A 72,089-nucleotide genomic window follows, 5' to 3' on the forward strand; every position below is an offset into this window, starting at 1 on the left:
GGGCAGCGCAGCGGAGATGGGAGGGAGGGGTAGATGGGTGAGAGGGAGGGGCACCAGGCAGGCGTTGTGGAGGAAGTGGTCAGGGGTGTAATGCAGGGTACGGGGTGAGAAGGAGGGCAGGCAGGGTAGGGGTAGAGGAATGGGCAGACAGGAGATGGGAGGAGGGAGGGGAGATGGTTTGAGATGGAGGCGCAGGCGGAGGTGTGGGGAGGACAGGCAAGGAGAAGGGAGGAGGCGGGGGTAGATGGTGAGAGGGAGGCCAGTGCGGAGGAGGAAGGTCAGGGTAGGGGTTGAGAGGGAGGTGCAGCAGGTGGGGGTATGAGGAGGGGCAGGCAGGGAGATGGGAGGTGAGGGGTGATGGGTGGAGGGAGGGGGACAGGGGGGTGGGGAGGGCAAGCAGAGATGGAAGGAGGAGGGGTAATGGGTGAGAGGAGGGCCAGGCAGGTGGGGGTGTAGAATGGCAGCAGGGAGATGGGAGCAGGAGAGGGTAGATGTTTGAGAGGGAGGCAGCAGGTGGGGGTGTGAGGAGAGGCAGGAGGAGAGGGAGGAGGAAGGGTAGATGTTGGGAGGGAGGCCAGGCAGGGTGGGGCGTGAGGATTGGGCAGCAGGGAGATGGAGGTAGGAGGGGGTAGATGGTGGGAGGGAGGGGCAGGCGAGAATGGGAAGGAGGAGGTAGATGTTGAGAGGGAGGGGCAGGCAGGAGATGGGAGAGAGGGTAGAATGGTGAGAGGAGGGCCAGGCAGGGTGGGGTGAGAATGGGCAGGCAGGGAAGATGGGAGGAGGGGTAGATGGGTAGAAGGGAGGCCAGGCAGGGTTCGGGCTGTGAAGGAATGGCAGGCGGGAGCGGAGGAGGAGAGGTAGATGGCGTGATGAGGGGGGCCAGGCAGGGTGGGGGGTGAGGATGGCAGGCAGGGAGATGGTGGGAAAATGAGGGGGGAGATGGGTTGAAGGGAGGGCAAGGCAGGGTGCGGTATGGAGGGAGGGGCAGCCATTGGAAGATGGGAGGAGAGGGTATGATGGGTGGATAGGATGCGGGAAAGGCAGGGTGTGGGGTGTGAGGATGGCAGTCTGCAAGGCGAGAATAGGGTAGCAGGAGAAGGTAGATGGTTTGGGAGGTGATGGGGCAGACAGGGTGGAGGCTTGGAGGAGGGCAGCGCGAGCGGAGTGCGAGTATGGCGTAGAGAGGGGGTAGATTGGTTGAAGGGGGCACAGGGTCCCCAGCTACCCCCTCCTCCTCCCATCTCCCTGCCTGCCCCTGCCACTCAACCCCCTACCCCTGTTCATCCCTCACACACCCTGCCTGGCCCCTTCTCCTCCCAACCCATCTACCCCCTCCTCCTCCCATCTTCCAGCCTGCCCTCCATCTCAACCCCCTACCCCTGCCCATCCTCACACTCCCACCCTGCCTGGTCCCTTCTCCTTCCAACCCATCTGCCCCCTGCTTCTCCCATCCCCCTCCCACCACTCTGCCTGGCCCCTTCTTTTCCCAACCCCACTGATGCTGCCTATCCCCTCCCTCTCTCCCATATATCTGTCTATCGCTTCCAATGCCGTCCCCCCCAAGCCACTTCTCCTCCCAACCCTCATACCCCCACCTACTCCTTCCCTCTCCCATATACCTGCCTTTCCCACCCAATGCCCATCCCTCTCCCTTACCTCTGCCTTACCTCTCCCATGCTGCTTCCCACACCTTGATTGATTCCTCCTTCCCTATTCCCCCTCCCACTGCCCTGCTGGCCCTTCCTCACCGCCATTCCCTTGCCGCCTCCATCTCCTTTCCCCCTGTAACCTCCCTTCCCTTGCTTCTTTCCTTTGATTATCTCCTAATTCCTCCCTAATATACCCCTCTCCCCCATCCCTACTGCTGTGCATCCCATCCCTCCATGTCTCTTCCTAGCTCTTTATCCCTTCCCCTTCTCCATACATTCCCTCCCATCCCCATCTCATTCTCTACTACCTCCCTATATATCCGCTGCCAGCTCTCTCCTTCCCCCTAAATCTATTTAATGGAGCTATCTATCTACTCCTCCCTGTGTTTCCACACACACCCCAGTTCCATAGACCCTCCCACCATTCCCTTTGTGTCCCATCCCCCATCTCAGGGGCCAGGGAGGAAGTGTCCACTATGTCTCAACTCATTCACTCCCTCCTCACCTTTCTCCCCTCCCAGTCTCAGAGCCTGGTTGCATCCACACCCTACCTCACCCCTCTCCCACCCCTTCAGTAATGAGGGCAGCCAGCATGGAACTACATCTCCCATGATCTCTAGGGTGCCTGGGAAGGAAGTGCCCTGGAAGGCAGTGGGAGGTGGGGAACCTGTTAGGGAGGAAGGGAGCTGGTGAGCTGAATGTGGCACAACACCCCCACCCCCCAGAAGTGTTACTGCGGAGGCTGCGTGCTAGGCCACCCTATCCCCCTTCACGGGCACCTCAAGGGCAAGGGGGCTACCTGGGCCTGCCCCTCCATCACGAGCTCCCTTCTCCATGGGAAGGGGCATGGGGGGGTGACGCAGGGAGCAGCCACACCCCCTGGTCTCCTGCCACTGGTTGCCAGAGATGTCAGTCACCAAGGGCTGGGCCCAGCCCCACCCACTGGTATCACCCCCTCCTCCCAGTGTGAGGCTGTACTGCCACTTGAGTCACCTTGGGAGGGGGGCAGGGAGAGAAGAAAAGGGAGGGTGAGGAAAGCACAAAGGAGGAAGGTTTCAGAGTGGGAGCCGTGTTAGTCTGTGTCAGCAAAAACAAGGAATTCTTGCCGCGTTTCAGAGACTAAGAGAGTCAGAGGGGAGGGAGAGGAGGAGGAGTTGGGGCAGGCAAAGAGGGAGGAAAGACGGCTAGAGAAGGTGGGAAGGGCCATCCTTGAAAAGCCATTGGGTGAGGAAAACTGTCGCTCAGAGAGAGGAGGCTGGGAGAGAGGCGAGCGGGCAGATATCCTGTTGCTATTGGAGTGACGATGAGCCACACTAGGCCAGGCTCACTGAAGCTGGCACCACCCTGCTGAAAGGGGGAAGAGAGAGAGTTACAGCCCCAGAAGTGTAGGGAAAGTGGGAGGGGCAGAGTTCAAAACCAGTTTTTTGGGGTGGAAGGCAGGGCAGCCACAACCAGCACCCAGGAACACACCAGGTGATTGGAATGTAATTGTCTTGTGCATTTATTTGTCTCCTCTTTTTTTTTTTTCGCTGCTAAAAGTATTACCCGCAGGTAGCAACGATGGCCGATTGGCTAGATTCGCTCCTTAGTAACTATCTGATTGGTCATTCGGTATCTAGGAGGAATACGTCAAACTCCAGTTTGGAGGGGAAATAATTAAAGGGATGGGGGAGAAAGAAAGAAAGAAGCAGTGAATGGAGTAGCTATCTCCTCACTTCCCATATTCAGTGGCATTAAAGGGGGCACACCATGGAAAAACACCAGCCGCTGGGCTGACTTACCCAGGAGCAAGGAAAGCAGCACACAACTGGTTAAGAAAGTTAAGCAGCAGTTAATCTAAAATGAGCTGTGTGCCCTAGTGAAAACAGAGGCAGATGCCAAAATGTTTGTACAGAGCTTAGTACAATGGGGCCCAGATCCTGATTTGGGCCTTTGGGCACTACCCACAAAAGCAATAGTAAAACAGAGCACTTGTTTACCTCTTAACTGGATGAAGACTAATGGTAGAAGCACATGATTTTAGATGGGGCCTTGCCACAACTAAAAAAGAAAGAAAAATTGCATGTAACAGAGAATGCAGCACTGGTTCTGGGCTTCAGGAATGTCAAGAGTCAGAAGTGGTTTTCCTCACACACCAATGGAAATCAGGAGTAGTACCATTTAATTCAGTGAAATCATGTCAGATTAAAAACATTCTACATCAGTGGAGAATCAGGCCCTTAGTATGCAGGCTCCTTAAAAGTCAGTTCGCTGTTTTGTTTTTTTAACATAACTTGTGTATATTATTAGGCCCCAATTGTGGTTTTAAACCTGAGTTTTTATGGATACCTTCAAATCTGACAATAAGCCAAATGAGCAGGAACAGACTTTAGAAAACAGACTATAATCTGCCCCCTCCCCCTCCTTTTGTGTGTTTGTGTAATAATACAGAATTTTGGCATGAAGGCTGCATGAGTCCCAGGAGAGATTTGAAAGTACCAGTCAGAAGAAACACCAGGACTCTTAACCCTTTGGAATCTAGAAGTTGGGATTCTCATGTTATCACAAGACTCCAGGAGCTGGGGTTTTAAAAAATCAAATATCACAAGACTCATGATAAAATTGCAAACTTTTGCAATATTGGTACCATGAGTAATCATTGCAGGATCTAGTCCCCAGATGCGACTTAAGGACAGTGTGGTTTTGTTTTGTTTTGGGCTTTGGGGGGATGGGGGAGGTATTCTTATTTTTACAATTTGATTTAAAAATAATGTGAAATAATTGCAAAAAGCAATTTCAAGTGCAAAGACAAAGCTGTATTTTTAAATTAAAATATCATTGGGCTACTTGAGGCAAAAAACATGGAATTGATTGTTGTTGCAACAGATTAGAAGGTGTCAATTGTTTCAATAAACATTCCATCATGTTATTTTGCTTAAGATTCTGGTCTCAATGGAGATGGAAGTAGGAGTTTTCTCCATCTAAGCAGCTTGTTGGGGAGTAGTAAAAAGCTGCACACAACTTCATGGATCAGGTAAAGGAAATGGCTTCTTTTCAGGTCCAATGGTGAAGACAGGATTTTGGAGGCTGGAATCAGAATTAACCCTATTAATGCAGCCCCTCACTCCATCTCTAAATGTCAGTACTTTCACTGCATTTATAAGTCACCAACTGGAAATCTGCTTAGCAAGTGGTCTTAAAAAACAGAAGAATTCTGCTGCTGGGCTGCTAAACAAAATCTTGATGATCAAGCCTTAAAAGGTTATAAAAATGAAAGATTTTTCTTTTAAATGCTTCTAATGTTAAATACATGAAACTGTTGTGATCTGAATTAAATACACAAAGCAAACAGATACAGAATTAAGGCGGCTGTGGGATCCTTAACTCTTTTATAGCTCTAAAGATAGAGATGGACATTTTTATAGCTAAAGAAAATGTTTAATATAGTAATGTAAATATCATACACTATAGAAAAAATCATTACTCTTTGGGACACATGGTTCTCATTGCAAGAAAAGACGCTAACCATAACCATAACCTCTTCAGAGGATGCATTAGCAGCAGCAAGAATGAAATCCACTTCCAAAGGAAGTCTTGACATTGTCCTTCATCTGTCTAGGAAGAGAACACTGACTCCAACACTGTAGTGACTATTGTATGCCTTCCACATATAGTACATCATAAGTAGGGTTCCATAATGCTTTAATATTGAATTACCAGAATTTTAAAAGATACAGGGTCTAATCCAGCATTCCTTGCACACCAAAACTCCTCAATTGATTTTAAACAAGAATTTTGGGTTCATGAGAAACATGGAATTGCACCTGCAGTGTCTTTTATTTATTTTTATTAATATACAACAAAAAAAGCACCTATCCCTATGCTCTAGGGAAATCTTTAAATAAAACCAATAAAAAATAAGTCTCGTAGCGAAACTTCATCCACATTACTAAGATTATCCAACCAGATGATTAATTTTAAGAGAAAACATGTGTAGTGCCTTTTCCTTCCTGAAAAACCTAGCCCACTTTCTTCCCTAACATACCAGCACAATATGAGCTATTTCAGACCAATGTGGGGAGGGAGGAGGGAGAGTCAAAGGCCACAGGGAAGGCCCTATCAGCAGTTCCCTCTCTTAAACCAAAGGGGGGAGCTCCATCTTGAGCCCAGCCACCAATCATAGCAGTAGCAGTATCATGTGGTGGCTGCCATCTTGGCCAACACCAGGGACTGAATCAGGAACCTCTAGAGCTAAAATAAATGAATCACTACAATCTGAACTAAAGAGCTAAGCTCTACAGTGGAGAGTTGTAACAGACTCACATCTTCAGAGGGGGATATGTAATGTACAGTTACTAATGGGTTACAGTAGCATAGGGAGAGAGGTGGTCTCTGAAAAGGAAGGACCCAAGCTATATGATAGAGGAACTTGAGACTTCATTTACTTATAGCAAATGGCAGTAAAGGAAACCAAAAAGAACTCCAATGAAATAATACAGAATCTCAGCAGAGCCAGATTAATACACTAGGCTTGATTCTCCACTGCCTTGCCTTGTGTAGTCATTTCCATCTGTGAAAAGTAGGGGCAAAGAGCTACAACATCAGAATGGTTTTACACCCAGTTTGCACAAGATGTAAATAATTCTGTGACGTACAAGGAAGGGGAGAATCAAGCTCACAGTGTGTATCCGCCTTTATTCTGATATTGATTTACAAACATGGCTGCAGCAAACATACTTTTCTGGAACACAAGCTTGCTGGATAAAGCCTTATCTTCAGGGAGACTTCTGTTTGTTTTTTGTTAAATAAAGGACATTGTCAATGAGAAATACTAGCACCACCATTAATTATTAAGGCCCCAATTCAGGAAAACATCTCGATTCAGAACTGTATTTAAGCACTTGCTTAACTTGAAGCCTGTGGGATTTAAGCACATGCAGAAGTGCTGTCTTGAATAGGCTTTTATTTTTCATCTTTCCAATGTCTGTATTTTTTACATTTCACTCAAACTGGATAAACTATAAGTAAATAGATTGATTAGGTTTAGGATCAGGTCTTACCCTCACATAGAGCCCCAGAAATTCAGCAAGGGCACAGCGCTCTACCCGACATACATTCAGTTGAAGGATCTGCACCTTTGCTTGTTTCTAATCCTAGTCACTTTCCAGTGCAGGCACTGGCCTAGTGCTGTTTGGCTTCATGTAACACAGCAAAGGAATGTGTACATTTAGAACAAAAATACCTGCCTCTTTCCCCCCAAAAAACAATCTAAATTTGGTATCTAAAATAACTGATAGTGCATCTTTTACATAAAATATTAATTAATATGAAAGGTACTTGTGGATTATAGAGTTCTGGGTCCTCACTTACTAGTAAACCCACAAGTACCAAATTACAAGTTAAAAGATTTACACTATCTTGGGAAAATGTATTACTAGTGCTGTATAAATACTGATAGCTTAAGTGAAGCAACATCTTGAGAATTGTCAGTATATTGATATACACACAGAATTTATTCTCACTATCCACATCTTCAGTGACTATATTTCTTTTGATCTTCTCCTGTGAGTGAATGCTGATTTTTGCAGAGTATATACATTTATGCTGACAATGAAACAAAGCTTTATAGGGTACAGGACTGAAGCAGACAGAGTCTCTTTTTAAATGCTTTTCTTTGTGGAAGCAAATCTCTTCTTTCAGCCAGGACTGGAGCTTGGATTTGGAAAATATTGAATGTATTTCCCCTGTATGCCCCCCCAACACACACATTTCTACCCTTGCAGCAGCTTTTAACACACTTATCTCTATTATCTAAAACGTGACCACCGTCAGGCATCCTGATTGCTCTCCCACACATTTCTCCTGTTACTGTGATCCTGAAATGTAGAGTAGATTCTCTTACATTTAACTTTATCAACGCAGGCAATAACTTCACCATAAACATGACTGCATGAGATGCTGCTTAACTTCAAGAGATTTTTGATCACCACTTCCGAAGGACTTATATCAGGCTCAGTCAGTGGAAGAACCTTGCTGTAAAACTGCTTTAACAAAGTGAAAAATCAGGCCCACAAAATGTGGAATAGCTAACAACATAGGAGTTCAGACAAAGTGGTGATGTTCTAGGGATTTGAGGTGGACTGCATGAGACAAGTCCTGATTTTATTGTGAGATCCAGTCTTAGGTCTTTGCTGGTGTTAGCAGCCATGGTGATAATGAAGTAGGAACTGAGATAAATAAAGACAGTCTCTGGAATGTGGAAAAAGTGATTTTTCTGTAACTGTCACTAAAGATTTCACCAGCAGGACTGATGGATAATGAAGACATTATTTTCTATTGTCACTCAAGTAATTCAGAGTGATTGGATTCTGTTGCAGAGATCATTATTTTGGGTCTAGAAACAATTCATTTCAGGGCCTTCTTCAGTCAAGATTCATATTTGGGTTTTATATTGGGTTACTGTATCCAAAAGAGAAAAAATTACCTTCGTCCAGTGTCTAGAAGCTCTATGGTCCTGTTCCAAAATCCAGTGAAGTTAATGAGAGTCTTTCATTGGTTTACGTTCTAGATGCATTGTTACCAAGAGCTAGATAGAGCTTGACTATCAAGGGTCAGGCATCAACACCCCAGTATGGTTACATCCAGCCCCTTCCAATCAGTCCACTATGGAAAAACTTCTCCAAGCCTGTGTTGTCTTTGCAGGATAGGCACAACTGATTTTTGTAAAATGCCATTAAACACCTCTAAGGAATATGCTGTGTTGTACAAAGCACCACTGTGCCTATAAGAAAAAGGTGATCTGTCACTCATCAGCAGTGTGCTGGTGGGGATGGTGTTCTCTGTTAATCTAAAGTGAAATGTATCAAAGTTTGCCTCTTCCTTGGGAAAAATCACTATAGTCTTGGGCAAGACACAGAATTCAGTTGCTGGCTAAGAGAGAGGAATAAAAATAGGACAAACTTGACATCCTTTTGTGAAGATCTGGGGCTCAAAGCCCCACTCCCTAGTTAGCTTCAGCTCCCATATTTTCTATACCCTGGGAAGGATCTGTTCTAGAGGAACAGGCCAACAGGAAAGCCAGTTGGTAATCTGAGCGTTGGAGGAGGTCCTAGGATCGCCAGCCAAAAAGAGAAGTGAGAGAATGTAGGGAATAAGGAGGAATATAAATAAAAATATCGAGAAAAATAACAAAGAGAAGTATATATACCTCTACCCTGATATAATGCTGTCCTTGGGAGCCAACAAAACCTTACCGCATTATAGGTGAAACTGCATTATATTGAACTTGCTTTGATCTGCTGGAGTGCGCAGCCCCACCCCCCCAGAGCACTGCTTTACCACGTTATAGCCAAATTTGTGTTATATCGGGTTGCATTATATCGGGGTAGAGGTGTATATAAATTTACAGGATTAATGATATAGAAAAAGAAATGGAGAATTTTTAATGAGTAGCAAAAAAAAAAAAATCTGTAGAAAATGAGGAAAACAAGCCAAGAAAGAAAGAAAAAGGTTTTTTTTGAAAAAAAAAAACAAAACAAAAACCACCTCTAGAAAGCTTGCTATTTAAATGTTTTATCCACTAGATTGACCAGCATCTAAGGAAAATTTTATTAAAACTCAGGATGTTTTTTCTTCTACAATGTACCTTTTAAATAGAAGAATGACAATTTATGGTCAGTTAGTTTTATGGTACCTGATTATAGGCCAAATTATGGAGTTGTGATTGTCTGACTGTTATTCAGTGAGCAAAAAAGGGCACAACTCCTATTTCTTGTCTCTTCTTCCTTTCAGATCACCTTTAAAGGGAACCAGGGGTTGTTAGTCAGTTTTTCAACATTATGAATTCAGATCTTATCTACCCTGTATTTTGATGAGAGACTCTCTTTTCCTGGAAAACTAGTAAGTTTATCAAAGATATTAAGGTTATGAAACTTGAATAACTGAAAGAGAAAGTGATTTTCATTCAGACATTTTAAACTCTTCATTTTTTGTTTGTTTTTAAACATCTATTTAGCACAAAGTCCTGAAAAACAGAAAAGAAAGAAGCAAAATAAAAAAAAAATTGTAATGTTCATGGGAGATCTCATCACATTCCTGATCAATATCTTAGAACAACTATTGATGGCACAACCCTTAAAGAGGAGTCCTTGTGGCACCTTATGCCCAAATAAATTTGTTAGTCTCTAAGGTGCCACAGGGACTCCATGTTTTTGCTGATACAGACTAACACGGCTACCACTTTGAAACAGCCCCTAAAGAATTAATCCTGTATTTTACGTGGATTGTAAGATCTCAGGGGCAAATATCATCTTTTGGTTCTGTGTTTGTACAGCACCTAGCACAGTGCAACGTCCTGGTCCATGACTGGGGCTCTTAAATGCTATTGCAATTCAAATAATAAATAATAATTAATAGTGTTTTGTATACAGCCCAGTGTGTGCTGGAACAGGAATCTGGTAGCTTAGTTAGTCCTTAATAGATATCATGCAGAGTAGCCATAGTCAGTAAAGCTGATAGTTACATTCATTAATACTGAGTCTTCGAGCATTAATTCAAGAAGCCTCCAGTAACTTGCTGTGCTGTCAAGCTGTGACAATTTGAATGATGGTGACTTCAAAGTAGAGTGAGTGTGAATGTCAATGTCTCATTAAAACACCCAGCATGGGAATTGTTTTCATAAGAGGAACAGACTTTCAAAGCTGCCTTACATGAGGAAGTTTCCATCCAGATAAAGTGAGATTTGAACTTGGGGCACTAAATTTCAAAGGACAATTCCTCCAAGACTGAACATCACTTAAGACTCCTTTGTAGGTACTATCTTTTCCCCCTGCTGTGAACCCACCAAACTTTCCAGCTCCAAAGAGGATACTAGCTTGAGGAGAGACTAATTGGAGTCTCTGCTTTGTGAAACCATGCCAGTTACCTTTGTTAGAGGGCTGTGCAGATAAAACAGGTTGCAGAAGGAAATGAGTGAGGGATAGAGAAAAAAATTCCAGATGCCTGAAATAACCACTGCAGACATAAACAGCCAGCTGAACCCAATAGAGCTATACCAGTTTACAACAGCTGAGAGTTTGGTCCCAATTCTCTAAGGATGTGACCCAAAGCCTCAGGAAGTGAATAGGAATCTCCTGTTGACTTCAGTGGGCTTTGGATCTGGCCACAATTCAGCTAATTATTAAAAACGATGGAGTTACACAGATGTGAAACTAGTGTAATGGAGAGAAGACTCAGGTCTCATGTTTCTTCCTGAGAGGTAAAAAGCAAGTTCTAACATGGTCCTATCTCCCAATTTTTATAAGACATCACTACAGGAGGACTGAATCTGTCACTGGTCACTCAGACTAAATTATCCACTTATTACAACAACTCCAAAGTATAGTGAACCCACTGACTCTCTTCTCCAACCCCCTAATTCTTTCTTTTTGGTGGACACACTTTTTCCAGAATAACATAGTGCTGTATTTACCTTACTAGATTGGATGAATGGTCCATCTAACCCTGCACCAACCTCCTGTAATGGCAATACATTATGTCAAATCTGTTGTGACCAGTCTAGGGCTACGTCTACACTACCCGCCGTATCGGCGGGTTACAATCGATTGCTCGGGGATCGATATATTGCGTCTCATCTAGACGCGATATATCGATCCCCGAGCACACTTATATCGATTCCGGAACTCCACCAACCCCAACGGAGTTGCGGAATCGACAGGGGGAGCCGCGCACATCGATCCCGAAACAATCACAAAAAGACAGTTCTCTTACCACCTAAGGTGATTTTTTGGGCTAGTTTTTCCATCAGTTATCATCACCTTTCTAATATAATTCCAAAGCACCCACGCCGTAACAAAACTCTTGACATACTCGCTGATATAGCACAAAGTGAGCTGTTCTTTAAATAATAACCATCAACAAAGGAAATATAATGGTTTACTACCCTATCCTAGTCCGTGATGGCGTGATCTTTATGACTCATTCAACTGTGAAATGCAGGGCGGAGACCACCCATGCACGCTCGTGCATCACTAGCTGGGATCACGGTTATGCTTTGATTATAAAGGCGGACTGATGCTGTCAAAGCAATCACTTATACATGCGACAAACAAGTTAGGAGAGTGTCCGTAAACCAGTGTTTAAGGGGAATAAAAAGCATGGACTTCTATACATTAGAACTCTCAACTCCGAAGTATACTAAAATACGTAAATAATTCCTCCGTATTCAATCTTGGCCATCTCTTACTGCGCAACTGAATAAATAAACTAGATAAACAATGTTACCAATAAAATAGAATAGAAAGGGCACTAAATAATGTTTAGCTAGCTAATATACAGGCACTTCTATAAAAACTATGACTTTCAAGCAGAATGTATGATAATCAGGTGAACATCTTAAGATGTGACCTCATCTAATACAAGGAAAGTTTTAATACATTTAAAGTATTACGGGAATAGTACGTCTAGAAGAACACAATCTCACATGTTCATGTACTACTATTACTCAAACAAGACTACTATTAGAGTACTACAAGAAAATAATATCATAAAGATAATAAATGGACATGCCAGACACTTCTCAAGAGACACGAACTCCCTGTATCCTATTCATGAAATATATCTTAACTCTAAAACTAGTTATCCAAGTTTTCTAATGATAGATCCTTTTGTATCATAGAGACAACAAGAATAGGACATTGTAGAAGGCCTAGAGAGTTCCAAGAGCCAATCGAATATCATACGGATCGATTACATCCTAGCCTCATTTCTCAGATTCATACCATCGCAAAAGCTACTCAGTCGCTCATACAACCTCATCTCTTTTAAGATATAATCACAATCAGTCTCTACAGATGCCACTAAAGGCGCACTACAAATATTGAATTAGATATATGAGCGTGAAGAGTCCTGACTCTAAACGAAAATTCACTTCGTGTCGCGCATTTGATAAGGAGGGGGACCAGATTGGGGTGTGTCTGCGATTTCTTCTGCTTAGAATATCAGGTGATCTTAATCAGAGAGTTGGTGCTCCATGTTGTACCTTCACAAGTTCACTCGGTAAAGTTATAGATTCATTCAAACACATATTTGTCTGGATAGTCCAGCTCCTTTATGCGTGTCTCTCAATAAGAAAAACAGGAGACGCACTAAAGAAGTGTTGGATCACTCTGTCGTAATGTGTGAATTTCTTCGTAATTCAGTCAGAAGTAATCCAACCGCCCAAGGTCTCCTAGGACCAACCTGGTATAGACTTCCTATGTAGTGTGTTCTGAGTATCTCTACACTTTTTGTGATAAATTCAGTAGCTAATTTATCTAGCAAGTCCAGAGCAAAAAGGAAATTGAGAACATTCTTGTACAGGGACGAAATGGAGGAATATCAAGTGTAATAATTGAGACTATATTTAAGTAGTTGTCACAACTGTAAGGAAGCGATAAAGCATTTAAGCCAACATTACCTCTTCTATATAGTCACCACTATCACACAAACTACCAAACGGGACATGGTTGGAACTGATGCCAAATTTTGAGGAGAACACTGTGCTACTATCTGCAGCTCTGTGCCACGAACACCCCCTAAGACGCCCATGTTACACAGGTTATAAGAGCAAGCAATATTGAGTCAGAGGTTTATCATACTTCCGTTTTAAATTTCGTGTTTGGATTAACTGGCATAGACATATGAGAAACATTGAATATATAGATCTGGCTGGTTAAACATAGTAAAGAAGAAACCTGTTTAATGAGAGTTAAGTATAAACAAAAAAGTATTGGGTTATAAATAGAAAAGCCAAGACTAGCATGATAGGTAAGCACATACATAGTTTTTTGTAAGAGATAAACGACAGACAGTCAACAGAATTTGACAGATTACATTACAGAGGATTCTACATTGACATGTAATCATTTCCTCATCGACATTTCTTGAACAGCATTGTGAGCAGAATTGAGTTCATAAAAGACCCTATTTTTTTCCATTTCGTGAGGCACTGATCCTTATGATTAGGTAACATGTTATTTTATAAATTCACAGCAGTTCTTTCTCTAAGTAATCAGTTCACATCAGATCATTAAAGATCCTATTGTTTACAACTTTTTAGCTCAGATTAACAGGGGAGATATGCTATCAAGGGTCTTGGGACCTAAATCCTGCCCATCCGCATACCACATTGTGTGTAGCATAGAATAATGTGGAGTCTCGCCATCCCATCCTGGAGTAACCACATGTCTTTCAGCCTTGTCCGGCTGCAGCTATCCTAGCTGTTTGTGAAAGACGTCGTATAGAGGCTTTTACAGACTCGTACACGGCCTGCAAACACGTCATTCATTCAAAAAGATTCAGTATTAGATCATATGAGGTTAACGACTTGATGTGCAAGCGTTTTTTCTCTTTTTGTATACACAAAACGGTGGATTAAATAGAGAAAACTCTGTTAGAAATCCTGTGAGCATGTTCAATCAGTCATCTTGAAAGATGAGGTTGAATTTTTCTTTAACAGCAACTTATTTAAATATAAATCCTGTATGATATCACTCAGTGAATAAGACATTGACATGTAATAAGGCGTACTTTCTTAGCTACTTTTTACTATCAGTATTAATTAGAAGTCTTGATATATCAAAAAGAGCCCAAAAAATATTTCCATTATCATAATACCAATATCCTAACCTAAATTTTACATGTAAATGGATCTATAATCAGAATGTGAATGATAGCCAACTATCGAATTTCATCGAATAACCAAGTTGTTTTGATTCGATTAGTTAAAATGCACAACTACAAATGGAAATTCACCTTTATGTCTCGTTTCTAAAACAGAAAATTTAATTCAGTTAGTGCCTTAACAGGAACCCTCTGCTAATTGCGGTCCAAGCAAATACCTGCCATACGATAAGACACACTCATATGAGAATTGCACAGAGTATCACGTAGCGCATGATTTCATTACAAAATTCATCAGTGTACTAAAGACCCACGAGCTAATAGACACAGCCACGCAGTTTCTGTACAAGATTTTTCGTCGTTTAACTGATTTGAGTAGCTGCATATCATAGGATAAACTGATGAGTGAGTAAATTGGAGGGTGGAATTAAGCAGCCTAACAATAAAAAATCCTAATAGTAATGAACTTATAATGAATAAGTACAACGAGAACTGTGAAATTTCACTTATGACACATTTAGATTTAACAGTGTCATTCCAATAACTTGGGTACTTTATCTTCTCAGATACAGAACAAGAACACACCCTCAATTACTGACCTTGACTGCGATCACAAGCTGACACACCCATTGATGCATGTAGGAACCTTTCTTCAGCAGACTTTAAGGCTCTGTATTTATGCTTAAGATAAAAACATAACCACACCATCGCAAACCGCAAGTGGGTATCAATAGTCGGAGATAGGGCCTCAGCCATTAAGTGTCAAATGGCACTGCCACCAGTATGCTATTTTACATAAAGCTACATTAAATTTCCCAAATCGCAGCACCTATGAGATGATAGATCTGTAGATTTGTGAGGCATGGACCAAGGTAAATGTGGTTTAATTGAAACGGAACAATTCCTCCAAGACATGCGAGATAATCACAATTCATAGGACGATAATTAGAAATTCATAATGTATTGATACATATTCCTTCTTACTACCGCCATACGGCGCACACATAACCGCGGTCAAACCAAAGGTCCATCAAGCCAGTACATCACAATCGTCCTTCCTTCCAGAGAAACAATAGCTGAGCTCTCCATAGGCAGAATGGACCATACCTATTAATGAGGAATCGCAAACTAAATCATGTGATCGCTAGTTCAGAAATAATACATTATTCCGAACACTGTCAAACCGCGATAGTTGCAAGCTACTGGAAAATCAGAGACCTCATGCCAGGGACACCATAGACACTTTCCATCCGTAAGCCACTCAAGCACAATTAGAGGAACTTCATCATCAACTACAATCGATAATCTATCTAAACTCCCTTAAGCTGAACACACCATTATATACAATTATTGCCTATGCGACACACCTCTTGCACCGAGTAAAAGCCAGAGACTGAGAACGAGACGTTAGACCATTGAACTTAAGTTCCATGTCCGCGTATATTAAACCTAGATTAACAAACTATTTACTTTAGCTGTGGGGTAGGACCCATTTGATTATACATGAAGTAACGTACTTATCCAAAGCGTAGTGAAAATATAAATGAATTTAAGTTTACATACCTTACTTACAGAATCATCACTAATATCCCAACCTAGAGTGGTTATTTAATAAAATCAACATATAGAACTTTCAAGCATTATCATCAAAGTATATCCAATTTAGGCACCCCTCTGATTGTTACACATTGCTTCAATCTGAGAACTCGAAAAACTAGTCTTCCCACGCTCTATCTTATGAAACCATCTTCTCTCTACATCTTTCATTATTTGCAAGTACAACGATTATAAACACTTTTTCCCCAGTATTTCTAAATAATATCACCCTCGGAATTTCGCATTACCTAGAATCCAAACCACATTCACATCAATAACCTACTTAAAATTCTTGCTTGTAAACATCACCTCACTATAACAATCCTACGTAATTTCCATCTATGGTCCATCTGACTACATCAGACTACCCTGATTTTGCATGGATATTTACTACACACTTAACTTGAGTCACTCTTTGACGGTGTTAGATATTCTTCTTCAATCTCAGGAGCGATATATCGGATCCGACGAGCACACTATTTATTCCTAACCCACAACTCCACATTTCTAATCTAAGAAACCGTCACATCGGATCCCCTTTGCTTAGGACAAGTGATATCCTGGGTATCTTAGATTGCGACTTCAGCTACGTTATCACACTTAGCGGATTTGTCTTATCTAAGATCGGATTTCCCCCGTATTAGACCACCTCTCCCTAGATTTATGACTACATTTTGGCACATTAGCTACTCGGATACTCAGCATGGGAGGGAAAAACTAGACTCGCTCCAAAAATCACAGTCTACAATTTCAACCAAAAGAAGAATATTGTTGTCATAACGTAAAGAGGCTTAAATACAGCACTGGAGCATTCTGATCGCCCATGAGGATGATACTGTAACAACACAAAGAACACACCCACACACACATTCACATAACACACACACAACCCAGCTCATTTTACAACAGAATATTTGTCTTGAATTGACAGGCAATAGAAACTGAGCAACAGTACAATTGCTATAATTTAACAACATATGGCCAGTCATCAATATCCGTTCATCAAGTACAGAGCGGGTAGCTGTTATTGATCTGTAAAAGCACAAAGAATCCTGTGGCACCTATAGACTAACACGTTGAGCATCGAGCTTCGGTAATAACCACTTGTCAGATGCATAGTGAACTCCTGAAAGGATATATCAAGCAACTAGAGAACGAGTTAGTTCATCAGGAGATGAGGCCCGTCCTAGCAGTAGGGTGAAAAACAGTAGCCACATTGAGGGTATCTAACAGTAGCCACAACACATAAAAACATAGAATCGTCATTACTAGGTCAGACCAAAGGTCCACTAGCCCAGTATCCTGTCTCGACAGTGGCCAATGCGGTGCCGAGGATTGAAACAGAACAGCAACATTAATGATCCAGCTTCACCCATTCAGCTTTGCAAAGAGCTTGACACATTCCGGCCATCCTGGCTTAATCAGCCACTGATGGACCTATACTCCATGAATTTATCTAGTTCTTTTTTGAACCCTGTTATAGTCTTGGCCTTCACAACATACTCCGGCAAGGTTCCACAGGTTGACTGTGCGTTGTGTGAAAAAATACTTCCTTTTGTTTGTTTTAAACCTGCTGCCTATTAATTTCATTTGGTAACCCCTGGTTCTTGTGTTATGAGAAGGAGTAAATAACACCTCCTTATTTACTTTTTCCACACCAGTCATGATTTTATAGACCTCTATCATATCTCCACATAGGCATCTTTTTTTCCCAACAGTATTATTAATCTCTCCCCATATGGCAGCCGTTCCATACCCCTAATAATCTTTGTTGCCCTTTTGTGAATCTTTTTCAGTTCCAATATATCTTTGAGATGGGGCGACCACATCTGCACACAGTATTCAAGATGTGGGGCATACCGTGGATTTATATAGAGACAACATGATATTTTATGTCCTATTATCTATCCCTTTCTTAATGATTCCCAACATTCTGTTCACTTTTTTGACTGCCACTGCTCATTGAGGGATATTTTCAGAGAACTATCCACAATAACCATATTCTTTAGAGGAAGGCGTATAAACCCTACCCTATGGTACACTACCAGACCAGGTTTGGGGATGGGAGAGAGAGATTTCTTCCTGATTCTTTTTGATGATTAGTTTATGCATTGGAGCATTAGGATTGAGAGCCACATAATTTTTATTTTAGCTAATATATCTCAGCTTTTGTCAAGAAGATGATTCTGCCATATGACCATATTATCTCAACTGCTTTGTCACCAACACATAGACAATGGAATACAAAATTGGATGAATATAATTGAGTACTGACTCACCCTCTGATTAGAGTGAATGATGGAGCATTTTAAACTGTCTTGGAACTTCTTTGACATTCATGTTCAGAGTTGAAAGCTCTTGATTTAGCTATCTGTACTCCAAATAAATAAATCTACTATTTACTTTCACCATAGTCCTATTTCCACTTCTTGGGGCTAGATGCTACAAATCCACCTGCTGTCACAAGACTTCACTTTCCTTCTGCATTATCTTGATCAATTTTCTGCTGCAACCTTATCTGTTCATTTATCTGTCATCTTGACAGGTGCAATTCCCCCCACTGGGGTCTTTCAAACTCCCAACTCTCTAAACTCATCTCCTCTCCCTGGACTCTGACTCATAACTCTCTAATAACTAAGACTTCATGAATGTCAACATTTAATTCTTTTCCCTAGAAATTCTTATCATTTCATTCTTATCATTTGATTTTGAGTCACATAATTTTTAATTTGTGAAACTTCTCATAATGCATTTGTTCCATTCAAAAGCATGTGAAAATGCAAATATGTTTCCAAATGTTTTCATTGGAAATATCCTTTTGCTTGAAAATGCCCCCTCATCGTAATCCTGTATTCTGAGACATAATATGAGTACTTTTCATAAAATCAGAATGGTTTTGCAATGAAATGGAAGGAAGCCTATCTGTTCACTCAGGCCTCACTTGCCTGTGGGTTACTTTGAATTCCTTTTCCACTTGAGGAGCATTGGTTCAACACTGACAATTTAGTTAAGCTTTAATTTGGGTGATTTTAAGATTGATGAATATATGCCTAGACTGAAGGCTTCCAAACTTTTTGCTGGCATGACTCCATTTTAATGAATTATTTCATCCCAGGAACCCAGACAGCGCGGAGAATGTCATTTTGTATAGCCAAATGGCATCCTCCAAGCATTGTTACCTTGCATGCGCCATGTGGAGCAAAATGGTGTCCTCCACACTCTAGGGATTGCCATGGCTCAATCTACTGATGGCACGACTGGGCCATATTTTCTTGTCGTCTACCCATTTCCCTTCTTCAAGAGAACAAGAGAGAGTTAAACTTCTCCTTGTCATGTTTGGATGATTGAATGATTAGTGTACATAGGAAAGTTGGATGGGTTGGAGTAGAGGCATGCAGAGGGACTTGTAAGCAAATGGAACTACACAGAAAAAAACAGGGTCTTGAATCTCTCTTTAGTCTTAGGTGGTGAAGCTGAAAACAGGCTCTTATAATATGAGTGTGATCTCTGTCAAATGCAGCCTGGACTGGAAATGTGTCCCTTTCACTGTGAAGAGTATGTACTTGCATCTCTCCTCTGTCATTTTTGAAAGCTTCAGACAGTCTGTTATCTCTATGAATGTGGTATTTCTCCATCATATGGGTTTCCTCTTTTTTCCCTGATGCCTTTAAAATGTCTTTTTATCATGTCATGGTTTTCTAAATTATTGGCCAATTATTGCAGAGATGATTTTGAACCAGAACACTAAATGTATGCCTGAACTTTGGCTAAGTTCTGACTTGGCTCTAAACTAAACTCTGAACTTCATAGCTCAGACCCATCTGCATTTTTTGTGGGCGTATTTTTGCAGCTGTGAATTGTACTTTCTTGTTTGGGAGGTTTGCTTGTGTCTGAGGAAGTGTTCAAATACAGCTTCTTTTCACTCTAGGGAAAGGAAGTCAGAAGCTTGGTTAACAAACCAATCTCTTCCCTGCAGAAGCCTTTCTCATTCTCTGCAATCTCTCTACAGTGTCCTCTAGCTCTGGCTTCCAGGACAAAACTCTTTCCATGGTCAAGGGTCTCCTGCAGGAGCTTCCCACTAACTGCAGCCTCCATCATAGCTTCCTCTTCCTCCCCCCCCCTCTCCTTTATTCTGTTCCTCTCTGGAATTGTGGGGTGGCAGTGGAGGTCTAGCATCACTCAAGCTTTAACCTATACCCCCTGATGGGCCAGCCAACTAGAATGCAAAGCACCGTCATACACAAATGAGAGGTTTTGGTGAGTGGACGGGACTCGAGTAAGAACTTGAGTTAATTTTGCAGTGAAAACCAGCCCTTGGAAAGAAATTCTTCAAATATACAGGGGAATACCCAGAGCAAAAAGGGCAGGGTCTCATCCCAGGGAGGTCTTGGAGCAGTGATGAATCCAGTTAAATTAAGTTCCAGGAGAGAATGTCATTTAAACCAAGGTCCTCCATAGCAAACACAGGAAAAGGCAGCACGATCCTGATGAAGTAATGCATTTAAAATTAGTGCTGCAGAAACAATGGCAGCAGTAGTAGTAGCATTTCTTAGTAAGGACTTAGGAGGTTATTTAGGCTTTTTGCAGCAGTACCCACAGAATGAAATGAGTGCAACTGCTTTGGTTATGCCTTGTGGTTTGTGCTCCATGCCCTAAAATATAGCTAGTGTGTCTAAAGTCAATGACAGAGACAAAAAGGCCTGAACAGAATCCCTTTCTAAGGCCTTCTAATCCTACTGGAGCATACACAGTAGCAGAATTCACACAATCAGCTGAAGAGCCACGTCCTAGTCTGAATCTAAGACAAAAAGAAATGCAAAACTCAGGAGTTTGGATTGAATGTCACCTTTCGGGATGAACCAGAATTCAGCATGTCAGATTACTAAATCCCCTCTAATTTGTCATGCAGTGAGGCATCAGGGTCCTCAGGGCAAACATCTGCAGCTTGACGCTGCTACTTTATTGTGAAAAGGTAGAATAGTGGTACGGATGAGTCGCCAAGGAATAAATGATTCTCAGTTAGGAGTCTAGGTCAGACAGAGTAAGATGATTTATATCTAAGACATACCCAAACCATCCATATTAATGCTAAGCATTTCCATAGGGCTTTACATCTGCAAAGCACTTTACAAACATTGAATCCTTTCAGCAGCACCATCAAGTAGTAGATTCTGAAAAATTTACTTGGCACCAGCTAGGTCAAGGAATAATTTTACTAGCCAGGATGCAAAAGACGTTTAGCGCACCCCCAAAAAATCACACTCCCCTGCAATGTAAAGGAGTGACACAGATGAGTCCTGGCTGTTGTGTACAGCAGTCAATCTAAAAAATCAGGCCCAATGTGTCTCAAGTTGGACACCCAAACATTAAATGCACGAGGCAGCTAAATCAATGGCCATTTTTGAAAAACTGTCTGTATGTGATTTGCTCAAGAGTATGCAAATGATTGTGACAGACCTGACTTAGAACTCGGAAGCGTTTGTCTCCAAAGTCAGGAATCAGTGCCTTCACTCAGCTGTGTAAACCGGTGGTGGCTGGGGCATAATTTTCCATTGGTCCTTAGTTTAAATTTACATTTGATAATCTCAATGATTTAGGTGTTTATTATTATCCTGTAATTTGCTGATCAGCACTACTTTAGCCAAGTCACCCGATGTCTCAATCTAGTGCTCTGTTAGAGTGTCACCTTTACCTGATTGAACTGAAAGCTTATATCCTTGAGAAACAGAAAAATGGCAAGCATACATTTGGCTGACTTTGATCTTTGAAGACAAATCTTTTAAAGTTTAGATCAAGGAGTCTTTTAATGAAACAAAAGAAACCATGTATCAGAGGGGTAGCCGTGTTAGTCTGGATCTGTAAAAGCAGCAGAGAGTCCTGTGGCACCTTATAGACTAACAGACGTTTTGGAGCATGAGCTTTCGTGGGTGAATACCCACTTCGTCAGATGCATGGCATGAGAGTGGAAAATTTCAGGGGCAGGTATAATATGCTAGCAAAGCAAGCTAGAGATAACGAGGGATTAGTTCAGTCAGGGAGGATGAAGCCCTGTTTTCTAAGCAGCTGAAGGTGTGAAAAATCAAAAAGAGGGAGAAACTGTTTCTGTAATATGGCCAAAAGTAACTCCAGCTCAGGAAAGCCAATCCATGCACAAACCTCGATGCCAAACTGCTGCCCACACATATCTACACCCAGCGACACCATCACACAGGACCTAACCAGATCAGCCACAACCATGCACGGTTCATTCACTTTGCACATCCACCCCAATGTAATATACGCCATCATATTGCCAGCAATGCCCCTCTGCTATGTTACATCAGCCAAAAAACTGGACAGTCTCCTACGGAAAAGGATAAATGGACACAAATCAGATATTAGGAATGGCCAAATATACAAAAACCTGTAGGAGAGCAGACTTCAGAACCTCCCCTGGCCACACTATAGCCGACCTTTAAGGTGGCCATCCTGCAGCAAAAAAAAAAACTTTCAAGGACCAGACTTCAAAAAAGAGAAACTGCTGAGCTTTCAGTTCATATTTGCTAGAACAGGGCCTCATCCTCCCTGATTGAACTAACCTCGTTATCTCTAGCTTGCTTGCTAGCATATATATACCTGCCCCTGGAAATTTCCACTACATGCATCTGACGAAGTGAGTATTCACCCTCGAAAGCTCATGCTCCAAAACGTCTGTTACTCTATAAGGTGCCACAGGATTCTCTGCTGCTTTTAAAAGACACCATGCCATCTGTATCTGCAGCTAGAAATAAATAGAAACAAGGCAAACATAAAAGACAGCCTTACTGAGCAATGTCAGTTCTAAATGACTGTCTGAAGGATGGCAATATGGCTGGTTTTGAAAAACACAAGAGTTTAATAAGCTTTTACCAGCCGTCTGGCAAATCTTCCAAAATATATTTTACTAAAACCACCCGAAATTGCTCTTTTTTTAGTAATTCACAGTTGCCACTGCTCTGCACATCACACCAGCCAGAACTTCATGGCAATATCAGTGATAGAACACACATCCTACAGCTCCAAAAGCACAGGCTCTCGTCATTTGAACTAAAGGAAAATCATCTTTAGTTGTTTATATGTCTTATGTCAAACAGCTGAGCAGTTTGGACTCCACACAGTAGAGGGCAGTGGTAAACATAATCACTAGCCAGTTCATTGTAATACACCATAGTGTAAAACAAACAAATGAACAAACAAATCAATCAACCTGCCAGGCACCTTTATAAAAATCCCACTCTAGAAAATTAAAAATTACTTCCATAGTGTATGCTGGTTTACCACCATGTTTTAACAGAAGCTCCTTCCTCTTTTGTTAATTATCTCCTCCTACCTGGCCGACAATCTACTGTATTTATGACACTGCGATCAATTCCATGAAACTTGTGAACTGATATCCAGCATGATGGCCGGTGGCCATAATATTGGGAGTACTGGAATGTGTGTAACTCTCACATAAGCTGCCTGGGAGGCAGCTGTAGTTCCTATCTGGTGACGATACACTTCTGTGTTGTAATGTGCAGCCAGTAAAAGTTATTTTCAGCTTTTGTGATCTTGTTTGTTTAACGTGGTGGCAGGCGAAGTAGGCCCTCAGCTCAGAGATATAAGCCAGGTGTCCAGGGTAATAAGAGAAATGGGAAGCTGATTAAAGGAGAGGTGCTCTTCTACAAACAAAATTAACTTGAAAATATGGACTGACGGGAAAGGGAATGTAGAAAAATTATTGGGCTGTTGTATCAGTAGCTATTGGAGACATTGGATACTGATCCCTATCATGTGAACAGTGTGTAATCCTGAACCATTTCAAGTGACCAGGGCTAGACAATAAAGACCTGTCTCTTAGCAGCACTCCTGTGTGTTTTACCTTTATTACAGCTGGTAAACTGGGTATTAGTCAAATCAGTTTCGTTGTTAGCTTGGGTTTGGTTTAACTTTTCCTACATCTGGCAGTAGCTCTTTAACAAACTGCTGCCAGGAGACCTTTATAGGACAGTGGAAACCCGTACAAGGAAATAATTATAGCATTTCCACCTACAGTACGTCTGCTTAAGGGCAGGTATAAATAGATCTTTAAGTGTTCACTCAGAAGAGAGTTCAGTCTAACAGCATTCTCAATTGCCAGCAATGGGTTTGACGATTAGGTTGTTTTTTTTTTCTTAAAAGTGAAAGCAAAGATGTACTAAATATCACCCTCTTTTCTTCCATGCTACAAGTAGTGTTTAAAGTCTCCCACAATTATACCAAAACCCAGATGTAGGGTGTGTCAAAATAAGATAGGGAAAATTTTCAAAGCCATTACACTTGTTTGGGTAAGGAGGGATAATTAGATCAGAAACGCAGTTGAGTTTCAGAACTGGGGAATAAATAAAAATAAAATGTGTTCTTATTTCATTCACTGAGAACACACAGGATGGACAAAAAGCCTTTGAAATAAAACAAGCAAACTGCACAAAGTTCCCTTGTGGAAGGTCCAGCCCAAGCTTTGAGAAACTGCTCACTACAGTTCCTGAAAATGCTGCTCTTCTTCATCCACAGCCAACCAAGCAGGAATTGCTGGAGAACAAGTGCAATGTAGAAACCACTGAGATGAGACTGAAGCAGAACTGGATATGGGATCTGTCTCCAAGACATACAGCTATACTCTTGCTGTCAGCTTCAGAGCTGGAGAAGCCCAGAAATATCACATCTGCCCCAAAGCATGGAAATGAAGGGTCCATTTGTTACCATATCTACCTCTTTGAAGGAGACAGAGCAGAGGAGTAACAGCCCAGCTGCCAGTATCACTATCATAGCAAACAATGACTCCCTTGAGTCTCCTTAGTGTGGTAGCACTCCCACAGCACCATCTACCGTTCTTGCAGCATCAGCAGATGACAGACACAGAACGCCTGTAAAGTGCTGCATTGTTTATTTGCAACATTCAGATTTTCATTCAAGAAACATTTTAAATAATGTTTTCCTTAGACACTCTTTTGGGGTCCAAGTAATGAAACAAACTTCATTTTATTTAGTGTATTGGTATCATTTTTTAAAGCATATGTTACAATGGCATTATTAGGCCTTCTAGGCCCATTTACAGCACTCTATCTTCAGTCTGGCAGGTAAACACTCACCTTGGCATACGATAGTTACACTAGGCACAATAAATGCATTAAGCATGTACCTTTTCATAGCCCATTGTTCAAGCTACAGGTACTATATTTTATCAAACAATAGCTAGTAAACAAAAGCTATTCTAAGTGTTTTGTGAGGGCCACAGGGCAGGTGCCCATTGAATGCCAACTGCTAGTTTTGCTCTGTCATGTCTACTGTACTGACAGTGAGAGCCCTGTGTTCTAGTCACTCATAAAGGCCCAGTGCAAAAAAAGAGCAGGGCAAACAAATCTCATGGGGGAATAAAAATAAGAGATGGATCATAAAAACAAAAGGCACATATATTCCAACAGAGAGATGCAAACTTTAAGGATACCAAGAAGACTAGCTGCTATAATACTGCACCAATAGCAGGAATAGTCACTCCAGGCTCCCAACACCTTACTCAAGCCAACCCCTTTGAATGTAGACAAGATTTAGACTTTTAACACTAGAGGTTCTAGGCGGTATTAGTTACCTGAGCTTCAGGCTTGAATTAAACTACCCTTTGGCATCCCCAGGTATGAGATGCTGGGCCTTGACTCTCCATTTCCTCGCACTAGTTAAGCAGGGCTAGTTTAAGGCATAGGCATGGTAGGCAGTATCTAAGGCCACTGGAGTCATATGGATACATCAGAATCTCAGTTTTGACTTTAAAGCTTCATAGCTTGCACAGAGCGTAACTGTGATATCTGACTGAGTCTGCAGGCAGCCTGAAATAATAGTTCAGAGGTATGAGCTGCCCCATGCATTTCAATGAGGTGTTAACTCCCAGATCTACTGCTGTGGGGCTCCTTACCCAAACCATGCCAGGAGAGAACTCTGTACATGGCCAGAATAGAAGAATGCAATAGGCCTGGCCCACCCGTTGAAACAAATACCCTCCAAAATACTGCGACAAGATGTGGAGCCTCTTGTTGCCACCTCTGCCTTGCCAGGGGATTAGAGGGGATCCCTGCTGCCACCTCTGCTATGCCTGAGGGGAAGTCAGCCTGTGCTGTCACTTCTGGGCACAGAAAAGACCCCATGCTGTTGCCCTTGCCTCTTTGGAAGAGGAGGAGCACTCATTATTTTAGAATGCTTGGGGTCGGCAAAATTGAGCCTACTAAAGTGACTCAGCGCTGAAAAAGGAGGGACCAATTCTAAGACTGGCTCTGTGCCCAGCAAGTTCCTGTTCTCTCTACCAGGCTGCCACCAAGAGTATTTGTAATGCACTTGGGGATTGATGACTTACTCAAGGTACTTTTCAAAAATATAGATACTGTCCGATTTTCTGTTCTTGGGTCTAGTGAGAGGAAATTGATAATATTCATAAACATAGGACTCGTGCCTCATCTAAGACATGTGGGCTTGATCCTAAATTCATATACACAGGCTATCCTCAGAGATTGTCCTATCAAAATCAGTTTACTCTGCATAAAACACCAGCTCAGATACTGGTTTCCAAATACATCCAGTAACCTATAAGGCTAGTTCATCTTCGATAAGGACAGAGACTTCTGAGAAATGCTGCTGAGAGCAAAATAATATTTTTAATATGGAGAACTCTGGAATTTTTAAATACCTAGAAGCACTAACATTTTTAAAACTATAAGGCGCTGCCAACATTTGCAAGTTGTTGCAACCAGGATCCATTTTCCCAAATGGAGGTAAAAGGCTGATATTTTTCACATACACTTAAGATACTGACAATTTTCTCATTTTCTGATATGACAGAGCATTCCCCCGCCCCCCAGGCAGAAATGACTGACAGTTACTAAATGTTGCCACAGAGGGAGACGAGAATTTCACAAAAAGAGGCATCACATTTTTACACATCCATGACTAGAGGAAAGCAATTATTGTCCTAATACCCAGGCAATAATTCTGAAAAATGGCTGTCAATTTTGTTTCAGGGAGCCACCACTGGCAAAATTGCCAAGCATGTCTTTCTGAACTGAACTGCCTGCTGGGGTTGGTTAAGACAAACTCAATCAGCACTGCCTGTCTGTTAACGTTTTTCTGTGTAGGGAGACTCCTCAGCCAATCTTGTCTATGATAGGCATAGCTGACAATTTGGGGGCTAGATCTTCATCTGGTGCAAACTGACACAGCTTCATTGCAGTATACGCCAGGTGAGCATCTGGCCCTCAGTTTTTAGCTCAGAAAGTGGCAACCAGCGCCAAATGTTGATTTTTTTTTGATTTTTTTTTAAATTCCAAGGGACCCATCATGGACAATGGAGTCCTAAGCAAATACAGATGGCAATTTGGCCTTTCACTCTTTCTCAGTGAAAATTGCTGGCTGTTACCAGTTTTACTGGGTCAATGAGCTGACTATGGAGCTACAATGGCCTGCATTCTGTGGCAATAACTGGAAGGCAGGGGAAAAGGAAAACAGTTTTTCAAGTCACCCCTGTGCTCCATGTATTTTGGGGCAGCTAGAGATTCTCCTTGGCCAATGCTTAATTTGTGCCACGGCTTGCCAGGGCTGAGCCTTGGCACCTCTAGGCTTGGCGGTTCATAGCCCCAGCATCTCTGGGCTTGCCACATCAGTTATGAAAGTAAAAAAAAAATTGCTTTAGCCCTGGTACCTCTTTCATCACAAACTAAGCACTGTGCTTGGCCCCGGAGCAGTCTGAGGCTGCTCTAATTTACGCTTTGCTTCAGAGAAGAAGCCGAGGATAACCATAGTGCAATGAGCTTGTTCCCATCCAGTCTCCTAGACCGCCCTTGATATGTCCCCTATACCAACATAGAGCCCTTCTGCCAGCTCTGTGCCAGTTAGGAAAGTGCCTGCCCAGGGGATATTCTCAGTATCCTGTTTCTCTCCCCTTTATGTTTCCAGAGAGCAGGGTAAAGTTGCACAATAGAGAATGAGACCCATGGAGCTGAGAGTCAGGAAAGCTGGATGCTATTCTCACCTCTGCCACTAAACCCTGTGTGACTCTGGGTATGTCACTTAACTCTCCCTGCTTCAGTTTCACCATCTGCAAATGAGGATCATAATACTTGCCTATCTCCCAGGGATGTTGTGAGAATTAACCCATTTATGTTTGTTAAGCACTTTGTAAAGCACAGAAAATGCCGGGTAAGTGCACACTATGGCTATTTTTCCATATTTCTCTTTTCTGTGTTGGCTCCTTGCTCCCAAGCCACTGCCAGTTTACACCTCTCTCACCTTGTGCAAGACGGGATGTCTTTGGTTATTATGAGGAACCTCTTACTGCTACACAAATTGTACATGTTCAGTACACTTTGTCCACTGTTTGGCTGGGGCTTGTAGCTGGTACAGATATTTCATTGGCTTGAGCAAATCTATAGTTTAAACCTCATTCCTATTCTCCTCTCACTCTCCTAGGTGCTCCCTGTGCCTTCTCTCACTCTCTGTATCTCATGTTCTTCCAGTGGTGCTGTATCAATTTTTACTGGGGGTGTGGAAGGTGGGAACCATGTATTTGGGTTATTACTACTTCAAGCCAGGGGTGCAGCAGCACCCTCAGCACTCCTATTTCCAGCACCCATGTGTTCTTCCATGCTATTGCGTTTATATGTGCCAAGTACCCTCTTTCCAAATCCCTCTTTAAACCTCACCCCTTTTGCAAAGCCTTTCTGTATTGATCGCCAGGCCAGTCGTTGTCCCCTTGTCATCTTGCTTCTCCATGTCCTTTTATTTTTCCATTGAAGTCACAGGCAAAGCACTCATCGACTTCAATGGGTAGAGGATTAGACACACATATTTTATTAAGTTCAAGGATCATGGTTTGCATGTGGTTCTAAACTACCAGGCACATGTACTGCTCTGCGTGCATTAGAACGGCAAGATTGCCCATTCCAGCAGTAAAACCTAGAGAGGAGGAGGAAGGGAGGAGGCATCAATGAAGAGGAAAAGCACATGAGAATCCCATAGCAGAGCTTCTCCTTGATCCCTCCAATGGATCTGGGAGGGCTTCCCAGCTGAGGAATGAATCACAGGATCAACAAACTGGCAGATCCTGTCATTTGGCCAGGAAACAGGAGTAATCCACATGGAGGTTCTGTGCTCAAGGATCCACCCCCTGAGACCATGGCCCAGTGGAGTTCCACTAGCAGGGATTTCTGTCTGCTGCTGCTCAGGGACCTTTCTTATTCAGGGCTCTCCAGCATGGAGGAGACTCTATGGAACAAGAAACACAGCCCCAGGGGCTGAAAGAGAGCTCATGTGTATAAGAGTCAGTAGGATTTTTACCCAGTGCCATGCCCAAGCTCCAAAAGTACCTTGCACACGGCAGCCTTGCCTCCCCATTTTCAAATGGTTTCAGATTCCACTGCTCTTGTGTGTATTCAGACTTTTCATTTTAACAGAAAACTGACAAAGTAAACAGACGCCGCTGTCATATGGTGTTCCAGCCAGGAGCAATGCTCCAAGGAGTAGGGCCCACACATGCTATGCAGATATTTCCTTCCACTTGGAAGGATACATTGTATGGACTGTATATACACTTACATTTAAAGAAAGAAAAGGAGCTGATAAGAGATTCACATAGTTACTGTAATAGTGTGGACCAGTGGGAAGAGCACTGGACTGGGACTCAGGAAGTCAAATGGATGATATTGCTGGGTCTAACACTGACCTATAATAAAATATTGGGCAAGTCACTTCACCTCTGCGTGCCACTGTAAGCTCTTCAGGACTGGGACCATCCCTTATTATGGGTCTGTGCAGCACCTAGCACATTCTTCGCTGGGGCTTCGAGGCACCACTGTAATACAAATAATTTTTAACCGATAACGGCAGCTCAGGATGTTTTTTACAATTGAAAACTATGAAAACTATGAATTTGGCAGGGAAGGGGGAAAGCTGTCCCAAAGGCTTCACAGTCTAATAAATAATATATTTTACTCCAATCCTCCTAAAAAGCACTCTCATTGGGTTTTAGTCACGCTGGTCAGCACATACACAACTAACCAGACCCCGTCTTCAGTACCATTTTTCATTGCAAGTGAAAAATGCACCTTGAGTCACAGCAAATTATTTCTACTTGTCAAGACAAAGGTTAATTAAATCTAAGCGACTACATCTAAAATCTAGCTCTGTGTCTATCTAGGGGTTTATATGACATGTTGCACTGTGCTACCTAAGCCGAAATAGGGCTGCAATTCAAAAATGACAAAGGCCAGGAAATTCACAATTCAGGTAGCTGACATTCTGCCCTTCACTCCACCCCTACACTCCTGTAGGAGGAAGTAAAAGACACCCACACAAGTTATACAAGTGAGAGACAAGATTTATTCCAACACACCAAACAGGTTCTGTAGGATTGCAGTATTTAAACAGCTTTCCCCCTTCCCTGCCAAATGTTTTCTAGCTGTGGGTAAATTGCTACTTAGATATTTGTTTTTGCTGAAGGGGTACAGGACACAGAGGGGATTTAGATGCATCATGTGCATACATCTTTGTATATCTACCTCCAGAGAAATGTGTATTATGGGTGCACAGAGAACTTTACATATTTTCTGCAAAAGGTTTCTGCGTAGAATGTGAAATGAAGGGATAGGGACTGTCGGGCATAGCACTGTAAAGCTTTTTGCAGTGTAAAGTTTTGGAAATCAATAAGTGTGGTGTAAAGTAACTTAACTAAGAGCCCAAATTGGCTACAGTTGGAGCTAAGGACAAAATCCTCATTGAAGTCAACAGGAGCAGTAACCAGACTCTACAACTATGTACTTGTAATCACTGGTGATGCACAGATTGTGTGTGAATTTGCTTATTTATTTATTTGTTTGTTTGTTTGTTTGTTTGTTTGAAGTCGAGCCAATATGTGCAATGAGTATTAGAAACTGCTGTTTGGGGTGACTCATGAGATTGACGTGGAGTTTTTCATTAATACTGGCTTGAATGCATGTCAAGGAGGACTTCCCAAATTCACAGTCAGTTAGTGCTTGTTACAGAGATTAAAAATCCTATAGCACTTTATTCCACTCTGAGGGACTGCCCCAAATCTGTGTGTGTGTGTGTGTGAGAGAGAGAGACCAGAAAGCAAGTGTGAAAAATCGGGGCGGGGGTGGGGAGTAACAGGAGTCTATATAAGAAAAAGACCCCAAAATCAGGACTGTCCCTATAAAATCAGGACATCTGGTCACCCTAGAGAGAGAGAGAGAGAGAGAGAGAGAGAGAAGTGAAGGGGAAGAGAGAGAGATGTCTCCTAACTTTATAACGAGCCAAATAAAAACACTGGGGTATTTGGAATCCAGATTTTAAGTTTACAATGTGGGCCCATGTTTTGTATTTACAGGTGAACTGCAAAAGAAAAGAAATAGGCTAGTACTTTTTATAAAAACCTTCTGATAGACAAAAAAAGCTTAAGTGTTTTTAATTTTTTTTTTCTATTTGCTTTTTCACTTTAGAGACTTACATCCAATCTCGCAGGAAAGACTCTATGATGGGGTAGGCAACCTATGGCACGGGTGCCGAAGGTGGCACACGAGCTGATTTTCAATGGCACTCACACTGCCCAGATCCTGGCCACAGGTCCAGTGGGGTCTGCATTTTAATTTAATTTTAAATGAAGCTTCTTAAACATTCTGAATCCTTATTTACTTTACATACAATAATAGTTTAGTTATATATTATAGACTTATAGAAAGAGACCTTCTAAAAACATTAAAATGTATTATTGGCACATGAAACCTTCAATTAAAGTGAATAAATGAAGACTTGGCACACCACTTCTGAAAGGTTGCCGACCCCTGCTCTATGATGACTGGAGGTCTTCTGAAATGATTATGTTGACAGCCAAGAGAGTGAAAATAAAGCACCTGAAAAGAGAAGAGATTTGTAATCACTGCTTAAAACTTGTTGATTTTTGTTTGATTAAGTTAGCACATATTTAACTTCACATTTTAATGGACCATTTGGAGAAAGGAAGTCTTTGTTAAAGAATCAATTCTGTCCTTTCAATTAAAATGTGAGCGCTAACAATATACATCCTCTGAGAACCTCAAGTCTCTGAACAAAAGCAGAATTGGCAGACCAAAGCTGGCATTCCTGAGCTTTCCAAGGTCAAAAATTGGCAGGAAAAAAGCGCATTTAAAAAAAACGTTTAGGTCTTATTTATCCATCAAAAAGAAATCAAAAAATGGCACCAGCCCATTAAAAAAAATTATTTGCAATTTCTAAAAAAATGTATATGTATTTTTCTATCAGCTATTTTTTTAACTTTGCCCACTAGATGGCTGTAATTGTTACTGTCATGTTTAATTTTTTTTCCAGGTTCTTGTCTTTAAGATGTTGTAATCCTCATTTTGTTATTTTTTATTCTGTCCTCTCAACCTCTGGTTTGTTATCTGAAGTGAGAGGTTGATGACTGTGCAATATTCTTGTGATGAATGCAACTGTAACACAGCAAAATGGTTTAATGTCCCACATTTGTATTGTGTTTGGGAAACAAAAACCTCTATTTACGAGCCTGCGATGGCAACTTATTTTTCTTTATTGTAAGAAATGGTTTTGATTTCTGACAATAGCAAAAAATTATCAAGGACTAAATGATTCCTGGCCAAGGCTTTTCAGATGGTAAATCATTTCATGCATGTAGTTTGCAATAATTCTCAGATATGGCAAACATTTTGCAAATCTTGTGGATGAAAGATCAGAAGATGGAACTAAGTATGAGGTTGGGTACGATGGCTACCTCAATCACTGACATTGCTGATGGATGAATGTGGATGTAGTGAGGAGGCGTGGCCTCCCTTAGAGAGAGACAAGGAGGGACCACAACACATTCTCTGGTGGGCCAGACCAGAAGAGTCATGTCTGCCCCGCCTGAAACGGAAGGGTGGGACAGGAAGGGGAAGTACAAAAGGCGGGCCCTGCAGCGTGGGGCATGGGTCGCTTGCTGGTGGATTCCCTGCAGCTTGAGGTCTTCAAATCACAATTTTGAGGATTTCAATAACTCAGTCATGGGTTAGGGGTTGTTATAAATGTGTATGGGTAGGGTTTTGTGGCCTGCCTTGTGCAGGAGGTCAGACTAGATGATCATATTGGTCCCTTCTGACCTATGAGTCTATGAGTCTATGAGCTCAGTTGGGTGGGAGCTGCCATAGGAGACAGATGCGTCCCACCTGCTGCTGGAGCCTGCAGAACAATTCCTGGGGTTGCCTCCTGAGGATTGGTCAGAACTCCCAGGACTGTTGGCTGACCAAGGCACTGAGGAGCTGCCAGGGCTTCCCTGGCTGGATCTCCCCGGGCTGCTGGCCAAGTGAGACACTGATGAGCTGCTGGGGCTGCTGCCTGCAGATTGGCCAGCAATCCCTGAGTCAACGGACACAGGTACACCTGAGGGGGAGAGTAGGAAGCAGCCCATGGAAACCAGGAAACCATCTGATTGGGAAATGGTCAGATACACAGTCAGTGTGCTGTGGGTGGATTACCTGCTGACCCAGTGGCAGGCGACTCCACCACTGTTAGGGCCTTGGGCTGGGATGTGGTGGAGTTGGGTAGGCCCATGTCCCCCCTTCACCTCCACCCTGGGGATGGCAGTACTCCTCCTCCTTAGGCCTGGAGACCTGCGCACCTCTGGCCCCTGTGCCTGAGCCCCTAGACTTTATTCGCGCGTTGCCCTGACTGGGCCTGAGGCTCACAGACTGCTTAGTCGTGCTCCCCTGCTGGCAGGTCAGAGCCTACTAACTGTTGGCCGCTGTACTGTTTTGCCCAGCTGGAGAACCAGAACACTAGTCGTAGCTAATTCCCCCCTTTGAGCTCACCTTTGCAGGTATGTGACAGTGAGGGAGGCCTGGCCTTCCCCAGAGACTGACAAGGAGGGATAGCCACGCAGCCTACAGTGGAAAAGAGCTAGGACTCAGCTGTAATGAATATAAATGCAATAATTTATTTATGCACCTGGACACAGATAGGACCCCACAGCTCTTTTTGATTCTCCAGCTCCCAAACTAACTACACACAATCTATGCTGCTTGGTGTCATCAACACAGAGGGTCTCTCTAAAGCCTACCATAGGCTCAACAACGGTGAAATTAAATGACTGCACTGCAGGTGAGAAAACTACAAATCAAGGCAAGCTGGAAGTCCTCTTGTTAATTATTTTCATAACCAAATAGATGGTGACTTTTTCAGGTAATGGATGTGGAGTGGGGCCTACATGAAAAGAGAGAGATATTTCAGGGGAGAGTGTTAGACAGACACATAAACTAGCATTCGGGACTACGAGAATCTCTAGTTGCCTATTACAATTATAGATATATGAAAAGGATTAAGAGATGAGACATCCTCTTCTCATGTTGTTTTCCTGTTGCCATCTACCCTTTTTTAACATATAACCATTCTCATGCCTGTTCTGGTGCTTTACCTTTTGGGTTTTATGAAGCAGCACCTCCCCATAAAAACAAAGAAAAAGGAGCTGGCCTTGGGCAATGCTGCCAATCTCTGGTGAGTTTTCACATCTGGCTTTAGGCCCCGATTAAGCAAAGTGCTTAAACACATGCTTAACATTAAGTATATGCATTAAATCCCATTGGCTTCAATTACACTTAAGCATGAGATTAAGTGCTTTGCTGAATTGAGGCCCTATATTAGTAACCAAACTGTTTATATTAGTATAAAGCAGTGGTGGGCAACCTGCAGCTTGCGGGCCGGATGCGGCCCATCAGGGTAATCCGCTGGCGGTCTGTGAGACAGTTTGTTTACATTGACCATCCGCAGGCACGGCCTCCCGCAGCTCCCAGTGGCCGTGGTTCGCCATTCCTGGCCAATGGGAGCTGCGGGAAGTGGTGGGCCACAGTGACGTGCTGGCTGCCATTTCTTGCAGCTCCCATTGGCCAGGAACGGCGAACCACAGCCACTGAGGGTTGCGGGGGGCCATGCCTGCAGATTGTAAATGTAAACAAAATGTCTTGTGGCCCACCAATGGATTACCCTGATGGGCCACATGCAGCCCACAGGTTGCCCACCACTGATATAAGGCATTCACACCAGGGAGTTGTCCCACTTTAACAGTATTAAGTTTCTAAACCAAGATAGTTAAAGCAGTGTGTGCACAGACAAGTTCTTAGAGGGAAGAGTGCCACCTATTAACTAGTCATCAGGACTTTCTACACCACCCTGGGGCAACCAACCAAATACTGACCACACCTGACTACCTAGCTTACGAGATCACAATTCAAGGTGTTTCCTTTAGCCTCCACCCATGACTCAGTTGTTTTGTTTTTGTGGGAGAGTGCATTCCTAGGTCTCAGTGTGCCTTCATGGTGTGCATGCATCTTATCTGTCTAGGTATTTAAACTGCACTTGTCATGCTGATATATACGAACACCTTCCAAACTGACATAAAATCTAACATATAGTGTAATTAGCCCTCAGATCCCTCTGGTTTCCTAAAAGAGGAGTTTCTCTACATCAAGTGACTCTTCCATGTTATCTTGATTATTTATAAGTCGTTCTTTTAATGTATAGAGAAACATTTATACTTCAGCTGCTATGAAGAGGTTTGACAGTCTTGTCTATTATCTAATATGATTCTTTCTCTTACCTTTCCCTTGAAAATATTTACTGTCATCACCTTTTTGGGCCAATAGGTATATTTTGCCAGAACTCAGACATATACCTGCTGCTGGTCCTCCTTTGTGTGTCCATTTCTGCAGTACACCTTGTTAAACAGGTTTTATTAAAACAATCCCTATGCAACCATCATGCAAATAGAGCAGTTCTACCTTCTGCAGACAGGGACTGATCCCACTGAAGTCAATGGGAGCCTTTCCTATAATTCACTAACAGGAGTTTCAAATATTGTCACAAACTTAGGGTTCTGAAGTGGTTTGCAATTTTATTTCACCATACCATTTGAAGTAACTTCAATAATAATGCAAAAACCATTCTCTACAGGGGCTGCAGACAATGGGCTTGGTCCATCTCATGACAAGTACAAAGCTATAGAGGCCAACATTTTCAAAAGTGGCCTCTGATTTTGAATGCCGAACTTGAGACAATTTGGGCCTAATTTTCAGAGTGCCAAGCACTTGTAGCTCTTATTAACTTCTGATGGAATTGTGGATGCTCATCACTCTCTGATAATCATCAAGGTGAATAATCAAGATGTCTCAAGTTGAGTGCCCAAGAACTGAGGCACCCAAAATTACTAAATATTTTTGAATAATATGGACTTAGTTTGCACAGGAAACAGAACATTCTTGGGGCTGGTCCAAACTGTGAAACCACTTCTGCAGGAAGTAGAAACTTCCTGAAACCTCAACAGTTTCCAGTCCAAATGCAAAAGACCCGTCCTCCACAAATAAAAATGCATACTGCACAGAACCAGGAGCGGCAGGTTTGTATAATTTTTGGTGGTGCCCAGAATGGGCGTGGGCTCTGGAACAGTGTTTGGGTGCTGGGTACAGGCTCTGGGCTGGGGCAGGGATTGGGGTGCAGGAGTGGGTGCGGGCTCTGGGAGGGAGTTTGGGTGCGGGAGGAGTGCAGGCTCTGGGAGGGAGTTTGGGTGTTGGGTGCAGGCTCTGGGCTGGGACCAGGGGGTTGGGGTGCAGGAGGGGATTTGGGGTGCTGGGTGCAGGAGGGGGTTTGGGTGCTTGGTGTGGGCTCTGGGCTGGGACAGAGGGTTAGGGTGCAGGAGGGCGTGCAGGGCATGGGGCTGGACTAGAGATAAGGAGTTTGGAGTGCAGCAGGCAGATTGCCTCAGGGCTGGAGGCCACAGAGGACTCTCCCAGCCCTCTCCCCAGCAGCAGTGAGCTCTGTGGAAGAGGGGGCCCCTCCCCAGCTTCCCCAGCACAACCCTCACCCAAGCTCCCACCAGGCTGCTGCTCAGGAGGTCCAGCCAGGATAAGCCCCTCCCCAACACTTCCGAGTCAACTCGGAGTTGCCTGCCGGGGATTGGTGGGGGGCTGCCATGCGCCTCCTCCCTTCCTCCCTCTGCAGGCACAGCAGTCGCCTCAGCCTCCCCCTGGCACTGCTCCCTTGTACCCGGCAGCGGCCGGAGAGGGAGCACAGCGTGGAACTACAGAGGCCAGCCTCCTGCTGCCTGGGAGAGGCGCGTGGGGCTGGGGGATACTCCGAGGGAGCTTTGTGGGGGCGGCAGGTGCAGCTGGGGAAGAGACCCAGCCCCCAACATAGGTGGAGCCAGGTCCTCAATTTGCAGGAGCCAAAGCACCCCAGGCCCATATAACTCTCCGCCCCTGCATAGAACACCACCTTTAACAAAAAGACACGCAAGCACTATATCATCCTGTGGAGAGGAATGGAGACAGAACTGTAAATGACCGATATTACTCACATTGTATAACTCATCATGAGTGCTCAGATATTCTGGAGTCAGGCAAGTATAAGAATCTGAATAGAGATGTGTTTTACTGCATCTGATAGTTCTCTGAATGCTGATAAAGATATCCAGGTTCAAGCAAAAATAGCCTGAGGAAGTTAATAATGCTGAGGCCAAAGGATATTCACTCAGATGGCTGCTCTCTTTCTCAGACTGGGGATCAGGCATGTTATCTCCCAGGGCCTGAGCAAAAGTCTCCTGAAGCCCATGGAAAGACTCCCATTGACTTCAGTGAGCTTTAAATCAGGTCACTACTGCAGATACCAGGCTATATTTTCTGAGAACGTTATGTTTGTCAGATTTATTACAATTATCTGTGTGTCTTTCTCTGTACCAAAATATCTTATTAGCATGAACAAACCTGCCAGAATGCTTTCAGTGGTGGATTTTTTGCATAATCCAGTTTTATTTTGCATAATTTCTGACCCTGCTAATAAAAATATTTCTTTTGACTGTGCTTCCCCTCTTCAGAAGCTATATATTCCAGATACAGCGGCTCTGCCATTGTTTAGCCTGGTAAGCATGAGGTCATTTAAAATACAGAACTAGAGCATTAGCAAAACATTCGTCTCAATCCAAGGCCAACCAGGGAGGCTGTACTATTGAGGTGCAACCTTGGATGCCCCTTGGAGCTTTTTTGTCTGTGTCATGTGGGTTTGTGCTGAATTTAAGGCACCTAGGGATGGAATCTGTGACAAAATCTGAGAGGGTTTTAGAAGCATTGTTTCACAGCCTCAAATACCGTATTTACATTTTTTGGCTCTCTCTATTGATCACTGTGTGGTCAGCAGTTTAATTATTTACCATGACACATATTGTATTATTTAGTCATCAAAGCATAAATTTTATAATACAAGGGTAACTTCTTTTTTCCCCAACTACAAATCCTATTCTGCTGGGAGAAGCAATCATAGCTCTGCTCAGTTGGCTTTCTGCCATCTAACTGCTCCTTTAAAAAAAACTATCTCCCGTTCAAGGAACTCGATGTCCTGTTAGCAGGGCAGGACGTCAGTGTTTCTATGGAAACTCTTCCCTAAGAGTCTTTCTCAGCGCACTGCTGATACGTATTGTATGACCAGCTTTGTATACCTCAATTCATTACAGGGATTGTGACGAAAAGAGAACAGGTTTTGCCTGAAGGGAAAAAGCATTTTAAAAAACAAATATTAATAAAACAAACCACTAAAACTGAAGGTCCTAAAGCCATTTGGTGTATGAGTTGTGAATGGAATCTGCTGTCCTGTATAATACAGAGAATGAGAAATACCAGCAGCTGAATAATTAGCTCAGCTGAAAAAGCTTATTAATACTACAGAGGGCCCTTTCTCTACCAAGTATCCAGAGAGGAATTTGCTATCCAACTATCACAAGCTCATCACCATGCTATTTGAGCAACTTGGAGATTAGAGCTGGACCTGAATCAAAACACTCTGATATGAACTGCCTTGAGCTTAGTTAGGGGCAGTTCAGATCTAGATCCAGATCCAAATTTTGCAGCTGAATTAATCACTGTGAATGGTGCATGAAATTATAATGAAGGTAAACTAAGGTTAGTGTCCCAAGTGCCCCAACAAGTCTCCATTGGACCCAACAGATAATTGTTTGTATGGCATTTAAATATGAACTCCACTTGCTAGTACTACAGACAGCCACTAATCACATTCAAAGTACCCAGATTTGTGCCATTTCTGTAACTGAAAGCAGTGAGTAAGGCACTGGACTGGGAAGCTGAAGACCTTGATTCTATTCCCAGCTCTGTCATGGATTTGTTTTGTGACCTTCTAGTCAAAAGTGTCTGCTTGTTTTGGAAAAGTGGAATGTTTAAGATGCTCATCTTGAGACACCTGGGGCCCAATTTTCAGAACTGCTGAGCAGCCACAATTCCTATTTACATCAGTGAAAGTGTTGGGCGCTCAGCAACTCAGAAATCAGGCCTCAAGCATCTCAAGGTGGGCACCTAAATAATGAGGTGTCTAATATTAGTGGACACTGTTGAAAACGTGAAGCCTTAATCATTCTGCAGTTCAGTCTGCAAAAAATGTGCTAGAATTTGAGATCTATGGATGAAAAGCAAAGATATCTATATAAGGGATTCAGATACTATGCAGACGAGCAATATATAAAATCCTGAGTAAAAGAGAAAAGAAGCATTTTATTATAAAATCTTAGGAATGTCCCAGAAGCTTTGGGGTTGTTGTTGTTTTTTTTTTTTTAAAGTTTCCTAGGGAAGCAAAGAGGGTTAGGAGACTTAAGTATTTTAAACTATTCCAGCTTCCTGATGCTGTGGTAAAATATCCTGTTAACTTTAATTGATGTTGCTGAGTACATTCTCATTGATTTAATACAAGCTCACTCTTTATGCAGAGAACATTCTATTCTCAGAGTATAATCTAGAGCATTTTAGACTCATGCAAACATTATAGATATTTCCTGATAACATAATTTAGAAAGATGATCTAATTACTGCCTATGGTGTACACACAGCACTCACATGCTTGCCAACATACAATGAACCTTTGACCCCTTTCAAAGTATACACAGAGAGAAACTCTAAAATCTTGTTTTGCTGAAAACCTTTTCCATCTCTTTCATGATCCTGGCACTCATGCCATTGCTTTGTAGCTGTGCCTTCATAGTAATGTTTCACAGTGAAATTATCTAGAAGGATCTCAAAGCATTTTACAAAAGACATTCAGGAATCAATTCATGCAGCATTCAAATCTATCTATTCCTGGGGTGGAGAATAGCAGCCAGATGGACAATTGGCACATGGCATGCTGCATAATGGTGGGGAGTGGTCAGGGAAATTTTAGCTGTGGCAAACATCTCAACTTTAAAAAAGTGCCATAGATCTTTAATGTCCATATAGAGCAGACAGAATCTCAGTTTTTAATAAGAGCTCGTCTTAATGCTCCAAAACGTGGGTTGGAATTCATCTGATGTATTTAAAAGTATGTCCTGTTCCATCAATGTAATTGTAATGGTCCTATTGTTATGGCTCAAGATTGATGTTTTGAAGTACTTTGAGCATGTAAATCAGCACACAAGCACTGTGTTACATCATTATCACAGAGGTGGGAGAAAGTATAGCATGGGACACTAGTCTCTCAACTTTTCACATCCAAGTCACTGGTTCAAATCTGCCTGAATTCAGTAGTGACTGGAACATTTTTCTCCATAATGGGAGTTTATATGAAATAAGCAAGCAGTGAAATAAGCAATGTGCTTCATAATCAATAGGTATGTGCATCACCAAAAAAAAAAAGAAAAGAAAAAAAATCACCCCTGCAATTATGCCCTAGTCAGAAGCCTCAGATCAGAAGTCAATGATTGAACTGGTCATGAAGACTTAACTACCATCTCATCTAGAAAGTGGTCCCTTCACAATACATTTTTCCTCATTACAAAGTCACTGCATAATGGAACAATTTAGCTCAGCTGTCAGTCTCAGCTAAAGATAGGTTTGGAACTGTAATAGGAGATAGGAGAGATGCAGGTTAGGACTGAGAAGCCTTGGCAGAGCGGTCAATAGGAACTGTGCCCACACTTACGGGAATTTTGCCATGGACTTCACTAAGAGCAGAATCAGACTTTTATGCAATACTCTTTTGTATGTTGGGTCCCCATTTATCTGAGAATCTGGCTCTCTCCATGTTATACTGCAACAGTGGAAGTCAGCTTTGGTGCTGGAATGGACAGTTACACTGGACAGCTACATCTTGGGGCTGGCGATAGTGGAGAGCCCTGAACTCTAGAATTTGCTTTCCCACCTAGGTCCAAATTTTGCCACACTGCAAACGCCCACCTATTCAACTAGGCTTTTCCTGAGGGGATTGGGGTTGAGAAAATCTTAGTTGCTGGTGGCTGGGGGTATTTTAGCTGGCAGTGTGTTAATGGTGGGTATTACATAAAAAAAAAATTTATTACTAATTATCCATAGAAAATAATAAATAAAATAACTGTGTATCCCCACTCTTGTGGAAACCACATTTACATACGATTAAAGAAGAGGAAGTGCTGGAATCTCCATCAGAGGCCTTGTGTACAGTGGGGCTAAAACAGTACTAACTGAACTGGCTTCAAACACCGCTTAAGTTTGGTTTGACTCTCACGGCTTGCCGGCGCACCACCATATCAGAACTCTTTAAAAAAAAAAAATCACACTCTGGATTAGGCCCCCAATCCTAGGGATCCACACACATAGGCCATTCTCTAGGAAACTGATGGGGTTCTGTGTAGGAGTAAGGGTTTGTGTGGGCACAGCCTTCACAGAACTGGGACTTCAAGGTCTCTCAGGTGCAGAGCATGGTTTTGAAGCCGTCATGGGCTATATTCATATGCATGGCAATTGAAGGAGGGGTGAGATCCCCCACTCCTTCAACTTTCCTTCCCTCCAGTACTGTCTTCCCCACAACTCTACTAGAAAAATTGAGTGGGGGAAGAGACAAAACTGAACATCCTCCCCATCCTCCACCTACTGTGTCCTTCTCCCATCTACTCACCCTCTGCCACTGACCAAGGCCTGGTGAGCCATGCTGCCAACAAAGCAAGTTGCAAAGAAGGATAGCACCAGCTACCACAGCACTTCCTGCTATGCCCCTGCTGGGAGACGCTATGCACAGCCTGAAGAGGCCTCACGGAGCAGCTTCCACCCTTACTCCCTCCACAGTGGAATCAGTGCAGCAGTGTGAGGAAGCACCTTGGAGAGTGATCAGCTGAAGCGCTTAGTCAGGCATCTGTGGCGAGGCCAGGGGTTTGAGAGGGAAGGGGGCAATTCCTGAGGGCATGACCAGGAGTATGAATTGGGGTGGTGAGGAGGCCAAGGGAGGACTAGGAGCGTGAGCTAGGATACAGGGATGAGGAATGTGAAGGCCAGGAGTGCAGCCAAGAATGTGAGTTGTATAGAAAAGGCCAAGGTGGTGAACTAGGACTGCTGGAGAGATGCCTGGAGGGGAGGACCATGAGGGGAAAGGACTTTTACAAGCAAGATGCTGCTTGTACAAACAATACCCTCCAAGATTACAGTCATGCAGCCCCTCGTGTTATCAGTACATGTACCAAGGGCTGTAATTCATGTCAGCTCTGGAGAGAGAAGAGGTAACTGGGTGAGGAGAGAGAATGGGAATAATTCAGATGGGTTGTGGGGAAGCAGGAGAGAGAGTGCAAAGGAAGCATGAGACTGGAACTGGCCTCCTTGCCACAGAAAATGTACATCAAATGAAGCTGGTATATTAGAGACAGGCACCTCCTGCTTAGAAATCAGTACCTCTAACTCTGGGGATGCATTTTTGTTTGTTTGTTTGAAACTAGCAGCCCCTTCTATCCTAGGCTTCTGTGACCCAGGGCAGTCACTAAACAAACAGTAACTGGTAACTGTGAGGCTCCTTAGTGATAACTCAAGCTGTTTGCAACTCCCTGAACTTGGGCCCAGGCGAGGCTTAGGAAGCTGTATTTTAACAGTACAGGAGGAGGGACAAGGGGAAGGTGAAACGATTATGAGCAGTGCTTGAATTATGGGAAAAAGTGTTTGGGAGGAGGCTGAATGTCAAGTGTCTTGCTTTAATTTATACAGTAACCAGAAGTAAGAGGTCCATGAGACAGAAGTGAGGTAGCCCTTAAAAGTAATAAGGAGGCCTGGCCTCTGTAAGTGCCCCCTTCCCCCTGTAATTTAAACAGTGGTTATGAGTTTAGTGATTGTTAACAGTAATTCTTAGCCTGCGCTCACTGGCTTCATTTTACAACTGGGAGCTTGGGAGAAAAGGGATGCTAACTGGAAGGAAAATAGAAGCAACTGAATGCTGTCCTGCTTAGCAGAAAACAAGGTAAGAATAAGTTCTTGTTTCCACACGTGAGGGAACTACTGGTAGCCCTTATGGTACTAACTCTTTTCCCTTAATGCCTATATGATACTGTCCCAAATCCCCAGTCTGCACTGGGCCAGGAACTGTCTGACTAACCTGGTTTAAAACTGGTTTGGGCTAAATCTGCTGCTGCCCAGTGTGGACAGGCCCCAAAACAATACAGTTTAAGTACAGTTTTAACTCTTGTATGGTGACAGGTTTCAAAGTGGTAGCCGTGTTAGTCTGTATCAGTAAAAACAACGAGGAGTCCTTGTGGCACCTTAGAGACTAACAAATGTATTTGGGCATAATACATTTGTTAGTCTCTAAGGTGCCACAAGGACTCTTCATAGTTTTAACTCTGTCCATGCTAACTAGCTCAACTGTATTTACGCATGGTTTAAAACTAGAACAACAAATGCAGTTTCTAGATGAGGCCACAGAGGGGATAAACATTGAGTAGGAAAAATTAGGGGGAGGAGAGTATACAGACTAGAGAAGAGAAAAAATCTAAATGCTTTTTAAAAATGGTACTTTAGAAAACTCAGCAAGACATTCAGTTTATAAAATTCCTTGTTTTTGAATGGGAAAATTGAGATTAAAATACTAATCTCTGTTGATTTCATTGTGGAGCAACAAAAATGAGGGTGGCTGAAAGGATTGACCTATGAGAAAAGATTAAAAGAGCTAAATATGTATAGCTCGGGTAAGCAACAGCAGGGGATGAGGAACATATCTCCAGTGTAGAAACACAGAAGAGGGAGGATTATTACTTAAGGAGGCACAAGGAGTTTGAGTATTGGTGATGGGAAGAAATTTAAATTGTTTAGGTTGACTGCTATGAAAAAACTCCCCTAAGACAGTGAAACATCTCTAAAAATAAGTATGAAAGCACTACCCCTTGGAACATTTAAATACAACACTGGACTAAATGCTGGAGCCAATATTTTTAAAAGTGACTAGTGATTTTAAACTCCTCCATTCCTGAATATCCAACATGAGACACCTTAAAAAGGGCTTATTTTCAAAAGTGGGTGCTCAGTTCTTTCTGTAAATCTGGCCCCTTTTAAGATTTCTCAGGTTGAGCACCCAACATCACTAGTCACAATATTTTGGCCTATGCCAATCTGGGATTCCTCAACAGGGGAAATCATCCCCTGGGCAGATATGTTGGTTTTAGAACAGCTCAACAGGGGAAATCATCCCCTGGGCAGATATGTTGGTTTTAGAACAGCTCTGCGACTTTGCTTATAAAAACAAAACCAAGAAACTGAATACCTTGCTATTTGAGTTAACTGAAATGGACTGAGAAAGCTCAGTCCTCTTCCCTTCCCCCACCTGAACAGCTGAGTACACATAACTACAGTGAAGTCTGAGTAAAAGCAAAATCTGCAAAAATAAATCAGCTGCTTAGCAGATGTGGCCTAATGATATAGTGAGCTGGTTGCTAAGATGGCCATTCCCTATTGGAAATGGTTCCCAATGCAGGTGTCATATCACCCATTCTTCAAAACCTGTTCAAAAGAAGTCAACTGCATCCAGGACAGTTGATCCTGGAATTTAATGGTGATGAAGGAAGCTACTTGACTCTTTGCTTTCTAAGCTGACAAAAGCTGGGTTCTTCACTGCTTCACTAGCTTCACCAATAGGCTTGGGCATGAAGGGAATGACTAGATTGGAAAAGTATTCCCTATAAGGGTAAGAGACACATTGGCAAGAATTAAAACTTGACCTGTTCTATCATCCATAGTCTGCCTGTCCTAAATTTGTGGCATTATTACCAGTTTCTGAATACTGTGCTGCCTTGTCTCAAAGATCATACTCAGTGGTAGAATAATGCAAAATATACTGAGGGCTACCCTTACAAATGACAAGCGTTTGGTGAAAATACTTAGGCTTATTCATCAATCTAACCTTCCTCCTCCAATAACATTAATCTAATTGTAGAGACTGACAAAAACAGGGGTGGCTTGGGATTTGCAAAAGATAGTCAGGTTTTATAGAACCAGCAATAGCTTAGAACCTGTTTCCATTTCATCTGAACTCCCAAAGCTCTTGGTGGTTTGAATAAATGATTCTGGTTTTGATCCATCTGTCTGTCCAGATTTTCGAAGTGCATTTCATTTGCGCGTGTGAAAAGATGCCTACCGCTGGGCAGCAAACATTGAATATGCAATGGCTTAATTCCATTGAGCGTTACTGCTCAGTATAGAGGGGTTCTGATGATGTGGGTTATGTAACTGGATTGTTAATGCTTTTTATATGTTGGCAGAATTGAAATTAAAAGAGGAAATTATTTTCCTGATGCTCAACTCTAATCCCCATCTGTCTGTGTTTTTACTTTTCTGCACTTGCAAAGCTCCCTGATCAAAAGGTCTTGAACATATTCCAGATTTCCAGTTTAGTTTGCTTATGCAACCAAAAATATCATGGCAGAGTTTCCTAGGGGTGATGAAGCATATATTTTCAGTTCCTCTGATTCTCTCAGTCTCAGGATTGCTAAAAATGGCAAAGATTTAGCTCATTTCATAGTGTTAACACCACAACCAGCTTTTTTTATTTTAAGGGTTTTTTTTCATTTTTTTTAAAGATAGATATAGCCTCAAGTTTTGCAATGAGGCAATATGGTCAGAAACAGAGACTTGCTGAATGTACCTTGCCTTTCAGCAAAAAGAAAAGGGCCTGGTCTTAATACAACCAAGGCAAACAGGAGACTAGTCGAAAGTGGAGATGGAGCCTGAATTGCAAACTGGGGAGCCTGGACACAAAAAATTCAAGGATATTTGGATCTAGGGCTCAACAGATAAGAATCCAGGGCTAATAGAGATAAGGGTCAGCTGCAAGGCTGGGAATGGGATCTGATCTTCTTCATTATGGTTTTGGTTGTACTTGGACCGATCCTTAGTTGAAAATTAGCAGGTCCATTGACCTGCTTAATCTTCCTTCCCCTCCTGCTACCCCTGGCCCTTTCTTTGGTTTTGGAGAACCTTTGTTAGTGGTAGAGTTGCATGGCCATTGCCAGGCTTGCTTCATGGGTGTTGATGGGACTCTTTCTGCGGGTTTTCCATGGAGTTCCATATGTTGTGCTTGGAATGAACCCAAAGCACAACTGAAACTGCTTAGGAGTGGGAGGAAGATGGCAAAAGAAGCAATGAGTGTGAAAGGGGGACATTAAGTGGGACAGGAAAAAAGCATAAAGTGTAGCAGAGAGCAGGGCAGAGAGAAAGAAGGAAAACAAGGGGGAAAGAAAGTCTACTGAATAATAGCTATTATATAAATCTTTCTCTTGCAACACTGGCTAATCTCATTGACATTAAAAGTGCAGGGGAAACATCCGCTGAGGTCTCTTCCACACAGTAGTACTGTTGCCATTGCAAGAGTAACATCAGACCCTGAGCTCAGAGATTGGCACCTGCAGGTGAACACCTTTCAATTCACCTCTCATGTTTGCTGTATGTTTCTGAAGTGGGACAATGGGGACAATTAATACTATTTTGCATATGAGGACATGTAGGAGGATAGCCAATGCTTGCAACACTCATCCACACAGTCCAGGATCTCAAAGTTGGAGCAGATGGCAGGAAGGATGTCTTGTGCTATTTGTGTTAGGTGTGCAGTTAATAAAGAGATTTTTAATACAGAAGAAAATCTTTATTTATCCTTGCATTAACATGCAGGCCCATTTACACACTGTGCCTTTCAGTTTGTACTTACTATCGCCGTTATGGATATGCCAGACAAGATATGTAGGGGGGCACATCTTCATAGCCAGTGCAGTCATGTTTCTGGTGTCTGTTAGACAACAGGCTTTGTGCTACAATTCTTGATTTAAAAGTTTGAACCATAAATTTTATCTCAAAAACAACATCCTTAACTCAATTAAGGAAGGGCCAAGAGATTACATATAAACCACAGAAGGAAAACATTACTAACAGTCCATGAAATCTGAGTTGGCTACCATATTTAGACCCTGACACTGCAAGTGGATCTTGATGAGTGTCTCTGATACCTGCCGAGAACCCTGTTGACCTCAGTGGCACTTCACTTGGGCACTGGAGTCTATTGGGGGCAATATCAGAGCCCTAATTATTATACCTACTAATGAATAAAGCTGGGTAGTACCTGAAACCACTCATCTAGTTTCAGGATTCACTGGAATTCAGATCCAGTTCACTGAAAGTTAGCAAATTGTTTTAACAAAGCTGGGCTGATTTTATGGTTTTGCACTGTAATCATGTTATTGCAATTGGTAAGGTCGCCCTCCTTTAACAGTTAGACAATATGGTCTCTCTTCTACTGAGTTGAGTTCTTCACTTTCCATATTCTATCTAAGAACACAATGAAAGCCTGGAGGTCTATATCATCATGTGCTTTATCCTCTCTCATTGCTTTCCTATTTCTGAGTTTACTGATGTTTTTTCTGTTTCCATTTTAATATCTCCTAAATCAATATCAAGCTCTAGTGCTAGGTCTTCATCATGTATTTGTAGTAGTTGACTAGGACTTGGTCTATTTAAAACAGCCTGAAAATGATTTGCCATCTTTTCTTTTGTTCTTCTTCTGTATTAAGAGTTTCCATTTGCATGTTTAATAGAGGACCCAGTATTACTAAAGTTTTCTGTCAGTTGTTTAATTGTCTTACACAAGGTTATAAAGTCACCTCTTTGGCTAGCATCCTCAGCCTTTTGTAGCACTCCTTTTTACCTCTGTCTGGAGCTCTATATTCTCCGTGCCACTTGTTTGTCTTTTCACAACTTAGCATCCATGAGTTTTTGCTTTATACTACTTTTCCACTACTACCAAAGCCCATTCTTCCCTTTAAGATGGTGGTGGTGTTTGTTAAAAAACTTTCTTAGTACATTTTAGATGGCACATTCTATTTTTCCACAGAATATCAATGTCACGGTTTTCTTCAGTTTAACTCCATAAGAACACTAAACCAGTTCTTCAGTTCAAGATGAAAAGCACGTTTTGTGTTTGGGTCTTTTAATTGAGCCCTGTTGATGCATGGTCTTGACCCTACCATCTGCAATAACTGGAGAGGAATCATATTATTCTCAGTGCCTGGGGAAAATCATGTGCATCATCATCCTGGAACATATCAAGAAACAAATAAACCTTGAACTTTGAGAGGAACAAGCAGGATTTCGACCACTGAGATCATGTGCAGACCATATTTTTGCTCTCAGACATATTATAGGACCAAGTGTGAGGTGGAAAACACCTCTTGTGATAAATTATATAGGTTTCCAGAAGTCTTTTGACAGCATACACAAAGGCAGTCTCTGGAGAATTATAGCACAGTGTAGGCAAAAATAATTAGAATCATCAAGGATCTATATGATAATGCTGAGTGTACAGTCAGCGATGGTGATGTCTGCCAATGGTTTGCGGAGACAACTGGAGTAAGGCAAGGGTGAATTATGTCCCCACTATTGTTTGCACTGGTCATTAACTATGCCATGAGGAAAGTAACCACAGAAGGCAACCACGGAATTTGTATGGACAAATGATAAAGCACCATTGGATGGCCTCATTTTTACTGATGACGTTGCCCTGATTAGTTCAACACATGACTTAATGGAAACTTTTGGCAGATCAGCAAAACAAGTTGGTTTCTTCATCCACAAGGGAAAGACTAAGTATATGGACATCATTAGAGTGGATAAAGAAACAGAGAAGAAGTAAGTCACTTTACCTACCTAGGGAGAAGGAGGTGCGGTTATGGTGATGACATGCTAGATAACACTCCCTCCCCCAAAAAGCAACAAACTTTCACACACTTGAAAAGATTTGGAAAAGTAGTATAATTGGCACAGACACAAAAATTATTATTTTTTTTAACACTGGCATCATATCTGTTCTTTTATATAGAGCACTCTCCATAGAAATCTACAACAGAAATTAATAAAAAGATCAACTCATTCCAAAGTAAATGCCTGTGAAATATCTTCAGAGGTCATTAGAAAGAGTTCATTACAACATCAGAAATTCTCAGTAGAGCACACCAATCTACAGAATCAAATAGGTAGGACAACAACGTTGGAAGTATTTAGGTCATGCTTTAAGGATGCCACCAACATAACTTTCCCATCAAGTGATAATATGGACACTACCTGGAAAAAGAAAGAGAGAGGGTGACCTAGAGAAATATTATGCAGAACAATACAGAAAGAAACCAGATCCATCAACATGACACTCAGAAGCCTGAACAGAGCAGTACAAGACCAAAATAAGTGTCAGAAACATGTGGATGTCCTATACACCTAAAGGGTGCAGTAGGATAAGAAATAAGAATTGGAATTTAGCTGCTTTGTGGAGTTTTGATTGTTTCAACAGAGTTTCACATTGAGATGTCACATTCACTGCAACTGAACCCAAAGAAAACAACTGCATGAACCTCTGAAAAATTAAAACTTGAGTTTTGCCTGGTTTTCTTGTTCTGTTGCAATAGTTAGTGTGCTGTCCAGATGGCCACCTAAGTTTTGACTAATTTGAATGATACAGATGTGTTGAGAATTCACTGCCATTGCATAACTCAGGCAATACTGTCATAAGAAACACCAGTTATGGAAAAACCTAGCAGATTTTTCTATGAAAATATAATATTGCGGAGTTTCCAAAGGACATGGAAAAAGAATCCCCAAAAGCTACGGCAAGATATAAAAGTAGAAATACCACAGACGATTCTAAATCCATAGATTTCCCATACAAAGGTAAAAGCTTGGCTCCATCTCTATTGCTGCAGCAATTTTAAGTGACTAATGAAGAGAGCTGGATGGAGAATTATCATTCCATTTTGTGGAGGATTTTGAGACTTCAAAAATTTTCATTCTGATTTGGAATTAAAACAAAACTTTGAAATTCTCCAAAGCAGAAATCTGAAAAAGAAAGAACAAACCAAAAATGTAGTGTCTTGTTCTGATATTTTGCCACTCTGTAGCAGCCTTCTGGGATTTCAGGCAGTCAGTTCCCAGGAGTCAGGGCAGCTAGCCTGGCAGAGCTGCCCCACAGCCTCAGACCTTGAGTCCCCAGGCATGGATTAATCCAGCAAGTAGGCTGCTGAGGAAACAGATGGGCACGTTGGCAGGAAACCAGGCAGGGTTCTGTCCGAGCTTCATCGAAACTGAACAATCACCACAATGCTTTGAATCCACAAATTCTGACAGTATTTTGCCAGAATTTTCCCAACCTGTTTGACTAATGAGGTCCTACACCGAAACACACAGGTAGTATAAATGCTTAACCAATGCTGTATTACAGGAGAGTACCCCCACAACAGGCAATTCCAGCAAAGGGGTAAAGGATCAAATGAAACACTTGTTTATATTTCAGTAGTGCCTACAAGCCACAGTCATGGCCCCAGAATACCTCCTGGTGTTAGGTGCTGTATAAACACAGAATAAAAACACTGTCCCCGCCCCCAAAGAGCTTACAGTCACTTGAGACTGAGTGATCACTGACTGGGGACAGTTCCTCCATGTCAGGGTTGAGGATGGGTGCATGGAAGTTTGCACTTTTATTGCTTGTGCCTGACCTATTCTCCAGCAAAATAGGATCTTGTTTACACTCAGGCTTTTATGAAATTTTCCCTTTGTTGTTCTAGCAGTGCTGCAGCTGTAGTGATGCTATCAATGGCAAGGGAGGTAGTAAAGACAGGCAGTCAGTGTTCTTTGGGCCCTAAGCATGTGCTTAAGTCTCGTTGACTTAACTTTGCGCTTAACTTTAATTGTGAAGCGCTTTCCTGAATAGCAATGGATTTAAGTCCATGCATGGTCACAAATATATGCTTTGGCGCTTTGCGGAATCATCCTGAAGGATAAGTGCATGCTTTAGCGTTTTGCTGAATTGGGGCCCAGTTAGTACTCAGAACCCTAGTAGCAAGGTCTCCAAAGCCTGGCATCTTTCACAAGCAGTAAATTCAAAACACACATTTAGAAAAAACAGTTCTAGAAAGTGGTTTTAAAAAAAAAGTCTAGAGAAGAGGAAGAAAAACAGCCCCTGAGGAAAGAATTAAACTGAGGGCAAGAGATATGTGGGGTTTAAAAAAAAATGTTACTAATGCTAGTTTAGCATTTGGATACGGATGAAAGATGCTTTAGATACAGAGAGCTGATTCTGGCCTTTTTTTTTTCTTTTTTTTTCTTTTTTAAAGTTTTATCACTGATGCCATTGAATTGCCACTGTAGGGTCAGACAAGTTCTGCCTCACGCATTTAGCCCTCTGGTAAAGTCTTGAAAGGAGGCTGTTCTGCTAGTGAAGAATGGAGGTTTAACTGCTGGTGATCAATGCATTCTGGGGGTTTTGTGCAATGAAAAGGGTCACTGATCAAACGTTGCTGTTCTCAGCAGTGAGCACCTGGTTTATAAATAACTCCAGATATAGTTACCTCATGACCTTCATTTCTCAGCACTGGCAAACCAACTCTGAGCCAATCAAAAGTTATCATCCTCACCCACTCCCTGAACAAATAACACTCTGTCTTATGGACTCCTAACCCAACACATCTGTGATAATGAGTGCCCTCTGTAGGAAACCAGCATGTTTACATTCAGTCTGCACAGCCTCTTTGGTCAGACACTGCCACGTACAAGCAAGTGGTGCTGGTCTTGAGATGATTAAATAAAATCTGAACTTTCATAGATGTACACTGGCAGTGAGCTTCCCTAGGAAAATATATTCAGATCTGCCCTCTTGTGTACCAATGAGTATTCATTTCATATATGCTGCATTCTTAACTTTTCACTGTTTGGTAGAAGGTTGGGCATATATACAGGCTTTTGTCCTGTACAGTATATAAAATATGACATACAAGACTAGCAATCTTTCATGTAATTTAATGCAAAATAGTTCCATTTAGACCGATTAGACATGAAATTAACCAGTGTTTTATAATTGGTTACATATTTTTACATGCTTTTTATGAATGATCAAGCTATTGTAAATGAGCAGGGCCAGTGCAATCATTTAGGTGACCTAGGCAGTCGCCTAGGGCGTTGGCATTTGGGGGGCACCATTTTCTTCAGCAGTGACCGCGGCGGCCGGATCTTCAGCCGCCCTAGTTGTCGCCAGCATTTAGGCGGAGGGAGCTAGGGCAGGGGAGCGCGGGGAGGGCCGCCTGCAGCAAGTAAGGGGGGGCAGCACTCAGGGGAACTCCCCACCCCAGCTCACCCCTGCCCCACCTCCTCCCCGAGCACGCCGTGGCCACTTCACTTTTCCCACCTCCAAGGCTTGCGGCGCCAATCAGCTTAGGTGCGCAAGCCTGGGAGGCGGGAGAAGTGAAGCCGCCACAGCATGCTTGGGGTGCTCGTGCACGGAGCAGGGGTGAGCTGGGGCAGGAGGAGGGGCGCCTCAGAGCAGGGGGTGGGGAACTGCCGCAAGGGGGGAGCCTCAGGGCAAAGAGGGGGGAGCTGCCGTGGAGGGGGGTGCTCAGGATGGGGGCGCAGGGGAGGGCGCAAGGTGGAAGTTTCGCCTAGGGCGCGAAACATCCTTGCATCGGCCCTGTAAATGAGCACTTGCCACCTCCATCTGTGTACCATGCAACACTTTCATAATGGAACTAAAATAAGCAGGAAAAAATCTCTGATTACTCACACTTCAAAGTCTCATGCCAGGTTGTCAGAGTTTCAAGCAAACCTGGGCTGATGTGGAGTTTGGAGGGAAAGACTCGGTGACCTGAAACGAAACAAAACGTGGCTGTTCCAGGATCTGTTTTAACCTAGTACATAATGTTTGTGTAGCAATTGGGTCAGTAGTTAACTCCTGGCTGGAAAAACCCTAATCGGTTCTTCCAGCAAGTTAACTTCTGTACCATATCTCCTGACGTAAATAGGCAAGGTATAAATACCTGCAGAATTGTCCCAACTTGGGGGCGTGGGGGGAAGAGGGCAATTAGAGGCAAAAATCATGGGCCAAATTCATGTCTTGACACGTGTCCTCTTACTATGATGCACTGATCTCTTACTCTTTCCTGTAACACTATATCAATGACTCTGATATAGGCTCAGGCAGAGGAAGAATATTTTTATTTCTTTAAAAAGAAACTTGCATTTACTATTATATATTGTTTGAATTCATAATAACTTATTGGATCTCACCTTTCTTCTGACTGAGAATTGTCTGCCAATAGATCTGTTTTCTCAAAATTTGTTTTTGAAATTTTACCAAGGGACTGTTACGAAAAAATTTTGGTGTGGAGTTCATTAGTGAGTGGATTGTTGGGAATATTTGATATTATCAAAATGATCTTTGTGATTGGTAACCCTAAGCTGCATGTTATGTTTCTATTCTGGCTGGACATAAATCTTAGAATTGGGTTTTCTTGCATGGATGCTTGTGGAATGCAAACTTAAATTTGCCTCATCAATATTTTCTAGTATTCTTTTTAAAATTCACTGCTCCCACAAACATCCTGTCAATAAACTTGATCACTAGACTGTTTTGTGGAAAGCAAACACAAAAGGGACCTGTTCAGTCAGTTATTTAAATATTCATGGATTTCTTTCAGTACTCTTCATCTCTACTAGGAGCCAAGTAAATTACTTATGTACATTTTTCACATTTGCCATAGTAGGAAAGTCCCTTTTACACTCTCAGACGGAAAAGATTTTGAAAACCATACTTATTAGGGACAGCTCTGCTTGCTTAGTGCATGTTACCTGACTAGCTTTTCAGTCACTGCGTTTGTAGGGGTCATGTGCATGAAAACAGAGTCTGTTTCATACACACATTAGCTCTTGTCCCCTACCTGATCACGTAAGTCCATCATCCACATCATCTCTCTTAACAAATTGATGGCTGCTAAGGTTATGTTATAAACAGCAAACAGAAGAACTCTAAAGAAAGCTTGTGTAAAAGTAAATCTAACATGAGCAAATGGAGAAAGAAACACACAGAACTATTGAAATGTAGTATCAATAGAATGGCTCTGAAAGATTTACAGGCGGTTACAGGATTTGTGTTTTAAGGCTTTGCTAATGCATATATGCTTCGTATATGTGGTTAATCCCAGGTCAGGGAATCTTTGCAAATGGGCAGCATAGCTGAGTGTGTAGATCCAACGTTTGTCAGGGTGAAATTAAAACGCTTTCCCTGAAGAGAAAGTCACAGCAGATGGCAGCTTTTCTTTCTGCTGACATTTCTTGAAGGTTTAAAAGCTTTGCTTTATTTTAAAATGCCTCATTCAGCAGAGGCAATGCTCACCGACACTTGTAAACTAACATGAATCTTCTCAAAATTTCTAAAAATCTGTCAAGGATTCCCTTCCTCAAATGTATGGAATCCAAGATGGTATGTGCTGGATGGATAGGGACAGGCCGCATAAATCACAGCAACTTTGCAAGTCATCTCTGCAAGACCACCACCACTTTCAGATAACTGGTTCATTAGACAATTGTCTTTTTATTAATTGAGAGATACAGGGTGTAAATTTCAAAATGACCAAGTCTTGTTTTCAAAAGTGACTTAGGAGGCCAAGTCACTTGAAAAGTTTGCCCTTTTTCAATTTCAGACTAGAGTTGTGTTTTGCTCCAGAAGTGCCAGGGTTCTAACAAAGAACCTACAAAATCAGTTCATGAAAACTTCATTAGTGTTTTAAGTGTAAACTATAATTTGTGTTCTCACTGACTCTGTGTTTGACATTCAACCCTACATCATATTGATCTGCTGCTGCAAAAAAGTGGATGGCCATCTAGGTATTAATGGCACAGTATTTGGTTCTGCAATTTAGAAACCATTTTTAACTGTGGGACTTCTTGAAATATTTGGGATCCCCAATGGGAATCCTAGCTCACCTAAAAATGTTTCAGTCACCGCTCATTCTGAAAGCCCTAGAGGTCTGACAGATTCAGCAAGTTTTTCTTTTGCTAGCTTGCCAAAGTAGATGTCAGTATAGAGATCCTGTAATTTTCACTGATTTGTGACTTTCATTGCTTGCGCAGGGATCAGGTAAAATGTTGGCAGAGCTATGGAAATATTTACACATTACACTGACTAGATTGTAAAGGATGTGGTAATAAATCATTTAAAAATGACCAAACCGACAGTATAAGGTGAATTTCTTACACAATCACCACTAAATTCAAAGAATTACCACTGTAGGTTCCTCATTCTGATATATCCTGTGGAAAAAACATAGTTTGGATCTGATTTTTGCATGTCTGGAACTACTGTGTGACTGCATGGGACATTTCATGTGGAGAAGTACCTCCCAAAGAACAAAATTTAGAATACTGAGGTAATGCAACAAGGCTGCCAAGAAAAGAGGCCTTTTCTTTAGCTTTTCTCCCTCTAGGTCACTAGTTTTAATCTCTCCCAGCCTGTCAGGGACCAAAAACTTGCCACAATCGGATGGCCATTTGGCAGTCTATATGAAATGTGGTGTTAATATCTCACCAGTTCCTTGGAGATGGCTGTCCATATCAGAGAAATTCAGGGCTAGGGCTACAGAGGTGTTCTGTTTGTTTGTTTTTGTTTGTTTAAATCTGTTTGAAACTGGTATGGTTAAAGCGACATAACCCTTACAGCGGATGCTATGTGGGTTTTTTTGTTTGTTTTAATATCTGTGTGAGAATATTTTCTACATGGTGGGAAAATATACTAGGATGTCATATCCCCAGAAACTAAACAGTCCATTAAGGAAATACAATTGTTTGTTCTCTGCTACAATCCTGGATAACTTTAGTCGGGGATTATGCTTTCTTTTCAAAACATTCTTCCTTCCATAATAAAAATGTTGCTCCTGATAACGTTTCCCTATAGAACTTCCCAAATTTGCTGTTGAGCAATAAAAGCTACTTAGATTTATGACTGCTCAACAAAAGGTTCATGACGTAATAAGAGGTTGCTTTTCTTTATAGGGTGATATCATTTATAGGGTCAGTTCTGGTTTGACGTGGCTAAAAATTCTGGGCATTGCTATCAATGCCTGGTGCTACTAATCATATTGGTGTATCTCCAAGTCTAATTCTGGTTATTGTTTATATATATATATATATATATATATATATACACACATACACACTAAAATTTGTTAGTTTCTAAGATGCCACAAGTACTCCTCGTTATTTATACACTAATTTCTACTAGTTTGATGGGTGAACCTCAAAGAGTCAGAATTCAGGCTGTTTGGATACTTATTTGAACTATGCAAACCTTGAATTTGCAAAATTCGACTCCAAACCTCACAAGAAGAGGCTCTCATAGCAATAACTTTAGACTGTGGTGTCTAAAATACCTTTAACACTTTGTACCCCTCAGGCAGATCCCTACTCTTTTCCCTGCCACGTTGACAGTCAATGAAATTTTTTTTTTAAAACAAGCCTTAGCTGAAATCTAATGTTATCACAGATAGCCTGGGGAAAAACTAGACTCCAAAGGGCAGTTTACAGCTGAGACAACACAGAGCAGGTATACTAATTCAGAGGGCACTTGGGTTGTTGCTTGTATGTTTGCCAGCTCTTGCATTGTTACAGCAAAATAATGCTCAACACACATGGGACCATCTACTGAAAGGTATTATGGTCCTACAGTGCAGGAGAGGGAATTCACACAATTATTTCCACACTACCATCCTACCATGATGCTAAATTGAGCAGTATGTGAGTAGCTAGTAACTGATCTCTATTAGAGCTTGGGGAAACAAGTGAACAACTTTCTGCAAAGCTTCTTACATGCCAGGCATTGCCCTTTTGTTTCATGCCTGTCAAGTTAAATTTTTCTACCAAATTTGACACAGTGGTGCTTTTCTCTATTTGCAACAAAATCAGTTTAACACTAACTTTTGATTAAGTGATCCCATTTCCATGGGGAGGGGAGGTTAACAGAATGTGTCAAGCTTGAGGGTGAAATTATCAGTTCCTAATTACTCAGACCTCACCTCTTCTATGGTATGTATTTTGCAGGCTGCCATAGCTATGGGGCACAGTGGGAGTACTGCTACAAGAGCTCAAGGACGTAGCTGAGAAGCCTGCTGCTCCACTTGGTACTGGAGATCAAGCCCTCTCTCTAAAGAACTCTGGCATACAGGATAGATTGTTGTTGATCAGAAAAAATGCCTGCTCTTTTTTGCAGCTCAGTTCCTTGTTTCCTTAGTAACTCTTGGTAAAAGTAAATGCACCTGAGTGTAGTTTTAACAACGTGAAATTTCTACATACATTGCCCAATCCAATTCCACCCACTCTCAGCATCTCCCTCATCTTCCACGATAGACCTGCCATTACATGCTATACGTACGATCACTAGCAGAGTGGGTGCAATCAGAGACTGAGAAGCATGTTAACAAAAGTCCTGGCGAAGAACAAAAATAACCCCCTGCCAGTCACCATAGCAAATGTTGCTCCCAAGAGATAGGAAAAAATTATATACTGAGATGTATGTGGCGTAAGCCTGCCTACACCCTGTGTAGGAAGGGGCTTTAATAGAGAACTGAGAGCCTGCACGTGGGTGGAGAGAAAAACAAATGTTAACGGTTCCTTTTGTTGTCTTGGATAGCATGATAGAGAATGGAGAGTGAAGGGAAAGCTCCCCTTGTTCTGGAGAAATACAGACTCATTGTGATAACTGCAGAGAGACTAGTAAGCTACCACACTTGGCACTGCTTTTTTTCCTAGGGTTACTTGGATCTGGTTCAGTACCGAGGGCTGGACTCGATCACTTCTGACGATCCCTTCCAGCCCCACATTTCTATGATCTACTGCAGCAACATTATAGGGGGGTCAGTGTCCATTTGAGAGCTCATGCTTCACTCCCCTTTCCAGGAAAGGGTTACGCTGAATTGTACTATGCCCCTGCATACATAATAGCACCTGACATAACTGGACTGTCTGCCTTGCAGGTAGAAATGTCTGATGGTTACATTAACAGTTTGTGAACTGGCTGGTAAACCAGACACATGCCATTTTGCTTAGGGAAGCAGAAACTAGAATAGGCTTTGTATCCTCCCTCCCCAGGTAGCAGCAGCTGAACACAGTGACCAGACAGTGTTTAGTGGGAACCTCTGAGCAGGACCCCAGTGGGAAGGAACAGTACTGGACAGGTGGATTGCAGTTTCACGCAGGCAACTAAAAATACAAAAGCTCCCCTTCCTCGAATGGAACAGACTTCAGGGACTGAAGCTAGGTGTAAGTATATGAAACTAGGGCTCCAGGAGGCTGGAAGAGGCCTGTAAAGGTGGTTCCTGAGCACCCTCTTGCAGCCCTGTGCACCTTAACGTCACCAAATGGAGCCACAATAGGTTTCAGTTTAATAGCTAAGGGTCAAGGAGAAGCCCCAATACATATTAACAAAATACCATCTCCTTTTAATCAGGTGTCAGGCCAGGAATCCTTACAACACATTTCATCAGGCTCTGGGTTCACAGCTCCCAAACTTACAGTCTACACCAAGTCTCTGAATCAGATTAGGCCTGTCTCCAGGTACCCAACTCCTAAGAGTGCACCTGCTACAGCCTACCAGGCTCTAGCTCCTCCTCTCATTCCTTGTTCTAGTTCCTGTTCCTGTTTATATAGCTCAGATCCCAGGGCAGGGTGGCCTTGATTATCCTCAGGCTGTACACTCCAACCTGCTCCTTAAAGGGGTAATACCTTTTCCCTCTCTCTGTTGCACTGTTTCACAGGGCAGTATAAATAAGTCACCACATTAGACAAGCACAAGTTGTTGGGCCATGTGGTTGCATTTAATAACTTGAATTATATCCAATCCAGTTTCATACTCAAAAATTGAAATTAGGAATGGATGCTATGCTTATGTACTATGGGGATAGAACCTACCTCAGAGGATGATTGAGAGAGTAAAGGCACAAATACTCCAGAGGTGTTCAGATGTTCAGATGTTACAGTGATGTGCACTGTTAAGAATATAGCTAAAATGTTCATGTTGCAAAGCTGATATTAGAAATCTTCCTATCCCTGTTCAGACACATTCTGTACAGTATCATATCTTGGTCACCCAAATTCAGCAAGAAGTAGGACTACGATTACCTTGCCTGCCTTTCTCCCTTTGCCAGGAATAAATGCGATGCCCCCTGAAAACTCATATGAATGAATGTCTCATAAATTTTGCCCTCAAGAAAATCTGCTTGTATCCTGTGGTCATAAAAAAGAAATTAAATCTGCATATAACATTCAGGAACCTGTAATTCTGCTGCACGGCTTTATGCCTACATAAATCAGCCTGTCATGAATATTGCACAGTACCTGCAGCTGCTTGACCCACATGATTTTAGAAAGATAAATAAAAGGAAAACAAAGCAATATTCACAGAAAGGCTTCACAAACAGCACCTGCTTTTTGAAAGCTTGGAAGGCCACAAATAGCAAACTAGGAAAGGCACAGAACGTAAAGGTCTGTTAAAGCCTAAAGGTTGTGTATATATTTATTTTCCTCTTGCAACAGCGGGAGAGTGCTAAGACTTCTAATTCATGGAATATCCTCCAGAGGGAGGTTATTGTAATGAGGAAGAAGGCATGATGACCATCAAGCCTTGCAGAGGGCAAGGAACTATGGGAAAAGCTATTCTACAGATTTTGGGGAGAGGGCATTACTTTTAGATAGAGCTAGTCAGGAATTCATCATTGGAACGTTTTTCTTCAGAAACTGCCAATTTATCGAAACCAAAATTGTTTGCAGGAAAGAATCTGTTTTGACAAATCTCTCAATTCCAAATGTTTTGAGAAAACGTTTCAAAATTGTCTAAATGTTCCATGTTGACAGTTCAAAATGTTCATTTTCTGCTTCAAAATGACTGTTCCAAAATTTTAGTTAGTTTTTTTAAAACTATAAATTAAAATCAACATGAAATGCCTTGATTGATGTGATCTGAACCTTTTTTGGATTATCGGTTTGTGAAAATTTTACTTTTTATCCAAATTCAGGGTGGGAAAGGTCTTCAAAATCATTCTCATGGAATGGGGAAAGCATCCTGCTTCACTCTAACACAGGTACCTGCTCTGTCCTTATCTTTGGATGCCAAGATTCATGTTGCTGGGGCTGCTAGCTTTTTCCTCCATAGTTGTGACTACCCTTTACTGCCTCATGAGGCTAGAAAGTACACACAACTCTCCCACGCCCACTAACTCTCCTGCAGATTTCTACAAAGAAAATCCAGTGGGTTGGTGGGGATCATGCTGCATAGACGCACTGTTCTGCTGCCTGAGTTTAAATGACTTTGTTTGCTGCCCCTACAGGTTTCAATCCCAGAAACCACAGACTTGTGTAGATGGGCACCCACCAGCTCTAGGGAAGAAGAAAACATGCCATTTTGGCTCCGTTCTTCTCCCTTCCAGAGGGGTAGGGGCCTGTCAACCCTTCCCCACCCCGCTTTGTTTTTCTCATCGTCTTCTAGTGTATGAGAACCCAAGGTCCTTTGACAGCAAGTTCATAACACAGCAAATAAATGCAGCTCACACACGTGGCACCTTGGGGAAAGTACAGTAAGGGTTTGGAATAAATTATGAGTAGGTGAACTGATTCAGAAAAAGCATGAACGCTCTCTTCTTGCAAACTGTTGTTCATTGTCAGGTTCAGTTTGGGTCTGGTTTTATTTAAAACCTTCAGCAATACAGGTGCTGTATTGAAAGTTTGAAATACTTAGCCACAGAACTTAAAGCAGAAGGCAGGAGCAGGGCAAGCCTCCCCCCTGCTGTATCACCAATATGCCTCTATCATAATTGTCACCACCCCATACCCACCGAGCCCTATATTTTTCAGCTAAAACTGCACAGGGGACAGTGTATGGAAGGAAATTAGGCAGGGAGCTCAACTGGTGCCAACTAGACTGAGCTCCAAACTCATCACCCCATAGGCTGCTGCTGAGTCATTGGAATGCAGCAATTTTTAGTTTGATTTAGTCCAGCAGGAAATATTTTCTTTGTAAGCTGAAATGCTCTGGTGCAAGATAAAATCAGTCTCCTATTTATTTCCTTTTAGGAGAAAAAAAATACACTATTTGCTTAATCCTAAAGGAGGAATTCGGCACTTTGGTTTTTAAAAAGTTCTGTTCTGAGACCTGTCCATGTACCTTTTTTGTTGCACTGAGAACTGGGCCCTATGTGATGAAAGTACGCAATCCAGCAAACACCCTCCCCAAAAGAGGCTCAATTGATTAATCAAAGGGCTGGGAGTCAGGAGTTCTATTCCTCATTCTGTCACTCCCTGTGTGACCTCATTTCACTTGTGCTTGTTTTCCCATCTGTAAAATGGGGCAATAGCTTAACCACCTTCATAAAATGCTCTGAGATCTACAGGTGAAAGAACTCTAGAAGCTGCAGATAATTTCTAGTGCCATGTTAATCTAGGTTTACACAGATTTGGTCCTTGTTATCCTCTCATTAAATAAAGAGGGTTAAAAAAAAAACCTAACACACAGCAATCCCATTATTGTTTACTTACATCCACACAGACTGTTCTTTCTCCTATAGCAACCCAGAAATACAACACATTGTGCTCTTTTCTGCATGCTTTGCTAACTGCAAAATCCTGCAGTTTTAAACATTAAGCAAAGTCTTTGTATTATAGCTGATGCGTGCTATTAAAAGGGTACTGAATGCTTTTTCCACTGGCATTAATTGAGTGAAAGGAAAACAGACTCCAACACTGTCATATGGTGTCAAAATAATTAGCTCAGCTATAAATAGCTTGGCTTGTTTTTTTTTTTTTTTTTAAAGGTCAAAGCTGTAACGTGAAAAGATTAGTGGCACATCACTGTGCATGCAACTGGTGCCTTCTGCGAGAACAATTCATGAATGTTAGTGCTAAGAGGGATTATTCTCAATCAGTGTCCACAACAAACAATAGTGTATTAAATGGATAAGTACAAGTCAGACATGAGAGGTGGGAAAGAGGTGTTGGCTAGTGATTTGAGTTCAAGCCCTTGTCTTGCGCAAACTTACCCTAGTTTAACTTAAAGTGTGTTTGTTTTTTTCCCCAAACCCAACTTTAGTTAAACTGATCCAACTCCTGTAGGGAAACACTTTGGTTGAAAGATGCACCATATCAAATCATTTTACATTGATTCCTTACCACTTCAGGTAAAATATATAGGCATCCTAAAATGAAAGAAGTGTCTATACAGGAAGGGTTCATCAGTTTAATTAGTTTTTAATCAGCTTAGTTAAAAAAAAAAAAAAAAGTGAAACTTTCTTGTGTAGACAAGACCCAAGAATGGCAGCTAGGAAACCCTTATTCTAATCCTGGCTGTGACTAATCCTGTCCTGACCTTTATATCCTTGAATGCTGATTAGGGTCTGTCTGTACAAAGAATAGACTGGGGAAAAAAGTGTGTAAAATGCCACCTTTTACAACTGTTAACTTTGTGTTGAATCTAGGATCCCAATAGTGACAATCAGCTAAACTTACTGTAAAGTTGTTTAAACTGCATCCGTGCTAAATCATGTTTCAAATCCTGTTGGCCAACTCATTTTTTAAAAAGCACCTTTGCCCCCAATCTATTGCTAGAATAATTACACATTTAAACTGCCTGTCCATTTCCTTCTCTATAACGTGGGGGTGATAATACTGACCTTCACAGGAATAAGGAAGAGTAGTGACTATTTGAAATGTGCTTTAAGATAAAGCATGTGAGTGCTAATTGTTTTATTAATAAAGCTAAACTTTCAGTTCCCATCTAGCTTTCATGTTCTGCATGTAATTTGCAATTATTTCAGTTAGACGATGCCCTTGAAGCTCAGTGGATCTGCAGGAAAGCTGAATACAAAGCAGCTTGTGTCAGTCTACAGTTCTGCTTTAAAACTACATGCATTTTTCCCCCCCTAAAAACCATGATGTCTTGTGACTGCAGTTCTGTGGTAAAATCTCCTTTAACTGGTGGTTATTTTGAATAAGGCAGCTTAAATTCTAATTGCAGTTGCTTGGTGTTTAGGATTGCACAACATATTGGGCTAGAAAGTAGCCAAGCAATGCATTTAGGTCCCTATCTAGCTATTGTGTGTACCTTGATATATACACTTTCCTCCCCCACAAATTATCCAGCTCTTCTTTAATTTATCAGAAATCTAAGACTTTAGTTGTTAGTAAGCTACTACAATGGCCACAGAATTTTATGGCACCTGTTTAGACTTGGGATAGAAGTCTGCTCCTTCTGCTTCAAGCTAAAGGAGAATTTTTCCTCTGCTATTACCAGGATAGGCCATGAGTAAGGCCCTACTTCATTCATGATATTGCGGATCCCGCAATATTAGGCTTTCACCACAATTTGATTTTAATTAGCTTATTTTGCATAGTACACAGTTTTGCATACAATTTGAGTATACAACTAGTGCTGCACTAACAATCAATGCCTGTAAAATGTAGAAGGCTAAAGTGACTGGACTTAATTTCTACTGCAGTTGTGTTTTAGTCTTCTGAATTTTATATTGTACCGGTCACTTTGTATTACTTTCATTAAAAAAAAAAAATGACAGCAAAATGTCTGGTTATCAAAAAAAAATTAAAAAAAATTGCAGGCATAACATAATATTTGAGTGTTTATTTCATTCCACCAAATTTTTCTTAAGCAAATAGGTTTACTCTGGCTTTTCCAAATTACCACTATTAATAAAGGTCCATTATTACTTTTCCACGATTTTCCATGTCTTGTCCACAACTCAGCCGCAGTTATTTGGAGATCATCCCACAATTCAAGTAGGGCCTTAGTCACGAGTCTATCTTTGGGTCTGAGATTTTCATAGGAGCCTTGGGGAGTTAGATGTCTAACTCATACTATCAGAGGGGTAGCCGTGTTAGTCTGGATCTGTAAAAAGTGACAAAGAGTCCTGTGGCACCTTGTAGACTAACAGAAGTATTGGAGCATAAGCTTTCGTGGGTGAATACCCACTTCGTCACACTGAAATTCAGTGGGAGTTGGACATAAAACTCTTAATCCCTCTGACAATCCCAGCCTTAGTACCTGGTAATAAAGACACACTGGAAAATTACACAGAAGGGAAACTGTTTCTAAATAAGATACTTCCCAGAAGTGCTGGCCACCTTTTTAGGAGTAGTCACGTTGGATCAAACCATTAGTCCCTCAAGCCCAATATGAGGGGAAATTTGATGCAGTAATTAGGGCATTAGCATTGGATTTAGACCACTTCCTTTGGCCCGGTCTACACTTAAAAATTAGATCAACCTAGCTGTGTCACTCAGGGCTGAGGAAAATTTTGCACCCTGAGCACCCTAGTTAGATCGATCTACCCCTGTGGTAAACTCATATAGGTCCACAGACTAATTTCTCTGTCAACCTAGCTACTGCCTTTTGTGGAGGTGGATTAACTACAACAACAGAGAAAACTCTTCTGTTGATGTAGGAACCATCTAGGCTATGGTGCTACAGCAGCAGCACTGTAACTATGCTGTTGTAGCAGCTATAGTATAAACATGACCTATGTGACCTTAAGTGAGGCACTAGTCTCGCTCTTTGCCTCAGTTTCCCATCTGTAAAGTGGAATCATAGAACTTGCCTAACTTACAGCACTTCTGAGATGATAAATACATTAAAGCTTGTGAGGCACTTGGATACTACAGTAAGGGAGGCCATATAAGTAGCTTCTGTACAATATCCTGTTGTGGGAGGAGGCCAATACTTGATGCTTCAGAGGAAGGTGAAGATGCCAAGCCCCCAACCACTAATGCTCATAAATTATGGCTCAAACTACAGAGAAGTAGAGATTGTTCCATTGATTTCAAAGAACTTTAAATTAGACCGATAGGCAGTTGTACAGATAGGGGTGAAGAGGATTCCTACGTGATCCCATTGACAAATGGGTTTACAATTTGAGGCTTGGGATTTGAATACATGTCTTGTGACTCATATCCATATTCTTAACTTTTAAAAAAAAAATCTTTATTTTAAATCCAGCTGCAGTGTCTGGCGCAGTCGGAATTCACCAAGCTCAACAGGTTTAGCATTGTTCTTTTTAAATTTGACTATTACAAGAGAAACCAGAAGTCAGATAAGAAATTCATGAAAGGAGCTGCTGATGTTTCAAACAAGACCAGATAAAGCAGTAGAAAAATATACTGAATGACTCAGCAGAAAAAAAATCAGCTGGCAAGGTTTTTTAAGGGACACGTTACCAAAATAAGAAAATAAACAAAAAAAAATAACTAGTTTCCTACTTAGTTCAACCCAATCCTGTGAGCCCTGGATGGTGCCTGACCTACTGAAAGCAACTTTCCCCACCCATCCTCATTTCCCAAGAAACCTTCTCCTAAGAATAGCTTTAAGTATCTGTGCGACAGGAGAGAAGAATCTGAGCTGTAAGTAACTTTGTTCTCTGGGGTATGTATTCATGGCCTGGATCACCATGGTGTCTGCCCTTTCCTGTACCAACAGGAAAGGAAGGACTAGATGGGACCTACTAGCCCATTTTCATTTTCTAACTTCCATGACTATATGAAGGAATGAGATACAAGCTAGGTTTTAAGCTAGAGAATGGCCCAACATTGCAAGCAGTGGTACTGCCAAATTGCCATAGGCACAGCCATTTGAGCAGATGCAAGTGTGCTTGTGAAGGATAAGATGATAAGTGCAGAATCTAGGCTACATTTACTCCCATTCACACTTGTGAATCTGTTAAGTTCTTTGGTATATGGTTTTAAAGCATAAGCAGGTGAAGCTCTTCCCAATCAAAAAATGGTGGTAGGATCACACTGAACAAGAAGCCAGAGGATTATGAAGTGAGACAGACGAGTGTACAGAAATAGATTGCAAGCATTCTTAAAGGTTAGAGGGTGGATTTGTCTCATTAAAACATCCAATGGAATGGAAAGCTTCATCTCTATTTGAATATTTCTCACGTACTCTGTCTTCTTATTTTGGGACACAGAATACGCTGCCTACACCTAATGATTTTTCGGAAGCTCCTGTGGATAATTAGGTTAATCATTTTATATGGGTCTACGTGAGGTGCTCCAGGAATCCCTATGTGTTGAAATTATATTCTGCTGTCTCAACAATACAATCTCTACTCTGCTATTAGTGTGAAGGACCAGTGACATCCAGTGGCAAGTTGGAGTGACTGAATTCCTTACAATTCTGCCAAAGCACAGGTGCTTTATTTTCACATGGGTTGATAGCAACTCTGTCCTGTTGTTTTAGAATCATTATTAAACATATCTTGTCTCTCGTTTCTTACTCCAGGCCCACTTCTGTGGTAGCAGGGCACCTACTGAGCATGCTCCGTTTGCTATTCTTGTGAATTACATATAGTTCTATATTTGTTTTAACTTTGGTTGCATGGGTACTTCAATGTGAGCTTCATTGGGAACAATGGCCCTAAAACTCAAAATTCTCTAGCAATGACGTTCCACATAAACATAACCAGGGAGAAATTTGACCTTGGGAGAGGCTATGTGCCTAAAATACATGACTTGGTTAAGGATACTATGAAACATTTTTCTAACACTTAAGATACAGAAAGAGACTGAGCACTCAGCTAGGGTAGTGACTTTAGAGTGAGTGAAGATTGCGCTCTCTCTCTCTCCTTCCCTCCCCCATTTTAGGAAGAAATTCTGACCACTGTACAAAGATTGTTTACCAAACCTCCAAGAACTTCTCTTAAAGGTCCAAGATCACTAACCAAATGTTGGTGTGTATTGTAAATTACATTTTGGAGAATGCTATATTTCAAAAACAGTTCCTCCTTTTGCTCACTGCCTAGTTCTGGATTCACTTTTCCTTGAAAGGTTGATCTCTAGTATTCACTTGAACTACAGATGCAATCCTCACGGAATGAGTGAAAGAATAAATGTCATTTATAGTCTGAGTGGGAAATATTTGAAATTGGAAGCAGTTATTAGCAAAATTTTTAAAAAATCTTCCGTTCACAATGTTGAAAGTACAGAATAGAGAATTATTTTGTTTAAAATACAAGGTAATTAAAAAAAATAACATGACTTGTGACAAATATGAATTGCAGATCCTCTGGTAACTTTAATATTAGAGGGGGCTTTATTAAAGAGAATGTTTTACTGCTTGTGTTTAGAGGCACTGAACTCTGAACCCCTCTGTGTAAAAATAGATCACTGATAACCCTTAATAAAGTTGTGTATTTACCGTAACCAATAACTTGCATTACGTCAACTGTACTTCATCCCTCTGTATCTGCCACAATCTTTTACTCATATACTGTCAACCCCTGGTTAATAACAAAGCTAAAATTAAACACACCAATTCCTAAGAGGATCAGATTAAATATTGTCACCAGCAAAATTCAGTATTGTTAAAAGCTCTGTAAGGACTCTGTAATAGTACCAAATATGTGGACGGTATTATTTAAAACAAAACATTGAGCTACTTGTTTTCCTTTATACACACACAGTCGGCATTGTCTTTCTACCACTGAAGTCAATGGGAACCCTTCCAGTGTCTTCAATGGGAGCAGTATTGTGCCTATTATGTATCTAACTTATCAGAAGGATTTTTTTGGGGGAAAAAATGTATATAGTGTCTAGGCTGCCTACTAGAATGGGATGGGGTGGGCTACAGGGCCGTCCTTCAGGAAACTCAGTTGCCAGTGACCTTAAACCCAGTACTACCAACCTGAAGCATTCAAACATGAGTTAGGATGGAAAAAACACGTGATTTTAAAATATAGTAAGATTTGGTGTGGTTTTTTTTCTTTCTTTTGAGTCTTTAGTGTGCACTCAGGTCACCTTTTCAAGCCTTTCTCCCCAAATGAAGGCTAGAATTTTTATTATTAATTATTATTATTATTATTATTTTTAAACGAAAGCCGAGATTCACACTTGACTCTATGAGCTGGGAACTGAAGACTCATGATTTTAAAACCATAAGTTGGCAATACTGTTCACCTGCTGCCCAACTAGCCTAACCCTGGAATATTCTTTAGTTCTTTTTTCACCTGGGGAAAATACATTGTTGATACTAAACTACTGAACATTCACAGTTAAACTGTACAGATATCTTTACTATATGAGTGTGTGAAAATAGCCAGTGAGCACATATAACTGAGGACAGCCTTATCTATGTTAATTGGTTAATGTTACTTTTCATACTGTGATGTGATCTATATATAATGATAGGGAAAGATAACTAGATAAAGTGTGTGTCAGACCATACAGACAAGAATGTTACTTTCAGTTACTAACTAGGCAATATACATTCTGCAGTCATTGATACATCCAATTCAATTTCTAGTACACTGTGTAGACTTCAAATGGGCCCACATCAGAGGGACTCTCTCTTTTACAGTACTGAGGGGATCACAAAGGGAAGCTGAGTGTTATTTTCAATTAGAAACTAATTTTGTAACTCAGTTTATAAATGCCTTAGGGCAAGGCCTTTTTGTTTGGGTTCAGCACAGAGCTCAGCAGTGTCAGCACTTTAACATTCTCTAGTTCAGTTATTTTATTTTTCAGCTTACATAGTGCATAGTGACTAAAATTAGCCTGCTTCGGTCTTGTCTCAAGCGGATGACAGAGTTGCCACTGTTGCTTCAGGTTTCTTGGCTTTAAAAAAAAAATCTCAACCTCCTTAGAACATAAAAATATCCTTCACAGTTCACTCGCCTCTTGACTGAGTACTATACTCTTGAGGCGACACTCAGGTCTCAAAGCTGTCTTTTAGCATCAGCAAAAGCCTCATTCTGAGCAAAGGAGAATGTAATCAAGATCTACAATAACCCATGGTCCCTGAAACTCCACCTTTTCAGTCTAATTTTTAGAAAATAGTTGATTGGAGAGAGTGTTTTGCAAGCCATCCGGCCAGTGTTCCTTGGACCCGGGTGTAGTGAAGCCTCTGTAAGAAAACCACTTACCCATCCTAAGAAACCGATTTTTCTGAAAACTCCAAAGGGCATAGTAGATCTGAAAGCTACTCTGAAGTGGGGAGTGGGGAAGAAAAAGTGGGGGCAGGGAACAAACAAGCAGCACACACCACACGTCAATGCATCAGTCTTCTCAGAATTGCTTTCTTATTCTTATTTGTCCATTGGATTGATTCTAGGAATTATTACTGGATCCTTAGTCAACTAATATCTGCATTCATGTTGCTAACGTCCACATGCGTCTTAATTGTATAAGCTTTGCCACTGCAACCTTTAAATCCATTTCGGCAGTGGGGGGGCCTTCAGTCACTCTGGGTCTTCAGCGACATTTCAGTGGTGCGGGGGGCCTTCTGTGCTGCTGAAGATGCCAAGCGACTGGAGGGCCCCCTGCCACCGAAATGCCACCAAAGACCCGGACCGCCACTGGGTGAGTACAAGCATCGCAGCTCCCCCGCTTTGCCCCAGGACCCCTGAATCCTCTGGGCGGCCCTGGCTATACTGCCAAAGCAGCTACAGCACATCCCAGGTCTGTACTCAGAGGAGTTGGTTGGAGATGGCCCTGGGGAGAAGCAGGCTGCAGAACTGTGTCAAAGCAAGCCCCAGAGCTGGAGCCTGGTACATTTCTGTTTGTTTGTATTGATATGCAGATGGGAAATTTCTGGCTTCTGGGCCTATTAAGTTATTAACACAAACCGTGGGTTTGGTGTGCTTCCGTTTAGGGTTGAACATTCCCCTTCCGCCCTCTCCTTTTTCTCTGAAACCACAGGAGATTCAAAATGGAAACCATGAAAAGAGCGGGGGGCAAAGCTAAACAAGCAGTTAGCATGAAATGTGTACTAGCTATTTACTGATGGTTATAAGTAAGGTTTGGAGCTTCACAATTAGTAGTTTCACATACCCCTCCTGTCTATTCAGCACACCTTATAAGCCAGTCATGCCCACATTGTAACGCACAAGCCCTCTCCCCTCCCCCCACCGCCCATTCTGAGATGTGCTGGTCCGTCACTAGACCCTAAATATGTCCTTAGTGCATATGGATGGCTGTCCTGAAACTGAAATTCACACTTCTACTTGGGGACCTCCAGAATATCCATATTCTCCAGAGCTTCCCCTGCCTGACAAGATTGAAAAACCACAGCTGGGGGTGACTAGGCCACTCATAAGTTCTCCGTCCTCCCTGCCCCCCACCCCAAAATGAAGAGGTTGTAGAAATCATTTCAACTGAATTTTTACCATGATGTGTGATGGCTTTCGGTGCTGCTCCAAAGGATATCTGAAGTGGCTGGTATTTTGTGTGAACACAACAAAGCTCATTGATTTTTTTAAAAAAATAATCTTTTGACCTTGAATTAAAGCAGTCTGAGTACTCCTCATTATCGTGTCCTGCAGTCTTTGGACAATTCGGGAAGTAGCTGGACCTTGTCACGTGCAATGAACAGTAACATATGGAATGGACAGATGTACCCTGCGCATTCATCCACTCCAGGCTATTTGTGGCCCACACATGCAAAATGCACTAGAAGAGCCAAGGAGAACAGAGGGCCAGGGGACATCCAGGAATAGCTGGATATGTTTGGGAACATTCACCTTTCACTGTTTTGGCAGTGAGTTGATTATGTTGTACGTTTTGACAGCAGCTGGTCTGCTTTTCTGGTTCTTACTTTGGTATGTAAATGCCCATATACAGTGTGTAAAATAAAAGTGTTGAATTTGCACACGATACAATAGAAAGCTTATTATGTCTAATGTTAAAAGTAGCACAAACTGTACTGAATGTCATCATGTGCCCATTCGCAATACATTTCCTTATAAATATTTACAAAATGAGATCACAGTAAACCATAAACTGTGAGTTGTAGCACATGGCCAGTATTTATAAAATCCACAACACATCTCCAGACATTTCATGAAAGGGTTTACAAAATTCTTAATACATAACACCAACACATTTAAAAAACACCCCACAGCTGCCACATCCATACAAAGTATCACCTTAAATACCATTTCATTCTTCCTCATGTGTGGGATGATGCAAACCCATTATGTGGGGACATAAAGCATCCCTGATTTCTGGTGTGTGTGTCTATGTCTGTGTCTGTGTGATGACGGGTGCACTGTCTAGCTGTGTGCGCCAGTTCAGACATCCAGCAGTGTCTTGAGGCCACTCCTGGTGAAAAGGACTTCCCCATTGTCCTGGCAGACAGTGTACAGAACACAGCAGGCTGCAATAATGCACACTGCATTGATGACACTGGCATCCAAACAGTTTTGAAGGCAGTGCCAACAGGATTTCAGCCTGCCAAATGCATGTTCCACCACCATCCTACAGCTACTGACCATGTAGCTGAACTTTCTTTTTTGCCAGGTCTTCTGAAAGACAGGCCTGGTTTCATAAGCCCGGCAGCAGGGGGTTAGTGGGGTCCCCTAGAATAACAGTGGGGATAGTGACTCTGTTTCTAACAATAATGTCTCAGTTTGTCCATGAAGGTCAAGTCCTGATCTCCAGATCTGCCACCGTGCTCCCTGCCTGTACATCCCACATTAGTGTCTATGAATCTGCCCTGTGATCAGCCAGGGCCTGCACAATGATGGAATAATACCCTTGGTGATTTATGTATTCATGTGCTCCTTGCTACATCAGTGGCCCCAGCAACTATTTCAGGAACATTTGTAACACCCATCGCCTCTGGATATATCACAGTCCTGATCGCCTCACAAGCCTCTGTCACAACCACCCCCACAACTGATATGTCAACTCCAAATGGGTTACCCACAGACCTGTAGCAGTCTAGGAGAAGCCAGCTTCCAGATGCCTATAAGGACCGGCTTCTGAATTGGCCTGTCCTGCTTCATGTGGTGCTGGAGGGTTGGTGCAAGCTGATCACAAACCTCCAAGAATGTCTGCTTCTTTAGGAGTTGGTCATCGCAGGTCCATGTGGCAACATGGTCCCACCAGTCTGTGCTTGTGGCCCCACTCCAGAAGCTCCGGTCTACAAAAGGGGAATGTGACCAAGGTAACAGGTACGACCAGCATCAGTTGGGTAGCAGCTGTCATGTCAGTATCCCCCTCTGAGAGGTGCCTTGGGCAGTTCAGAAACTGCCAGTGAAATGTCCTCCAGCATCTTGCAGATGGT

The 72,089-nt window shown here is 42.0% G+C and overlaps 1 long non-coding RNA gene across 2 annotated transcripts; it reads left to right on the forward strand.

The window, feature by feature from the left end:
• The first annotated feature begins 3,014 nt into the window (after nucleotides 1-3,014).
• LOC116827540 (uncharacterized) lies at nucleotides 3,015-60,110 on the forward strand. 2 transcript variants are annotated; one of them, XR_004374329.2, is made up of 5 exons: nucleotides 3,015-3,122; nucleotides 4,569-4,662; nucleotides 57,074-57,542; nucleotides 57,663-57,745; nucleotides 60,043-60,110. It is a non-coding gene; the product is annotated as an uncharacterized LOC116827540 (long non-coding RNA). The 2 variants fall into 2 exon arrangements; XR_012656933.1 differs by having other exon boundaries at nucleotides 57,074-57,745.
• The last annotated feature ends 11,979 nt before the right edge of the window (nucleotides 60,111-72,089 follow it).

Source organism: Chelonoidis abingdonii, chromosome 13, assembly GCF_003597395.2.
Source record: "Chelonoidis abingdonii isolate Lonesome George chromosome 13, CheloAbing_2.0, whole genome shotgun sequence".
NCBI lineage: Eukaryota > Metazoa > Chordata > Testudines > Testudinidae > Chelonoidis > Chelonoidis abingdonii.